Below are 67211 nucleotides of genomic sequence, written 5' to 3'. Positions count from 1 at the left end.
GAGTAGTTTTGGTGTCTCATATAAGCAGGTACATTTCTGAGCTCTTTTGCTCTTCCCTTGGCAAGCCCAGGATTTCACTGGGAGAAGGCTGTCCAGAAGAAATCCCCCTTCTCCCCTCTGGCCCCAGGCTGAGCTGCTGGCCCCAGCAAAGCCAACGGCAGAGAGGGAAAGCTGGGCTGTGCTGTACACAGTTGGTGAACTTTGTTTTCCCTTTAGGGAGTTCATGCCATTGACTGCTGTCCTTCTTGGCTCCTTCCCAACTTGTTTTCAAGCAGCTATGTGTATGTTATATAGAAAGAAGGGATAGCATCCAAATTAAGCTCTCTCTCTATGCAAGGTACCACAAAACACCCCCATCTTCTAGCATCTGTTTGGGGTGCTAGAACATCTAGACTATGTCTGCTACTATTTTTGGGTTAGGTTCTTTACATGCAGTTATTAGGTTCTTTACATGCAGTTATTTTTCCCTGAGCACATCCACATATATCTGTATCTATTTTGACAGATTTTTCAAGTATGAAAAAGGTTAAATGCTTATGATCAGTTTAACTCATTTGTATTACTTGCTACCTAGATAACTCTTCATAGATTTGTTCAAAAACCAATTTGTTGTTACTTCAAATGTTTCTTCAAAAGGAAATTATTTTTTCACTTTAGTGTTTTCACTCCACATTCCCCGACCTCAAACTGTTCTAGTCCATGAATAAGTCTATTTCTTGTTGAGAAGGAGAACCTACCACAATTCTCCAAACAATCAGAAATAATCAGCTTTGGGGAAAAGGCCATTGAAAAATTTCACAGGAAAAGACAGTGCAGTCACCCCATTTTCTCTGCAATTACCAGACCTGGGACAAGCTCACATTTCTGATTTCTCTTCCAGGGAACTTGTGCTAAGCAGCAGCACCACTTTGTGCTGTTATGTAAAACCCAGTCTCATCAATACTTTTCCAAAGATACTCACTACATTAAATAATTTTCAAGGGATAACAATCTCCAAAACCAGCTTCCATCAGTGAAATGCATTTACAGAAGGATCCTCTCCACTGATTCCCTCTCTCACGTGTTAAACAGCTTTGGGCCTTGAGTCCAAAGGGCCTTGAGGGACGGGAAGAGGGAGGCCAAAAGTACCCAGCTTCATAAGGACACTTTCCCTTCCTGCACAGCAGAATGCTTGAAGTTGATGCCAGCCTACTCAGCTGGAACAGCAGCACTAATGTGAGCATCGTGCTCCTGTTCGTAAGGACTTCTCAGAGTACCTGACAGCTGCAAAGCTGTTGGCTCCTCAGTGCTGCCCTGCTGACCACAAGTGCCTGAGCCACAGAGGGCTCTGGTCTGCACCACAGGGACCCAAACAGCAGGACCTCTCCAGCTGCTCAGCCTCCAGCAGCTGTGGGGGTACGTGGTGCAAAACACAGCGCTGCCACTCAAGTGTCCTGGCTTAATGACTTTGCTAATGATGCATCCTTCTGGAGAGCTCCAAGTGCTGGCACCCTCTGCCCACTGCCACCCGTGCCTCCTCTTGTGCTGCAGAACTAGGGGAAAAAATTCCCCCCTCACATGCACCCATGCAGGAAACACTCCTGCCTCTCTGAAGGATAACTCTGAATGATAAACGGTATAAGCCAGGAATCTTGGCAAATTAAAAAGTTTAATTTATGATGCTGCATAATTCTAGCTGCTTAGCAGGTGTGACATTACTTGCTTATTTGAAAGCCAAAAGAGGTAAATTAGATGAAAATGTGCTTTTTAGGAGGCTGTTAATCAGAAAGGACTGCTGGCTCCTTCAAACCGCAGGTGTTCTCAGCCATTGGACTGCGCCACCAGCAAAGACCTCTCCATCCCATGGGTTTGCGGGTGCCCATGAGGGCTGTTTGCCTTGTTGGTTTTGGCAGCAGCTGAGAGGTCTTTAACAAGGCAGCTTTCCCTCAGAAGGGCTCAGTTCCTATTGCCTTTTCCCCCAGCACAAGAGCTGATCACTGATTCTCAGCAGGAACTGGCGTGGCTCCTTGGCTTATTCAGTATCCTGCAAAGAGCTGCTGAGCAAAGCAATTCTGGGGGAAGAGAGAGAATAACAACAGTCTGGAGCCCTTCCCACCCAGTGTCAGAGCAAAGTTCATCAGCCAGGAGATTTCTTTTGTATCCAAAAAGCATGACATTAATCTCTGTAACACAAGAAAATTAGCCTCTCTGTTTGGCAAAGTTTTACTATCACTCATGCTCGCCACTTCACTTGCTCAAAAACCTGAAATCTGAGAAAACAAGTCCCAGAAGGTCTGAGACCTTCAGAATAGAAATTGCTACAATGCATATACAGGAATAAAAGGTGCTTTCCAGGTCTTCAAGTGGTTTCATCCAACAACATTTGGAAGTTAAATGCTAATACTAAGAGGGTGGGATGGAGTTAAGTGCTTATAAGCAGGTAGAAAAAACTGATGTTGGCACTCAGGGCTTAGGGATTTGTCCTAGTCTATGTCATGGACCCTTGATGGTCCTTCAGCTTGATTGTGTCACCTTCAATTCTCCAGGTTATTATTGAAGAGGCACAGAAACTGGAGTAAAAAATCGGTACAGCAAAGCTGAATTTGAAGCCTAGTTTCATCAGTGTGCAGACAGGATCTTCCTGTGACATGATATGAAACATTCCTGCACATTCCTTAAAATAACCTTTTTCTGTGCTATGTGAGTGAGATTGCCAATTTTTCTTTTTTTTAAATTCCCATCTCTGTAGATCTCTGCTGGCTTTTCAGCCTTCCAAGTGGAGTGCAGCTGTCAGGCAAAGCAAGCTGTGAGAGAACCAAAACCCACCACCCAGAGGGTCACCAGCTGGATGCAGACAGATGGTCAAGAGGTCTCTCCACTAAGGTCTGTGCTGAACTCACCATGCCACTCCTTCTGGGCACACATTTCAGCCCTGCTGTGTTTCCCTCCCTTTCTCCCCTAATAGGTGTGATTGGATATTTTCTGGGGGGTCTGGAGTGCATGTGTGGAGGTGATGTTGAGTGAATCTGATGCTGAGGGGAAATTCATCTTTCTACTAATTCTTGCTCATATTTCTAACTCAGGTGAACCTCCTAACTTATTGTCACCTCCACCTTTTGTAACAGCTCCCTAACAGGGCATGAAATACCAGTGAAATGAACACCAGATTTTGGAGAGCCCAGAGCAAATACGTCCTTCTGGTTTGTCATTGCCATTTATTTTTTGAACTTCCTTTCCCTCCCCTTAAGTCCTTGATTCAATCCATGACAGTTTCTTTGCAGCTCAGATGGCTACTCATTTTTCACACCAGATTTTGTGACACACCATATCAAAAGCCTTACTGAAAGCTCAGAACCGCTTAATCGATTTCATTCCCATCATCCATTAATTTAGTAATTCTATCAAAAAATAATCTAGCTTGGGTGGTACAATTTGTTCTTTGTGAACGTGCACAGACTTTTTTTCCTTGAGGTTTTTATCGCCCGGAGATGTATGGAGTTCTTTTCCACTTAGTATTTCATTACTGAACAACAGCCTGACATTAGACTCACCAGAAGACACTCTCTGACAGTCGTGGCAGGTAAGAAGAAGATGCAGAATTCTTCCAGTCATTCCACTGTAGTACAGTGAGAATCAGTAAGCTAGATTTTAAGACAAGTGACATTCCCAAGGGACCCAAAACACATGGGGAATCTGGTGGTTTCAGTCCTACAATTGTAAGATTCTTTATTACTGCTTTCCCTCCAAGAGCCACAGCTTTGCATCTAAGTCTTCCAAATGTTTTTGCCATGTCCTGGAATCCCAGGATCCATTTCATGATGCATTACAGAGTCTTTGCTTTTAATCCCATAGGGTAGCACTTAATGTTCTCAAACAGAAAAGGGATTTTTGTATCTTGATCAAATTATCAGCAGACAGTGGGTTTGAGAGAAACATATTTAATATGAATTATTTCTTGTTTCCTTTCACTGAGAAATGGAGTGTACTAGGTCAGGATAAACTTGGAAACAAATGAGATATTCTGACACATCTTGGTCAATGAACTTCTTCAGGTCTGTCTTCCAAGTTAGAAGCTTCATGGGGCAACTAAACAATGAACAGGTCAAAGGCTTGTCATTTTTAGTTCACCAGTCAGGAACTTTTTCTGATTCCAGGTTTTTCATTTCTCAACCAGGGCATTAAGCAGGTGGGATGTTTCACTTTCAAGCTTTAACAGGTGTTCATCTGTTGTGATTTCAGGCACTGTCCCTCAGGGCTGATCACTGGGCAACTTAAACCTGCAGTGGCTGTTTGCTGAACATGGACAAAGTTTTCTTCTCTGAGCCCACAGAGATGACAGAGTGGAGTCAATAATTTTAAAGCCCTGTTTAAAGTTGCTTGAGAGTTTTACTGGCCTTGTTTCCCTTCCCCATTACTTTTTCACTCAATGTTCTGATAGCCTAATTGCCATATGGTTTGCATTAGCCATATTTTTGCTTTATACAAGCTGTGTTAAGTCTCTGTTAATGTGGATAATCAAGATCTGATTGCATGATGTTGTGGGGGACAGAAAAGTTTGGGAACAAATGGTCTGTAACACATACATTGTTCCCCTCCTTTCCATTCACTTTTTTCTGGTCCCAGTCCAGAAACTTTTTCCTAATTGTTGTTTGGAAGCAGTTAGTTGCAAGAATGCTTCAGGCACAGCAGACAGGCCCTAGCAGAGCTTGAGGAGCAGGGAGAAAGGAGAGCTGAAACGGGGGGGGGGGGGGAGGGGAGAAGCAAACACATCTTTATCAAGTCTTATAATAACTGAAAGAAGCAGGGCAAAAGGGTAGAGACTTGACTTTAAAAGCTCTGTTAACTTTGTTTATTCCGAAGGAAATTTTCCTCTGCATCTTATTATTACAAGATCAGAGATGGCTCGTGTGTACTGCAGAGGCTGTGGTCACAAAGCACATTCACAATGAAAAACCATTTTGATTTCTATCTGTTGTCTCCTTGTCATACAGAGACACTATCAACACCTGCATGGAGACCAAGGACCTCAGCCCAGCAGGACTCCCAGAGAAGATAAAAAATCTCATTTAACCTCCTCAGTCTCTGCTAGGAAGCTGTGATTTCCAGTGTAAATAGCAAAATGGCCTATACACACTATTTCTGAAATCTGAGGACAGTGAGACCACAGAACTGTCTGATGCCTGGCCTGATATTTGCTACAAAAGATCCTCATTGGAAAAAAGATTGAGGGCCCTCTTCCTGGGAGCAAGCCATCACACACAACAGCCACTTCTTCCTGCCAGACAGCTTCTCAAAGCCTGCTTTCTGCAGCTCCTGAACAGCACCACTCTGCTTTCTTGCACAGCCTATCACACACCATGACAGGAGGGACTATCTGTCATTTTTCCCCCTGCTTCCTGTGCACCTCTCTAGTGAGGTTAAAGCATGCCTGAAGGGTCACAGGAGCATCCTTCTGAGCCTTGGGAGGTCCCCATCAGGACAAAGAATATTTTCAGGCTAGGCTGAACTTACTTTATTATTTCTTCTGGCCCCTCTCTCCAAGGCTGTGGCCTCCACTGGGCTTTGTGCCCAAAGACACTTTTTCTCAGGAAGGTGCAGACAGCAATGCCTGGATTTTCCCTTTTTATGTCAGAGTGGCTCAGGGCTTGAAATGATTAGAGGTGATTAGTCTGACCACTAAGATATTTACCACCAGCTTGCTAGCTGGATCCCATCTGATTTTTGTCAAGAAAAACAAAGCAAACCACCATTTCAATGACTTAGAATGAGGTGCTGATTTATATTTATTTCAGTAGAAAATTTAAGCCTTTACGAAGAGGATAAAGTTCCACTGAGACTGAGTGACAGATCCTAACATAAGAAGCTTTAGCATTTTATTCATCTATAAAAGTGTATTTGTATTCACTGTAATGCGTGACAATTCCAAATAACCATCTTTTTTTAAAATGTGCTTCCAATGAAATGTGTTAACAGAAGCCTGTGTTCAGAAATCCAGTATTTGCAACCTATTTTATGCAAATAGCTATCCTTCAAGGTTAATGTCTGTTCTCCAAAGGTGGGGAGGGAGTTCTTACAGTCTTGCTAGAATGAGGCACTGAATCTGCAACCAGCAGAAAAAAAAAGAGGTTAAATCCTGATTTCACCTTGGTCCAGCTGTGACAATGCATTGACCTCAGTGCTGACAGCCTAACTCAGGTTTAACCAGATCTGCTGGCTTTAGTGAGTGGTCCCCTGGCAGCTGCACTAACATTATCTAGCCATGTGCTCCAGCTTTGCTCTGTGTTTCCTCCTGCTTTCCTGGTAGGTGTGCTGTGTTTTTTGACTGAGTAAATATAAGGGACAAGTGTGAAAGGTTAAAATCTTTCATCTAGCTCTTCAGAGGCAAAGAGCCAATGTGCTAACTAGCATCTCCATGGAGCAGAGGCATCTTGCGAAAAATGAAGAGAAAACAGGAGGAAACCAACATTTTGAAAAATGACCCACAACTTCAAAAGAGCATTAATATCCCTACAGATAAATGTACTGAGGTTAGAGAACACTGAGAATGTTTATAGATATAGTGTTAGAACTTTTCAAAGCCAAAAATAGGAGCAATTGTCCTTCTGACATTCATATTTATTGTTATTGTTCTTATTATTATTGAGTATTTGTGTTTCAAAATTTCCTCTGCAGTACCTAAAGCGGCTTATGACAGACACTACAGGAAAGCTTAAGATAGGTATTTTAAATATAAGGATGTCAAAAATATATATATAATCCTGTTGCAGAAAAACAGCTGTGCCATCTTTTTCTCTCTCTCTGTGTGTGTGTGTGTGTGTGTGTGTGTGTGTCGTAGATACCGAGTTAGATCCCCAAATGAAATGTCTCCAAAAGTTGACCGGAGGATGACATTTCTGTTTTGTAGCAGCTCTTCAGGTTGTGACATTTATTGTTGCTGCTGTGCTTTCTTCTCTGTACAGGGACAAAAACAACCTGCTTCCGTTGTTTGCACAAAACAGAACGCTGGGTTTCAGTCTCCGACGCCTGCGCCTGTGGCCCCTGGCGATGGCAAGGCTGCCATGGGACACAGGGCTCTACTCTCTCGCTTTTCAAGCCTTCAGAAAAAGCCTTGCTGACACAGATACCTTCCTGTAAAAAAATCTGACTGGTGAAGCAGCCTGTTTCCTGTGTGATAAATGAACAGCACGTACTAACCAGCTCTAATGGGCAGGACACGGGTGAGCGGCTTGAAATTGGTATAAGAATAGGAACAAATGGAATGGACTGAGGGACAGGAAAAATGCCCATTTGCAGTGCATTTCTTGTCACAAGAATAGAGATGGATTTCTCTGAGCATGATGATATCCCCTCTTGCCCCAGTGGTAGCATTTTTGAAGAGGGTGCTGCCACTGCAGTTTCTAACTCAATGGGATCAGAATGAAAATGACACCAGGCTAATTTAAAATTCACATCCCAAATATTTTTTCTTTGCATATTTACACTGTTGATTGGCATTAGCATGCAGTCTGATACCAGATGAAAGCACAGACTAAGTTCATCAAAGATAACAAGTAATTCTGAGTAATGACTAAATGGCATTCCTCGATATCTACTCTTAAAAAAGAAAATGAATAGTTCTGGTTGCAATTACCAACACAATTTCCATACACTAAGCTAGCATTTATGAATATCGAACTAGGCTCTAATTGACTATGTTAGCTATGTGTCAGTTTATTTTTCTAATGTAAAAAAATTTTGTTGTTTTCACTAGAGCTGTTTGTTAAAGTTGAAAGCAGATAAATCATTAATAGGGATGTCATATATTCATTATGGTTAAAATATATATCTCCACTTGTCATTGGGATGAATCTAGTTTCTTTTCTCATCTCAGTTCATTGACATCACAGATGAAAAGAGCTTCTTTACTTCATTCCTGTTATAGCTTAAAGCCTTTACAATTGTTTATTGATGAACTAGTATTTTGAAAATCAAGACTGCTGAGGCTTAAGATTGTAGTGACAATTACATGGTGTTTTGTTGTAAAGCTAACAATTTGCATGGGTTTGATGATAGCTTGATATTAAGCAAATAAGGTATTATTACTGTAATTTACTTCAGAACTTTGTAGAAAATACTGCCTTGGTTCAATGCACAGATGTCTATGACCATGCTATGGAATCTCCTTCATGCCAAAATTTAACCACCTCAATAGCTTTCACCTTGGCATTTGCAACTGCACAATGCAAATACAGATCTGCTGAGCCCTGTCCATGCTCAGGCATGGGAGTAACTCCTTCCAGGGGACTAGTTCTGCTGCAGGTTACCTGTCTGTATTAAGGAGCTCATACACCCAGCTCAGAGGAGTAACCCTGGAAGACCAGCTATAAGTGTATGTGGTAGCATACAAGCCGGAGAGATATTGTTGCCAGATGAACAGATTTTTCATTGTTTTGTGGATTTTTATTGCCGCCTGCACTAACAGCTACATCCTCGCTTGAAAACAACTAAATACATTGCTGGTACTGAACACACCTTGATAGGCCACTGGTTTTAAAGGAACATCTGAAAAGCTTGGCACAACAACAGAGAAGCAGACAACGTGCTCTTCCTGCCATGCTCAGTACCAGCCGCAAGAATCTACTTTAGGACATTCAGGCACTGCATATGCGTGTCCTTAAATTTACCAGTAGGAAAACAATTGTATTCAACACAAAAAGATATTCTGTGGCAAGCAGGCTAAAGACTGGGAATTTTGAACCTCAACTATTACACTGCCAACTTTTCACCCCTGAAGGGTTTATGGTGCACATTAGAAAACATTTATTCTTTCTTGGGAAATAAACTTTAGGATTTGGTGCTACAGCCTCAGGGCGAATCTTTATCTCTCCTGGCTGGATGTGTGCAAGAGAAAACCAGAAAGGCACTGCCCATTTCAGTGCTACTGACTCAGGGGCAGCTTGATGCTCATCTGCATCTTGTTGGAACATGTGCTTTGATAGCTCAATGGTGTGTTGGCAGTTCAACCTTCAGTGTTTCAAATTCTCACTGAAAGTCAACAGTTCTGATGTTGGTGAGGACATACAGGCACCCTCAATTCCAGTGCAGGTCCAGCTGCACAAATACTTGAAAGTTAAATTGTCCATTCAGTGTATCTCAGTGTATCTCTTTACCAACATCTTCATCAACATGAGCTTTGAATTACATCTTTCAGTCGAAACTGGACATGTGCTGGTGGCACACTCAGCTTTAATAATGAGAAAATTAAAGTTTCTGCTGTCCTGTCATCTATCCAGGAACATAAACTACCCACATGGAGAGGGAAAAATTTTTGCCTCTTCTAATGCCAGTTAGTGATGTGACATCTCAGAGACTACCAGATCTAAGAAAATATCACACACTTTGATAAACCCATGCACCTACATAACCTAGTATTGCACTGGGAGCATGTATGGATTAATGATACAGATCTCAGAAGATCAAATATGGTGGCTGATGCTTTAACACACCAAGAAGATTATTCACTGCTGACCAAGTCAATAGATATTTTTTAATGAAGTATTTTTGCAAAAAGGTATCTTTCCTTCCCATCCCCACATTGTCTCTAAAAGCAATGATGGCATATCCATAATTTTCCTTCCTGTAGTTCCCTATTGTGACTGTACTTGTTGAGAGCGTGTTGATGCAATTTCTGTGCTCTGTATGAGCCACTCTTTTTTGTTTTATCACTTAAGACTTCCAAGTATTATTACTTGAGTCACAGAATGTAAATTTCACAAGACAGCAGAGAAACATTTGAACACCACAGATAAAATTTATTTTGTTTTATTTTCATTTGTACTGAATTTACTCAAATTGCTAACTACTGGGAATGCAGAGAGTATACTGTTACACACCTATTTCCAAAGTGTTGTTATTGTTTTCATTGTTAATGTTCTACAGTTTATTCCTTCAGAAAAAAAAAAATTAAAAATATGTTTTTCCTTCATTTAAATCTCCAAAGATTTGTGAATTTTAACCTAGAACAAGATCAATAGATTTCTTCTCTCTGGCATCTTTTCCCAGCTGACTCCATAGTATACTAACTGCAATGATAATGTGTCCTGTGCATCCCAAAACACCACTTGCCAAAGAGCAATACAGTGGATTGCATATTCCTTCTGGCCAAGTCACTTTGGTCATTTTGAGTTTCAATAACAAACTGCTAAACAGAAATAAGTGAAACAACATAGCCAATATATTTATTAAGTTCTTTATCCTTATCCTTTATTTATTAAAAATACATTGTTCTTGTAAATATACGGCGAAAGGCAAAAAAGTGCAGTGATGTTACACCCTCTGGGGCAGAAGCCGCTGACAGCAGTTAGGTGTGAAAGCCATGCTAAGCCCAGAGGTGCAAGCAAATGAAAGGAGAAGCTGACAAGCTCAGCACAACCTGCTTTGCAAAGGGCTGGTGCAGAATGAAGAATCTTGTTGCTCTTCTCCAAGTCTGCTGAAGCATTTTCAGCAGGTGCATGGCTATGACAGGTAAGTGTAAGAAGGGTGGAAGCAGAGGCAGATATCCCAGGAGGAGCATAGAGTCTGACATATACAGGCTGACTTGGAGTTGGGTCTGGCAAGGGATGTGAAGGACTACCAGAAAGGGTTCTCCAGGTTCCTAGACATCATGGAAAACATGGGCCCACTGCTGAATGGACCAAGGGAACTGACATATGATGTGGAAAAGCTGAGGTACTCCATGCCTTTTTTGCCTAAGTCTCTACAAGGAGAACTATCCTTCAGGAATCCCAAGCACTTAAGAGGAGAGGAAAGGTCTGGGGCCAGGAAGACTCACCCTAGTGGAAGAAGAGCAGTTTAGGGAGCACTAGAACCAAGTGGATGTACATAACTGCAGGGGCCTGACAGGCTCACTCATGATGAGGGAGCTGGCTAATATTGCAAGGACATTCTTGATTATATTTGAACAGTCATGGCAACTGGGAGAGATTACTGAAAGAGAGAAAATATCACTCCTAACTTCAAGAAGCCCAGAATAACTATCTAGAGAAATACAGGACAGTTAGCTTTAGCTTAGTCTCTATCAAGGTTTAGGAGAAAATCTTCCTGGAAAGCATTTCCAAATACAAGAAGGGCAAGAAGGTTATGGGGAAAAGTCAGCAAGGATTTGCAAAAGAAGGAACATGTTTGACCAACCTGATAGCTTTCTACACTGAGATGACTGCCCTAGTGGACAAGGGGAAAGCAGTGAACAGTGTTTACCCTAAATAAAGACTTCAAGATCAAGTCCTCTAACATCATCATGGGCAAGCTGACAAAATATAGATCAGACAAGTGGACAGTGATGTGGATTAGAAGGCAGCTGAATGACCAGGTCCAGAGCTTTGTGATCTGTGGCCCCAAGTCCAACTGGAGGCAAATCCCTAGTGGCACAAGTCATGGGGCACAATACTGGGGCCAATACTGTTCAACACCTTCATTAATGACCTCAGTGATGGGGCAGAATCCACCCTCTGCAGTTCACAGATGATATAAAAGAGGGGAGTGGTTGATACACCAGGTGGTTGTGCAACTGTTGAGGGACTTTGGCAGAATCTCATGAAGGGAGAGCACAGAGTCCCACACATTGAGAGGAATAATTCCAGGCAGCAGCACACACGGGGGGCAAGAGGCTGGAAAGCAGCTTTGCCAAGGAAGACCTGGGATTCCTGGTGGATAACAAGCTGTCTCTGAGCCAGCAGTGCACCCCTGTGGCAATAAAATGGCCAACAGTGTCCTGGGCTGCATTAGGAGGAATGTTGCCAGCAGGTAAGCGATTCCTCCTGTATATTCAGCTCTGGTGGGACCACACCTGGCATGCTGGGTTCACTTCTGGGCTCACCAGGAAGAGACAGATTTTGACTTTCTGGAGCAAGTCCAGCTAAGGACCACTAAGATGATGAAGGGACAGCAGGATGTCTCATATAAGGAAAGGCTGAGAAGGATGGGACTGCTCAGCCTGGAGAAGTCTCAGGGGTAACTTACCAATTTATATAAATGTCTTATGAGAATGAGTGAAAAAGACAGGGCCTGGTCCCTGTCAGTGGTGGCCGGTGATGAGAGAAGAGTCAAAGGGCACATTAAACCTCCTGAAATTCCATCTGAACACGATAAAACACGTTTCGACCACAAAGGTGGCCTGACACTGAAGGGTTGTGGATAATCCATCTGTGAAGAAATTCAAGGTCTGACTAGACATGGGTGAGCAATGGGATTGGACCTGAAAGTCATAGAATCATAGAATATCTTGGGTTTGAAGGGACCTTAAGTATCATCTAGTTCCAACCCCTCTACCATGGGTGGGGGTGTCACTCACGAGATCAGATTTCTCAGGGCCCCATCCAACCTGGCCTTGAACACTTCCTGAGATGGTATCTTCTAACCTCATCCATTCTGTTATTCTGTAACAATGGAAATAATCTGGCTGGTCCATTCCACAGATTTAGGGATCCTTTTTTATTTTATTACACCTTACAATGGGTCATTTTCATCAGGTAAAATTTTGCAATGGTAACTGGAGGTTACGCTTACAATGAAGAGAATGATCAGGATAAGGGAAGGAATCAGCCATGACTTTCAGTTTAATCCAGCCATTTCAGTATCTAATACATCACTTCACTTGATGTCAGTCAACAAACACAGTCTATCCCATGATTTCACAAGGGCAATCAAGCAATGGTCACATAACAACAAATTAGGAGAATTTTGTTGGCACTGTCTGTGATCTTAGCTCACCCCTGTGAAAGATAAGTTACCCAAAGGGCAGTAACCAGAAACCAGCTCAGCAACAAGAGCCCTTTATAAGAAACATGGACAGGGTTAGGACTGAGGAATTGCAAGGCAGAACTTTCATCACAGTAAATTTGCTGGACTGCTCCACAGGGAGCCATAGAGAGAGTTAGGGAGTCTCAGACAGCAGACATTCCAGGATCCCTAAGTTTATAAATACTTCCCCTGAACCAAAGTCCCCATTCAGAACACAACTAAACTTTAGGAAAGTCTTAAATCCCATTTTATGTGGCTTAGGACCATTTCTTATTAGAGCTAGGAAGACTAGATATAAATCTCTGTCCAAAACAGTAATCCTCTTATATTTCATTACTAGCACCACAAGCCTCTGTGAAGTGGTCTCTATCAGAACCATAATAACACTGAGTTGTGGCTAAGCTCTCTATCCCAAGTTCAGTCACAGCAAACCCACTAACACATTAAATCTGTGCCTGCCTTTGATTTATTAGTACTCCCTAAGCCTTTTCACAGTCAGGTGTGGGTCTGAGGCAGCAGCTAGCAGCTGAAAAGAAAGGCAAAAGATATTCTAGCATCACATGTCTGCTGTGCCTGACTATGGGAGCACATCTCTGCTGTGCCTGACCATGGGAGCACTTCATTTAAGGCCATGTTATCTTAACAAGCTGCTGAAGATAGTTCAAACTAATCTGTTATTTTGCCTTCTATGAATTGGATAATGTGTAACTCTTGGCTGAGAGCTGGTAACTGGCTACAGGGGTTCTTCTGTTCCATCTATGGGAAAATGCAAACAGCTGAATGAATTCAAGCTGATTTTTGTCCTAACACAATTCCTCTAAGTGCTCACATGGGCAGCTACTGAGTTGCAGGTGCTGGCCATGACTAACAGATGAGGAGCAGCTAAGGACAGCTTTCAACTTTCTCCTCTTGGTTCCTCCATGTGTTCTGATCTGCTCAGCAAAATGCTAACCCTGTTTCTTCTACTAAGTTGTGAAAAATGTACTTAAGCTCCAAGGAGAGCTTGACTGGACTAAACTAGTCAGGTTAGACTAGTGTCTTTGTCTTTTGGTTGCCTGGGGCATAAAATGTCCTGTGCTGGGACTATCTATGCCTAACTCAACGGCTCTCCAAAAAGAGATGCTGCCTTTAAAAAATCTGAAGTTTGTTTTAGCCTTTGCTACAGGCAGGAAAACTCAGTTTTTGATTGTAACCTATGAAATGAAGGACAAGTATATAAAAGTCTGGTGTTTCATCTTTAGCAAAGTCAGTGCATACTTCCTGGGAGATGGCCTTTCCCAATAGTCACTTCTGTCTGTACCTGCTTAAGACTATTACTGCACACAAGTTGCCATTGATGTACATTTATTTGCTATTCATTCTTCATATGCATATTTCTGCCCTCACTTTTGCATGCATACAATTTTTTGTTTCCAGCAAGCAAGCTGGTTAAATAACAGCTCTATACATACTTTTTTTTTTTTTTAACAAATGGACGTTTTAAACACACTTATCTTCCTTTTAAAAGGATAGTAGAGTAGAAAATAGTACTCTGCAAATTAAGGACAAATACTTCACTTTTTTTCACACAAAATTTGTTATAAATTATTTTGAAATGGTTCTTTAGCTAAAAATTCCCCTGAGTTCTGCTGTTGCACTCAGCAGCCATGTAACAAATACACTGTTGACTTGTCACAGGTAACCATGGCTATTTGCTGTTGAACTTTTAAGAGAGTGCTATTATATTCTACTTGCTTCCTGTAAGCAAGTAACAACCTGCAGGGATCAAAAAAAAACAAAACCAAGGATCCATGTGGCATTGTCCGTGTGGTTAAAGTGCTTCTCCTCAGTTCCAGCAGCACCACACACAGGTGTGTGCCCATGAATTTGCTCCCACTCAGAGCTCAGTAACTATTTTTAGAACAAGCACTGGATTTCGGTCTTTTGTTGTTGGAGAGCCATCTTGTGGTGCATCTTATTAGTAATACATAATAAAATAAATTTTCAAAACCTCAGTGTATTACAGTTCAGAAATTGTTGTTTATAAAGACTCCAGTGGTTTTGCATCTTCCTTGTATCCACTCTTCTCAAAGCTCCTTTTGAAATGGACATAACCTAATCTCAAATTGCACTTCTGAGTCATAGCAGTATTTGTTAGGGTCTGGGGGAAAGGACATATTTCTCTTCCTTTAAAAAAATTTTTAAAGGGTTTGGAGTGCAAAAAAATAGCTACAATTTACAGCACAGTTTTAGCCCTTCCTAACACCCAATGCACTGATCAAAGCAGAAGGCAGGTGGTCTAGCTCTATTAATGAGATATATGATTTTTTGCAGCCACAAGACAATTTCAAATAAAATTTGTTGTCACTGAAGTTATATAAAAGATTGATTTTTAAAAATAGCAAAAGTACACATTGAAATGTCATCCAGGATGCTGACAAATTACAAGATTTTTCCAGTGGCAGGGACATTTGACATCACACTTCAAATTCCCATTTTCAAATCAGCAGTTAACTGAAAAAGATCAACACAATTGAACTAGAGTCAATAAACCAAATCAGAAACATCTTTGAATTTTGGCAGATTCCTCCTTCTGTAAGGTGCAAATCCTTGCACACTGCTACCTAACAAAATAATGCAATGTGCAAGATATCACTGAGCTTCCAAAGAATCAGTGTTTAGAGGAAAGAAAAAAAACAAGTCCTTTGATAAAACAGAATGCCTCTATGCACTGAAAATTCCTGCCTGCATCTTTGAATGAGACCCTAACATTTTTTCCTGTATATATATAACTGTTCTCTTGTCCGGTAATAAGCTGTAATTATCTATTGTCCTTTCATTGAAAGGAAAAAAACACCATGTAGCCAAAGATCATTAGTGGCCCACCCTCTGCTATCAGTGAAGTCAGTGAAAATGAAAAGGTAATTATAGAGGGTCTTGAGAGTAGTATATAATGACTAACATATTTCCTAAAATCATTCAGGTTTAACTTTTAAAAAAAACCCCAGAGTATTATGCAATTGCTTCTGCAGGACTTATTCAGTTAATCTCCTTTGCTCATCTTGTCTGATATTTGTTCCAGGTGGCCACCAGGCTTTCACTAAAAAAAGTCACAGGGGGAAGCCCAAGGAAAAAGAGTCAATGACAGGGTTAACCCTGAAGAACAGAATAGTCTCTACTAGATTGGAATATTTCCTTTGGAAGGGACCTACAATGATCTAGTCTATCTGCCTACCAAGAGAAACTGCTTCAGTGTACAGACTGGAGAGAGAGCAGGTGTGAGTCTGAGAACAATGCTGAATGCTTTTAGCCCAGAATTTCTCTAAGCAAGTCGTGAACTTGGAAGTGAAGCTATGAACACAGGCTACAGCTGGAAAGGTATTCTCCTTTCTTTCAAATTCCCTAAGACTTAGCAGTTAATAAACTGAGCAGGGATATCTACAGACCTCATGCTGACACTGCCCTGTACCTTTCTGCATCTTTCAGTCATATCTCCACATGGTTTTCGTAGTACAGCTATGAAGAATTAAAACTAGTATTCTAGTAATGCCGTTCCTATTGATAAAGTCCCTTCCCTGTTTCCCTTCGCTCCTTCCTCTTAAGGCATGGCCTTAATGTTTGATTTCGAGATGACCGCCTACACTGAGCTTTCAGCTATTCTTTGCATCATTCATCTGCCAAGATCCAATCCAACTTGAACCAGCTGGATCCAATCCAATTCATACATGGCTGAGATGGCCCCTAAAGAGTTAATCAGAATACAGTGGACAGCACAGCCAAAAGCACATGCCAAGACCAAGTCGCCCTGCTGAAGGGCTGGCAAAGACTGTAGTGAACTGTAATGACTTTTAGTTATAGATGTGTCTCTTCTGAATCACAGTTCTTTGGACTCTGTAATTGCATTTAATTAGGTAATGAGGTCCTCTCTGTAAAGCAACTTGTATTCATTATACTCCCTGGTCGATCTTTATGTCATCTTTAAACCATCCAGGCAAAGGTTCTGTATCATCATCTACACAATTGATTTTAAAAAGAGCATTGAAGTACTTTAATGACCCCTTTGGAACCTGCTCAAGGCACCCAGCTCTGACAGCCTGGTTATCAGCTGCATTTCAAGACCTCTTCAATCCAACTTTAATTCTATATGGTGTGTACACTGGTTGTACTATGAGAATCATAACGTTTTTTGGGTTTTTTTCCAGAATGTGCTTTATTATATCAAACCCTCTGGATAATTCCAACACTACCATATCAACACAACAGTCTTCTTCCATCAGAAACACAGTTCACTATTAAATAAACATGACTGTTTGGAAAGTTCTGTTTTCCATGAAATAACACTTATTGACGGTACATTATGTTACTGTTAACAAAATTAACTTCATTTTTTACTTTGTATGGGATTTCAGCAAATAAGTAGATGCTCAAGTTTCCTTCTCTTTCTCTAAAACAATGCTGGAAATTCTCACTGGCATGTCCTCTGGTTTTCAAGTTAATTTGAAAATTAGTGCTATTTAATATTATTTCAAGAAGAACCTTACCAGCACATTAATTATTGATATAAATATATTTAATTTCAAAAGATGCTACCCTATATTCTCCTCTCTACCTTCCTCAGGTAAAGTAAATGTTCTGTCCCATCCAGAAAATGAGATGCTTGTTGTGGTGATCTTGTCATTATTGCCACAAAGAAGATATCTTCCCTACAAATAAAGGTCTCCACCTTGTAACTTGGGTAACTGTGTGATCAGACACAAGTCTGCTATTCACACACAAATTTCTGAACAGTGACATTCACTAAGCAGGTCCTTTGGTCAGGCTTGCCATGAATAGCTGAAAACAACACCATTAAATAACCGATGGCTTTCAGGAATTTAGAATTTAAAGCTTTGACCCCACACAGCTGGTCACTGCTCACTGGGGCAGACTCTGTCACAGTGTCTCTTCCGTAGAAAACATTAAAAGCAGATCTCTAGAGAAGAAAATGATGCAAGCCATTACAGTGTTCCCCAAATCATTCTCATTTTTACTGCTGGGAAACAAAACGTGTGCTACAAAGTGGTGACATGGCCCAGATGAGCTTGACACTTCCCACCTCCAGTACATCACATTTTCGTTTTGACTCTATTTAATGAATATTACACAGTGCTGCCAGTATGAATAGGGAATGCCAAGTCTCTTGCTCTGAAAAAGGAGAGGAAATCTGCAGCAGAGAAGACTGACTGGATGGCCCCAAACCTGGCAGTGGCTGTGAAAAACAAGGGTTTCAGTAACATAAATGGGAATATCATGCCTGTTCCACACAACTGGTAGCAACCTGCACTTCCCAGTCAGTGGTTAAAATGATGCACTGATGGGTTTTCACTGTACTGAAATTACAGGTGGAAAAAGATAACCTCCCATTAGCTTAAATGGATTTGGGATTTACCACTGAAAAGCAGAACACTGAGAGTGTTTTGATTCATGTTAAATTTTCTGGATCATGCATTATTCTGGGATATATGACTTGCACCTTGCAAATAAAGAGAGGGGAAAGAAAAAGCTGAACATGCAGGGGGTTCATGGTTTCTAAACTTTGCTTCAGAATCTTACCCATGTTCCCACCATAACATTGCTCCCTTGGGCTCTCTGCCACCTAAATGTATGTTCTCTTATGACAACCTTTACATGAAGTATTACTAGAGAGATATTTTATAGAAGTGATGAATCTCTTCACCTAGACTACTGATTTTCTTTATTGCACTGTTTATTTCAGACGTTGAAAATAATGTGTGCACAGCTTCATTCTTAGAGACATTCCACTGACATGTAGAGAACAACTGCCCTTATGTAATTTTTTATCTAAATCTTTCCAAAATTTGTAATAATGCTTAGTTTTGCTTTTCAAGATTAGTTTCCCATCTTTATTATTCTTCCTACTGAAAAAATGGTCTACTTCAGTCAAAGGAAAAATGAAATTTCATCTCTTCTTCATTAGAAAAGAGAAAGTGCTATCAAACACACATAGTAACAATAACCAGGCTTTCTGCATGCTGCATATTTTATTTCAATGTTTCATTTATCATAATATGCTAATATAGACAAACCAGCAATGCTCTTTAATTCTATTTCTTGTCCCATATTTATTTCTGAACTAGTCACAGAATCACAGAATGTCCTGAATTGAAAGTGGCCCACAGGGATCACTGAAGTACAGCTCCTGCCCCACACAAGACAACCCAAGAGTGACACAATGTGCATGACAGCACTGTCCACGTGCATCTCGAGCTCTGTCTGGCTTGGTGCTGCGACCACTTCCCTGGGGAGCCTGTTCCAGTGCCCAGACACCCTCTCTGTGAAGAACTTTTTCCTGATACCCAACCCAAACCTCCCCTGGCACACCTTCACGCCATTCCCTCAGATCCTGTCACTGGTCAGCTCAGAGCAGAGATCAGCGTTTGCCCCTGCTATTCCCCTCGTGAGGAAGCTGTACACTGCAATGAGGCCTCCCCCCAGCCTCCTCTTCTCCAGGCTGAACAGACCAATGACCTCAGCCACTCCTCATGCAGCTTCCCCCCAAAGCCCTTCACCATCCTTTTGACCCTCCTTTGGATACTCTCTAAGAACTTGATATCTTTCCTATATTGTAGGTCCCAAAACTGCATACAGGACTGGAAGTGAGGCAGCCCCAGTGCAGAGCAGAGAGGGACAATCCCCTCCCTTGCCCTGCTGGTGATGCCCCCTAAGGACAGGGTTGGCCCTCCGGCAGGTAGGGCACTTCTGATTCATGTTCAACTTGCCAAAGACCAAGAATTCGAAGTTCTTTTCCACAGCATTGCTCTCATTCCCCAGGCTGTACATTTATCCAGGGTTGCCCTGCTCCGGCTGCAGAATCCAGCACTTGTCCTTGTTTAACTTCATACAGTTGGTGTTGGACTTCATTGTTGATCTTGTAGAACACAGAAATCCAGGTCAGACACAGCAAAACCACAACTGTTTCCATGAAATTTGATGCAGCCATGAGCTTCCATTTTTCTTTGGATAGGTGACTCACATGCTGTGATTGCTCTTGGCATTTCATTTTTAAGCATTATTTACAGCTATCCTAGACAGGCTTGTTTAAAGCAAGAGATCTGCATTATTTCTTTTTCTATTATAACCAAGCAGAAAAATCTATTTCTCTGCTCCTTAATCTTCAATTGCATGCACAGAATTAGCAGGTAATAAAACATATTAGGAAGGATTGACTCTTAACTGTAAGAAACCAACTCTTCCCACGTTGTTTATAAAACAATAGTTGTCGCATATAAGATGATAATGAGCATCAGAGCTAAAGTGAGATTATAAAGTTTTAAGTGAATTTTAATTACATTTTTCAATTTTCAGTAATTGCCTGACAGTAAATCCCTCCTATGCCAGTCAGACTAGAATACAAGGCCTTTTCAGGTGTTCTTCTTTCTTAAAACACTGGAAAGGCTTTTTGCAGGATTTTCTTGATACCTTCTATTCCCCACGTCAGTAAATGAGGGCTCAAAACTAAGTGGCCAAGGAAATGCTTCTTTTAACTAGACAGCAATAAGCCCTCTACCATATTTTTTAGCTTTATTCTCAGTTATTTGGATTACAGTGGGAAGCAAAAGACCTTAAATTCAGTTTGATGCTATGAATAATTCACATAATTCCTCTAACTCACTATAAAAGAGATTGTAACATTTGCTGCAGTGAATAGGCAGCACCTAGTGGTCTTGAAATGCATAAACAGATCACTTTCTTAACAGTTTATTCTGACTTTCACTGGGATCTAGAGCTTTATCTAGAGTGAATTTACCCTTTAGTATTTAAAGAAAAATACAAGAAAAAACTCTTGAGTATTTAAAATTCATTGCTTACAATAAAGGCAACCCATATACAGACCTCATGCTTTATAAAAAAATCTGCTTCTTCTTGTAGTGAGCAAAGTATTTTAATGTCTTCATCTAGTTGTGATCCTTCCACATCTAAATCAAGGCCTTCAAGTTAAATCACAATAATTAGCAATATTGATTATCAAACCTCAGAGTGTATTTCTCTTTATTAATCAAAAATTTGAAAAACATCCAACAATAGTTCTCTAAAATCACTCAGAAAAGTGCAGAATTAAAAGTCGGAGAAAACCTGGTCAGTCAAGCTTATTATAACAACCTGAGCTCCATAAGATTGCATACTTTGAAGGTTTGTTTCACATTTCAATAGTCAGAGATTACTGGATCATTAGCTTTAATTTTAATCTAAGAATTTGTTTCTAGGCCCATTTATCCTCAGGATTTATTTTTTGCACTTTACCGAGTTTCTCATTTCAATAGCAAATATATTTTACTTGAAGCATTGCTAGAAACAGGACTGAGGTAGATATGTTTGCATCAGGAAAATTGCTCTGTAAATCTTTTAGTGTACTTCATAACTTTATTGGAAACTTCAGCCACAGGGGAAAAAAAAAAAAAAGTATGCACCAGTTTGATTTCATAGATGTCAATGAACATTTTTCTGTGAACCAAGGAATTCAGCAAAATATAGTCCTAAGACAGCCTTCCACTGGGGATGGGGACCTGCTTACCTTCACAGGACAGACCAGAGTTCCTGTAGCAGACCACACAAACCCATGGCAATAGCTAAAGGGTATCAGGTGTTCTGCATCCCCAAATTTTTTGAAAAATGAAGGCTGAGTGCCTGCTTCTCTGCTTACTTCCTTCCAGTTCTCCCAAGAGTCCCTGCACATGAAGAAGTTAATTTAGTTTCCAAGAAGACGTGGAAAGCTGTTCAGTTCTGTCTGAAGAAAGGCGTGGATTACATGCGTTAAGCTGTTCTCTATGTGCAAGATGTGTCAAAGAAAAACCTACTCAGAAGTGACAGGGATCAGAATGCAGCCTATTGAACCCTCACACTAATGGTGGGAATAAGAAAGTCCCTCCCTCATATAAAATCCCTTTATGGTCTTTGTTCAAATTTAAATGTACAATCAGGAGGCCAAAGTCCATGCTGAAATAAATGAGAAGACCTGCTTAAAATTGATAGTACAATAAAGAATTTTCAAAGTTGTTTACAGTATGATTTTTCCTTATTTTTATTTGCTTTCTTGTTGGATTTAGTCATACTCAATTTGACATGATGACACTGGATAATAAATATCCCACACATGGAAGGAACTTCTCAAAAATGAGGCTAATATGGATGAAATAATGCTAATATTGAATTATAAAGGGAAAAATACTAAGGAACTAAAGCAAAGTGTGATATCACTCAAAGTTGCTATTTTTGATCTTAAATGCTATTTAAATCTTAAAATGGGTTCTTGGCCTAGGAAAAAGTTTCTTTCAGTTTACTCACACAGTAAATAAAATATTCAAACCTAGAAAGGAACAAACATTAAAAAGAAGGTTTCTTGCTCAGAATAAAAGCTGTTCAGAGAGTACATATAAAACTCACATATAGTACTCACGTGGGAATCACAGTGGACCACTGAACTGCAAGGGAAAAATAGAGTTGATAAAGTATCTGAAAACAGGGAGAAAAGGTATTTGTTTCTTTCTGAAAAAAAATATAAAAGAGGAAAAAAAGAAGTTGTGGATAGATATCTTTTCACAAGTTCATGCAGCAAAGAAAGGAGCAATGAAGCAAACAGAAGCCACTGGCTTACTTTATATTTCATAAGATATTGTCTTAGGATATTAATCTGGGAGGGAGAATCTGCATTCTGCTATGCACCTTGAAGAAGCTCTATAAAACTTTGAGCTCTCTGGGAAAGAAAGATGTTAGCTATACCCCTGTGCTTAGCATTTCTTCCAATGTAGGTCAACACTACTATTTCTTGGATCACTCTTCTGAAGGGCCCCAAATTTTCCAATGTACTATAGCAGAAGCCTTTGAAATCCCAAGTTTAGACCATTCTGGCATCATAAGCTTTCAGTCCCTGTCTTGTGTTTATTTTGACTACCATTGTCTTAAAAATCTTCTTGCCACCCTTTCCAAAACAGTATATCCCAAGCAGTTTATGCAGGAAATTCCCAAGACTTAACACATTAGATAACCATCTCAAATTTTTCCAGTCTCAAAGAGTACACAGCCAAAATTACCAAAGCTTCACTTTCCCACCTGTAATGTGGCCATAACAGCATCCCTTTAGATGTGTACTGGAAAGATAAATAAATTATAATAGTAACATGGCTCAGATGTGATGGCATAAGTATCGCAGAACAGCCTGTGAGAAAGATTGATTAAAGAGACATTCAAATTAACTACATTGTTGTAGTCAATTGAGTAGCAAGTTTTCTTCCACTGGAACAGTGAGCAGGCAGTCAATATTCCATCAGTATCCTCTAGGCTTAGAGAGACTGAGTTTGACAGCCAGGGAAGCTGATCTATTCAACCAGCCCTGTTCTTCCACCCCCACTCCAAAGGAATACTTCATGTATTTTCCTTTAAATATTTCTCTTGAAATACATTCCACCTGGATCAAATCTAGAAGACCACAAGATGTAGTAGAAGGCAAAAACAACCTGCATGAAAAGCAAGAGTTTAGGCCTGGGGCATGACAGATGACATATAGGGGACATATACTAAAGGCTGTGCAGTGGAAATTCAATGTACAGACACAAAGTGACATCTCCAAGCAGCTCCCCACATTGGACCAAGCCTCCCTTCACATTTCTAAACATAAACAGATGTGTTGGCTGCCCTAAAAGTGTCTAGGATGCAGAGGAGGTATGGAAATTTTAGCTACAATTTGCCCTAAGAGCACAGCTGAATCATGTATTAAAATAGTCCTTTTTTCCATACATATGCTTATTAATCAAATGAAAGGTTTGAGGGCTTTCTTTCCTTTTTGTTTCTTTGATTTTCAAGAGGATAGAAGTTGTTTTTCTATATCATCCATGCTGCTGTAGCAATCCTGTGAGTTCTGCTCCAACCGTTTCTCTGCTGCTCAATGCCAATTTAATTTGTAATGAAAACATTGCAACTCAGACTACACTACCTACTAGCACATCGATTATTTTTCACCAAACAATTACAAGGAAATCAAAATCCCATCTCTTTCTCTGTTTTTTGAGCTAGTTTTTGATTGAGTTTTTTTTTACCTTAAGTTGATCTTTTATTTGTGTTTATAAATGAGTTGAAGTGCAAGCCAGGATATCCATAAAAATTGTACAGCTTCACCAAAACTTTTAATGTAGTAATATTGTATATTCTTATATATGTAGTATATATGTATATTATGTAGTAATATTGGTATATTCTTATATATGGTAGTAATATTGGTATATTCTTATATGTTGGTAAGATGATTCTACTGATGCACATACACTTAATACCTCATATATACAGGCTCCCATTTAGGGAAAGTGTATGAACCACACCAATATAAATCTCTTTATAAAACTAAGAGAAGTTACATAGTGAATGGTGACAGATGCTGAAGGAAAGGTCTGGATTTCAGGAACTAGATGGCATGAAAAATATATGCATGCTTACTGAGATGACGCCACCAAGTAGCCAAAGAAATAAAGAGTGGCAATGGCTGGCAACAGCCTGGAGGCACAAAGGAATACACTTCATGTTTGAGGGTTCTCTGCAGCTGTGGACTAATCAGGACAAAGCTCTTCTGCTGAACAAATGGTGCAAACCACTCAAGGCTAGGCAATTAAAGCCTGGTATTCACAGTTCAGTTCATTTAATGAAGGACTGAAAGTATTAATGCTGCTGAATATTTGTGTGCAGGTACAGGAATAAGGTGGTCAGCATAGATTTGCTTGAGTTATCTTGTTTGAAAGTGAATTGGTAACACACAAAATAAAAACTGGAAGTGAGGCTACTCTAATGACCAATAATGAATGTGCAGGAACAGTCTATAACATATCTAGTGGCCTGCACTCTTTAGGAGGAACAGAGAAGTCCTGAGGATCTATCAGAGTTAGAGATTTGGAAGAACATTATAATTCTAGAGGACGGACCTAAAGGATAAAAAACCCAACTAAAACCAAAACAGTTATCTTGTTATGATGCTGCACTTGCTAGATTAATTCATTCTCAGTGATGAATTGCCCCTTCAAATACCTAATTATAGCATTACATATAATCAATAAGGAGAGGTGGGGTGAGTGTAATGCACAAGAAGTGTTGGGATTGATATTGTTTTTGTTTGTTTTCTTTAAGGTTTAGACCATTCTACTTGTTTGAAGAACTGCCAGTTTTTCTTGTAATGAAAATTAGTGGCAATTAGGAAAAATGTTAAATTGGTTCTAGTTCTCATTTTGTTTGTGGGTATTTTAAAAATTTGCTTATTTGGGGGTTTGTGGTTTTTTCTATTTTCTTTTGTTTTGTTTTTGTTGTTCTTGGAAACTTAGCCTCACTATCAAATAGCCTCACTTGGTCAAGAAAATTAGCTGTTGAGAAAATCATTCCTGTATGGCAATGGTTTCCTAACGTACCCCAATTTCACATTCCCTTGACAAATTTTCTTAGCTTACAAATGGTAGTGAGAATCTAGGAAATGGGACTGAATATTCTCACATCTCCACCAGCTTTGACTGTCTGTGCCTCTCAGGTTCATAAAACTCTATCCTACATGTAGATTTCAGATTCTCCTAAGACTATTAATCCCTCCTGTGCCTGGAAGAGAAGATGTGAATGCCTCAGCCCTGCAAGCGCTTAAGGCCAAGTTTGATGGAGCTGTGAGCAACCTGGTCTAGTGAAAGTTGTCCCTGCCCATAGCAGTGTGACTGAAATTAGATGATCTTGAAGGTCCTTCTAACCCAGGACATTTAATGACTCTGCCCTCTTTGCTGCCAGCTGCATCTGAAAAATCTGTATTCTCTGAACTCTAGATCCTCAGAGTTTGGATAAATAGAAATTTCCTCAAAAACTACAATGAGCAACACTCATCCCTATCATTTGTCCCTCATATGATTTATTACACTACTTCCTCTACAGCCATAATTTCCTTTGCTTGGAATTTGAACAGCTGAGCTGGCACAGGTGGTTGTTATGAAAATGTCGGTGCCCAGGATCAAGCAGGTACCAGGTTCAGAAATCTGACCGTGAAATCCATCCCTGGATGACCCCTGATCTGTGTGTGCTGCTACACACAGGGAGTCCACCCAGGGCTGAGATCTGCTTGATCACCTGAAGGTAAATTTAGGTGAGACAAAATTAGACAATCACAAAATCGAGAATTACAGAGCAGGTCATGTAGGGAAGGTCCACAGTGGGTCATCTGATCCAACCTCCCTGCTCATGCAGGGTCATCCTAGAGCACAGTGCACAGGATTGTGTCTGGAGGGCTCTTGATTATTTCCACTGAGGGAGACTCCACAACCCTCTGGGCAACCTGTTCCAGTGCACACTCACTGCACAGCGAAAAAGTTCTTCCTCATGTTCAGGTGGAACTTTCTGTGCATCCGCTTCCCTCGTTGTCCTGTTCCTCTCTCCTATTTCTCGCGGCCCCTCCCTATATATTTATGTACACCTTCTCAGTCGTCTCTTCTTGAGGCTAAACAAGCTCAACTCCCCCAGTCTTTCATCGTAAGAGTAATGCTCCAATCCCCAAAGAGGATGGAGACCTCGCCGTCCGGGCAGAGGCAGCTCCCACTGGGCGCTCGAAGCAAGATCGGGCAGCGGGTCACCGCAGGAGGGGCAGGGGCAAGGCGGACCCCCTGGGCCAGACTTCCCAAGCCGCTCTCGGGGCGGGCCGGGGCAGGACGGGCGGGCGCTCCCGCCCCCGGCACTGCGGCTCGGCCCGGCCGCGGCTCCGGCGCGGCAGAGGGCGCTGCGCGGGCGGGCGCGGGCCTGGGCGCGCCGCTCCCGGCGGCGGCGCAGTTCCCGTTCCTGTGGCTGTTCCCGTTCCCCTCGGGCAGGGCCGGGCGGCGGCCGCGTCTCGTCCTCGCTGCCCCCTCCTCCCCGTGCCTCGCAGTGGTCGGCGCCGGTGGCGGGGAGGGCGGGGAGGGAGCGCGGCGCCGCCGCATGCATCGCTGATGGAGCCGGGCTCGGGGCTGCCGCAGCGCAGGGCGGGGGGCGGCGGGCTGGACCTCGGGGCGGGCTCGGCGGCGGGGTCGCCGGCGCTCTCGGGGGCGCAGTCCCGCCGCAGGAAGCAGCCGCCGCGCCCGGCCGACTTCAAGCTGCAGGTGATCATCATTGGGTCGCGGGGGGTGGGCAAGACCAGCCTTATGGAGCGATTCACCGACGACACCTTCTGTGAGGCCTGCAAGTCCACCGTGGGTAAGGGAGTGCGTCCCGTCCCGTCCCGTCCCGGGGGAGGGGGCGCTCCTCCCCCCAGTGCTCAGGGGCCCGGCCGTGGGAACGCGGGGCTCCGTGCGGCGGCCGCCCTTCCCCGGCCCCTGTCCCGCCTTTCCCCGAGTGCGGGCCCGCTCCCCGCCTGCCAGGCATTCCCTCCCAGACCCTGTCCCGCTCCGGGGCGCGCCGTGGTCCCTGTCCCTTTCCTGCCCCGGGCGGCGGGGTTGGGTGTCCCCGGGTGGGTTCCTCGGCCGTGGGAGGCTCAGGGGCATGGTTGGTGCCAGACTTAGCAGCTCTTCTTGGAAAGATCGTGGATGTCCTCGTTACCTTTGGGACTTCTGAGAAGCTGCTGGGCTGCCCTGTTTCAGCCTTGCTAACGGCAAAGAGTTTAAAGAAAAAATTGGGCATGGTTGGTAAAGCAGGTTTTTGTGCTTAAGTCTTAGAGGTTGCGTGAAAGGAGACAGAAGTATTTCAGGAGCTGAAAAGTTGCAGTGTGTATTTTGTGTACTCTTCCAGTGTATTATTCAAGTACTCTTCCAGACCGCAGTCAGATTAACTCCAGATGGCCGCTATGGCTTCGTGAAGAACCCCCCTGTGATGTTAGATCCGAGGTTAATGTTGTGTTTCTTGAGAATACTGCGTGTTTGGCTCTTTATGCAGCTAACTAGAGAGCAAGCTCCTAGTTCTGTAGTGTACTGTCTTATTCATGATTCAGTCATCTCTGCGAGTCTCGGAGGTAATTTAATGCCTGCTGTCTTTTAATACACAAGCGTGTAGAGGGAGGAAAACAAGCTAGTTATTCTGCGTTGTTATTAGAGTCCTGTCCTTGGAGTTGAACTCTTGAGTATTGCAGCAAGGTGGTTGTTAAGGTCTGTGTCACTGGAAAATATGCATGCTTAGCTTAATTGTAGCTGGGAATGTGAAGGAATTTAGGCATCTGATGAAAAGTGATTGTATTGCCTTTTAGAAGCTGAGTTATTACTATCCAAAATTATCATCCTGTAAACAAAATGATGCACAGTTACTCATACTTTTGTTTTAATGTGTGTTTTACCAGTTATTTAATTCTTTCCTAGGCTAAGAATTGAGATCTGGTAGTGCAGATTAGCACTGTTATGTTGATCAAGTTTTTTAGTTTGAAGCTGGCAACTTAACCTTGTAGAAGTTAGACAGTTTTAGAGGCATTAATACTCAAGGGATGTGTTGTAATGAAGAAATGTTGATGGCTTGTCTAGATGAACAGACTAATTGAATATATGGTACAACTAAAGTACAATTAATAAAGGAGTGTATTCTTTATAAATTCTCCAGGTCTAGACTTTGATTTTAACTTTCCTGCGTCTTCTTTAGGTTGACCCACATCAAGGGTTCGGTCAGGTCCGGGCTGCTCTCTGTAAGTGGTGTTAGTTTTGTGCTGTGACTCTTGGGAAGGCAGGGGAGGTGGTCTAGACCCCGGTCCAGACTTCCAGTCTGGTGCCTTTTCAACAAAACTGGTTTCCTAAATAACTGAGACAGTGATTTAAGCAGAGAAGCTTCCTTTTTTCAGGGAAGAAACAGGAAATAAGTAGTGATATGCTGCTAGACAGAAGGTTATGTAATGTTTGTTGTACAAAATGTGCCAACATAAAGCAGCATAGGGAAATCAATTTGTGCCAAAATACATGTAGAAGGACTTGATAGTAATGGCATTTTTTCAAGGTCCTCAGACTAAACTTGAGAGCTGTTGAGATTCCCCCAGATCTTTTGACTTCTAACGAAGGAGCTTTTCACAGTCAGCGCATACTCTGATTTTTTTTTTGCACTAACAGGCCAGAAAAAGTAATCTCTGCTATTTACATTTAATATAGATTGAAAATAACACACACTCCAAAACAACCTGAGTTCAGCCTCTAATACACAGTTGAAATAATAAAGCTCTTCCTTTGTCACCACTTAACTGCAGTGGTTTTCAAGAATTAGCAAGTGGAGAATGTGTTTTGAGACATCAGTGAAAATGCTGTGAGTGATCCAGTTACATAAACTCAAGATACCTTGAGATTCAATTTGAAAAGGCCATGTAACCAACCAAAAAACTGCATTTTGTTGTATGTACCTTATATTAGCAAAGCTGTATTTAAAATAGAATGCTAGAATACATATTTACTTCCTTATCTTGGTATTAATGGTCTCAACCTTACTTTCATGCTTCTATGCTGAAACCTGTGGATGTAAAAAAGAACAACATTTAGCACCTTAAGCTTTTGTATGAAAGCAGAGGCTACTCAGAGGACTTTCTGTAACAGTGGCAGAGTTGCAAATGTCCAAAGACCTTTTCTCTCTTCTGTCCCTAAGTGCTGATAATAGTGTCATGTTATTGAACAGTGGAGCATTTCTGTAGAAAAGGGAAGGTTTGGATTCAATTAAGAAAAATACAGTATTTAAATGCTAATTTAAGAAGACTACACTGCCAGATTGGTAAAGAAAAATCTGTAATGAAAACACATCAACATATCTTCAGTCTCAGCTCAGATATGGAACTTCTTTGAAAGTGTTCAAAAATAGCTTGGCAGATTTCAGCACATTATTCATAACAGCACACAATGTGCTGTTGATCTAAAATTCTTTTGATGTATTTATTTTGGGCATTATATGAGTTGCATGGAATATTGTGTCTACTTAAATCTGCTATTTACATAGCACTGAGAATACCCAATATGCTCAAATATTTACTGATTTTTGAAGAAGGTAAACTTACTCTCTACATGCCAGTGTCAAATACCCTGTCTTTCTATAATAGAATAATAACTTGTTCAGGGGTAATATTGGGCTCATATTAGCTTTGTCAACAAACATAAATTTACCCTTCTTTTTTTAAAGTAAGATTTAATCTTCATTTATTATTTGTTGCCTGCATTATTCATACAGGAGGAGAAACCAAAGCTATCACTTGAAGGTTTTCCAGACTTGACAGTTTAAAAAATATGCACCAAATATGGTGTGAAGAAGAATGATCTTTCCAAGGGTAGTGGATAAATACTCATTGCCACATCTGTAAGAAGATTCAAGCATGGGGGTAAAGAAACAGTGTTTGCCTCTGCTTCTTCCACTTCTTATCCTAAAAGAAATATATCCTAATTCAGATCTCCATAGTCATAATGTTAAATTTATATATTAATATAAATATTTTTAAAGGGACTCTTTTTCATCGGAGTCCCTTTGCTAAATATTTAGTGGCCTCTGTTCTCTTTCCAGCATCTGTCCAGCTGCCTCTGTCTCCTGGTTCTAAACCACCAATTCTTAGTTCATTCCCAGTCTCCCTGCTGTTTTTCTTCCATGACAGATCTACATAATTCCTGTACTCAGCCTTATTTCCTGTCAATCTCATTCTTCTGCAGACATTACACTTCTCTCTGGATTTTATTCTCTGAGTCTGAGGTTCCTGCTCTCCCAAAGGTGAGGCCCTGCACTGACTCACCTCTTAGGATGCTGATTGTCCTGGTCTCTCAAATCAAGTTGGGCTCCTCAGCTTTTCTTTTACATGCTGGCTCAGTATGTGAAGTCTCTTGAGACCTCATCTTATCTTTCAGCTCTTTTCCACTAGATCTAAAATCATCCCAGGAAAGAGGCCTTGCCCTTGATAATGCCCGTGCAGTTTGCCTTGTGTGTTGCTGGCTGTTTTAGCAGCTGTTCCTAGGAAGCCACAGTATCACATGTAGTAAACACTGAAGCTTCCCTCCGTCCTCGTTTACAAGCAAAATAATAGTGGAGTTTGTAATGGGAAGGGTTGTTGTGGATCAAGATGGGAATTTAGTAACCTGTGATCTCTTCTGGGCCCGAGGGATCCAGATCAGTGGCATGTTAATGCCTTGTGGCGTAAGACTCCTTTGACTTCCCAAAAATGCTCTTTGACCTTGTTTCTCCTTCGTGTGAAGTGGTATAGAAGTTGGACCCTCCTGAGATTTCCAGAGGTCCATAGCTTTTCCTTCCAATTTATTTCTCAAATACCCATGTCCGTGCAAGATTCCTAGTGTCCATCAAATAAACAATAGCAATAGTGAAAACTTTACTTTGTCTTCTATCAGAATGTCTGAAGTAAGGGCAACTTCTTTCTTTAGTATATAGACATTTCTATATGGTATACAAATATATACATATATTCCTTTTTATATGTATGTATACATATGTTTGGGATTTCTGTCACGATTCAAACCTGTATTCATTCTCTTTATCCTTAAAAAATGGGGGCTAACAACATAAATGTTCAGTTCCATTTCCATAAGCTTGTCATATAACATAATTTTTTCACTTAAAAGTATCAGACTACTCACTTTTGAGGTATTTGTCATTTTTCAGAACTGCCTGCTAAGTTACTCCTCAATCTTTTTAGTTACCTAATCAGTATTCTCACAGACACTGTAAGCATAGTATGTGGCTTACTAATCATTTGGGGTTTTTTTTCAGTAAATCAAAAATATACCTTAAAAATAAATTTACTAATTTGATATAATCTGAGATGAAGAACAATCTATATAAAATTTTCAGAAAATCATCCTTAGCTTAATTTCTTAGCTTAGTTTCTTAGCTTACCGCATCATGACAGAGTAACAGTAAGATGTTCTTGCTTTAATCAAGAAATAGCTCTTAAAGTGATACATTTATGCTGTTAAATAAACAAAAGAAAGTTTTGATGAGGGATGAGTAATTCTGTGTGAATTGACTGTTCTTACTTTTGCATATCCAGGGTGTTAATACATCTGGTTTTACGTATTGGCTTTTTGACTAGTGCAGAATAGTGTAAATAAACCATACCAATACCTTATTAATGGTGTGCTGCAGTTTCTTGCCAAACTATAAACAGAGAGGAGCAGGAGCTTGGAAACTCACAGAGAAAAGTAGTTTTGTCTTACAGAAAACCTTAAGATAATTAGGGAGCATGTATGAACCTCCTTGTTTGTCTTTGGAGGTGCAAATTATGACAGAAGCCTGTGTCCCCTGTAAGCTGATTTTTACCTTTAGGAGCAGTGTAGTCACTTGTAATGGACAACATAGAGACTCCAGCAAGTGAAAACACCTGGCCAGTTGTTGTTTGCCCCAGATGTGCCAACCAAGTATATTTTACAGCATTTGGTATAGCCAACAATGGTTTGCTATGCATAATCATTTGAATCCTCATAAGTGACCAAAACTGTAATTTAAAACAGGAAAAGTTAGGTAGATAATACAAATTATTAGGGTTTAGGAATAGGGTTTTGTGGAGGTATGGGGTTTTTAATTAACAAGAGGTTACAATAAAGAGTAAATTTGAAGTTGAACTTTGTTTTTTTTATTTTTAAACTAGACGTTAACTTCAGCTGGTAGAAATATTCAGGCACTGCGTTATATTAACACTACAGAACTGTCAGATAGCCTTGTAGTCCCTAGCCAGGACATATATGAGAATACACAAATAAAACAACAGGCAGAGTGAAGAGGCCACTTGAATGGTGTCAAATGGGAAGTTAGGTTTGCAAGGAGACTGGAATGCAGCTGTCAGACTCAGTCTCTGCTGTGAACAGCTGAGCGTGTCATTAGCAAAGAAAAAAAAAAAGAAAATAAAGCCATATGATTCTCAGGGACTTCTGGAAGTTGGTTAGCAACACTTTTACTGCTTATTTCTGCTGATATCTCAAGGAGAGGGAAACTTAATACCCAAAACAACATGCTTACAGGTTCTGCCTCCTAAAAATCTGAGTTGTGTTGCTCATTAAATAACCTTTCTTTTTCCATTCAGTTTTCCCTTCAGGTCAGGTAATTGTTGACTAGTAGCTCAGTGTGTTTTTCTGCTTTGCAATCAGAATTTTGAAAAGAAGGCTTGTTCATGAAGCCACAGAGAGACTTATTCCTTCCAATTTCCTCTTCCACCTTATTGTGTTTGCCAGCATTTTGGTACATGCTTTGAATGTAGTATCCTAAATAGTGTCAAAAGCCTAGGTTTTCTGAAAGGCCCTATGATTTTATTGTCCAGAAGAATGTAAAGAAATTATAATTTCCTCCCTTCTCACTGAATTGGGAAGTACCAAGCATCTGAAATGTTACAGAAGCTGTATATTGGACGCTCAAAAAAAAAATCACTTGACTACACCTTCAACATTTACTCACTGCATGTATATTACACAGAAAAAAAGAAAATTGGTATCTGTTTCATTCTAGTGTGTAGCCCAGTTGCCAGTTGAGGTATGGGTACACTTTTATTTTAGGCAAGCAGTCTCAAATGTCTGCGTGTTAATCGTTCTAGAATTACATGCTTGAAGCTCTATGGACAACGTACTTTACCTGCCTCTAAAATAATCCCCAAACATACTTATATCTGACTTAGCACTAAATGATTCCAGATCTCTTCTTTGAAATTTTTAAATTTGTAACATGCATTTTGAAAGAGGCATTTCCACTTTGGTGTGCTTTAAAAGCTAGCTGCTTGCCCTTAGAGCTCAATTAAAATAAGACAAAATGGTTTTGGCTGTTTTTGCCTGGTAACGGTTTCTGTAACCTTTTCCTGTCCTCCCTATGTGCCTTTTGTTGTTGATTGCTTCCCCCCCTCAAGCAGGACAGTAGGAATCAGAAGGGACGCTCTTGAGCATCTTTTCATTGACTTTGGCAGTTTTGGGATAGGTGTAAGTATTTTTTGAGTTACAAACCAGGATATTTTGTAATAAAGATGGTTTTTACCTCAAAACTCATGTGATTTCAGTCATCAAATGCAGCATAAGTAAGAAATTTTTTTTTGCATAGTGGTGTCAGATGTCCACAGATTCAATAACCTGTGATAGTCTTCAAATTATTTGTCTTTTTTAAGGGTTAATTGGTATATAACCTCTGAATTTTTAAACTGATTGTGTTTCTTTAAGCATGATTATCTTTTACTGATTGAATTACTTTGATGCAAATCACTAATAGGCCTCTGAAAATTGAATCCATTGGAATTGATTTTAGTTAGAGGGGTTTTTTGTGCTCTATTTGCATCTGTTTTCCCAGCTCTTCCATTAACTTTGTTAGCAGGAAGTCTTGTCCACTGAAAGGTCACTCTTTGTGCATAAAGCAAAACTGTTTCCACTTTTTTTCTGTCTCTCATGAAAGGAAATTAAAGATTGCAAATTTAAACACAAAATGCATAGTAAGAAGTGTCTTTACTATTTTGTTTCTAAACAAATACTTTAGGCTTTAAAGAGAGCAGCTGCACCCAGTTTTGTGTATTTCAGTTTGTGCTTTAGCAGATAAGCTCTAGTTCTGTTTGGAGTGAGAAATTAATGTACTGTAGTCAGTTCTGGGCTGGGCTTCATTTTTGTAGGATTTCAGTCTCAAGTTTGAAACAGTCTCAAGTTTGGTTCATTGACAAGAGATGTCATCCTCAGGGACTTGCCCTTACCTAGAACTTCATTAGTGTGCTTCTATTTTGAGTCTCTGTTCTCTTTCTTTTAAGGCTGTTTAGTTTTGAAAAGAGCGCAGACAGGTTGTTTGGCTATGTGTTTAATATACTTTTAAACCCTTCTGTCCTGGTAGCCCTTTGTTTTTCCTGGAGGAGACATAGCTTCAGTTGAGCCCATGTTGTAATAGATGTTCTTTCTCAAAGTAAATTTTTCATCCAAAGTTCACTTACTACTAACAGCCATGGTGCACATTAAATAAAATGTTGAAAATCCTTAACTTAAAACACACTGGTGTGTGTAACCAGCTTAGTGTTGCTGCCCTTAATGCCTTGTTTCACATGTATCTAGCTTGTGGGGAGAGGAGAAATGCTCCTTTGCAGTTTTAAGTTGTAGGGAAAACTTGATTAATTTGCCTTCAAATGCTTAAATAAATGTAAAATCAGAAACCCAATCCAGAGGCTGAGATCAGTATTTTTGTGCCTTTTTCATTAATTTTTGTAGGGTTTTTGTTTGGACTCCTGAAAAAGGCCTTTCCAGTGAAAAATGAGGGTCAAAATGTGACATCCAAAACACATACAAATTTAATCTGTAAAATCCATAAAAAGAGAGATGGTGATTTGGATTTACTTGTTGTCTGAGTGTAATAATTTTGGAAAATTACTGATTGCCTGTTGTCCATGCAAGCCTGGTATATAGAGACAAGGCTGACATTTTAATGGGAGGGGAAATTGTAATAAGCTTTTTGGTTCCCCTTTCATCACTGTGACCTGGCAAATGGCATGCTTTGCTATGGTCATAAGCACATTCACTTGTCAGATTTCCTGGCATGTGTATATTTTGTTATTCCCTGACAATAAGCCAGCAGCCTTTAAATGCAAGCTATGTAGCATGCAAACCACTGATAGTTTGCTGGTATTGTAGCAGCTAAAGAGAGCTTTTTAAAATCCTTTTTATAAGATATGTTATTCAGATTTAATGTAGTTGTCGAGAGTAATTTTTGATTCTTCTGTTTTAATGAACTGTATATAAAACCATGCCAGAGTAATTGTATGGACAGCAAAACTTTTCATTTAGGTATTTCCATTAACATATGTCGAGCTAAATAATTTCTTTCACTGACCTTTTTCTTAACTCAATGCAATATTTGAAATTGAAGGGGAAAACAAATTATTGTGTTGTTGTTTTAATTGAATTACTAATTTGTATGTAAACTCAAAGCACTGGCTTTGGCAGTCTATGGTGAAACAGGCTAATGAAACCTGACAGGCTTAGGAATTTGTTTCTTCGTGTGCAAAAGGAAAGCTGCCAGATTTTTTTCCTTCAGTATTGGCAGACATGAAGCTTTTAGTATTGTGTTGGTGCTTGCAGAGCATTACTAATTATAAAAAAGTAATTGAGCAACCTTTGAAGAGTTCTGGCACTCTGTCTGACTTAAGTGTTAAATGATTCAAACAATTCTATAGAAGATTCTGTCTGCTTTTCCAGAAGCATTACTTGTTTGTATTATTCCTTGCAAAATTTCAGAGTAGGGAAATATTTCATGGTATGACTTCAAGATGATTAATAGAAAGATCTGCCTTTAAACTAAGAATGCTGTTGACATATTATTTATTTTGAAACCATCTCTTTAATATGTAGTCTTTTTTTCTACTTCATTTTATTAATATATTGGACCTTCTAGTCCCAGGAAGTCCCATTTAAAAATGTGGTTTATTACAGCAGTTGGATTTTTCTCTCCATAGTTAATTATTTTCATTTTAAAAAATGTAACAAAATCTTTTTGCTTTTTTGTTTGTATAAGATGGCAGTGGTTTGTATAAACCACTTCTATAAAAACAAAAATATTTTTGTTTTGTAGTTGTTGAAACTTACATGAAATCCCTGTGATGGTTTTAACACTCACTGTGATGGTTTTAACCCTTGGGCTCAGAGATGATTTAGACTTTTTTGAACATCAGATGAATGGCAGGTCATAAAGTATGTTCTGTATGACAGAATGGCAGGATTGGGAATTGGGATTGAGATGTCTGGGCAGTTATATTCAAACTTCCTTGAGGACAGGAGAGGTTTGAGGCAAGTAATTGCAGTTAAGTAAAGTTCTATCTTGTAGACAAAGCTATGACTATTAAGACAATTGCATTTTATAGTTTAAATGCATTTATAAAGAGAAAAGGCTTATAACAGTAGAAATGGATGTGTTTCTTTAAAAAATATTTTTAGCATAGAATTACAAGAATTATCATTTCACACACTTTGGATGCTAGAACATAGCTGGATCATTTCTCTTCTGCTTTTGCACTAAGATAGTCACTTTTCAGAAGTGTACAAAAAGACTTCTTAGAGTTAGGATTAATAAATCACTTGAAATTTTAATAATTTGAATATTTTTATCAATTTGCATATGAATATTTGAAAATGGCCATTAAAGGTTTTGACTGTTAATACAAATCAGTTTAACACATTAACTCCTGGGGTTTGAAAGAGCTCCATGTTTGTAAGTGAAGTACAGGCATCATGTCCTGAATATCTCTCCAAGAATTGGTGATTAAGTGTGCTAGAAACTACGAAGGACATGGAGAATGAGGCCAAATGTCATGGTGTGATGACCATTACTTTTATCAATATGCAATGTGCAACTGCAGGCTGTTAGCAGGGATATTTGTTTAGGAGAATGAAGGTCAGTGATCCTTCCATTTATTTTATCTGGCTGAAAAATGTCCACCTGCTCTGCAAACTAAAAATATGGACATAATGGCCAAGTTCAATCCCTTCTGTTAAAGTTTAAATTGAGTCTCAATTCTTAATATCAGCAGGGACACTCAGCTTTTACCAAGGGTAGTCCTTGGGAAAATGTGTTGGTTTTGTTAGAGAAAATAAAAACCATTTTCCTCTTCAATTTCATCCCTGTTCTTAGTTTACAACTGCATTTGAAATGGCAAAAGTGTTTCCAACACATTATGCTTCTACACTTCTGTGTGAGTTTTAAGTGTACAGGTCTGAACCATGTTCTCATGTCTTTTTATTTCTTTCTTTTTGATTTAGCTCTGTTAGGAGGGATGATGTGTAGAAGGATGAACTGAAGCAAAAATTTTCTTACAAATGTATCCTAAAATGAACAGGTTCACAATCTGTAAATCTGTGATATTATAGGACATTTATTCTCTGATACATTTTTGTAGTTAAGGTCGTAATCTTTTGTGTCTAGGTATTGTTTGACCACAGTATGTGTTATGTGTTGCTAGCCAGCATTATTTTTTTAATAAAAGTAAAATCTTTCTGTATAACAAAGTCTTTATGGTTCTATCTTTGATATTTAGCTTGCATTCAAAATGTGCCTGGAGTTTTGAGATGATGAATAAAAGTACCATACAGGTATAAAATAAATTTTTAAAGTCAAATACCCTCTTTTAATATAAGAAGTTTGCTAATAAATATTTGCAGGACTTAATAATGACAGCCTTGACAAACTTCTTCATAAACCAGCCTCAATTCCAGCACTTTATTACAGCACTTTACAGATGCTAAGCATCCATCCTGAAGGCCAGACCTTTATTGTTCCTGCTTCACAAACAGCAAAACTGATGTGGAGAGATTGGTTCTGCTCCATGCCTCCAGGGCATCTGTGCCAGTTGGAAGTAGAACAGGCTTGTCCTTGACAGTCGAGGTGAATAGGAGAGAAACAATCATACTGTGCCTGTTGTTTTACTGTTGTGTGGGTTTACCTGCTGCTGGAAATTTTGCACAAAAGGGAAGGTTTATGTTGTGATGCTGCCAAACTGGATGGCTCACAGGCTGTTCAGTGCTTGTCAAATCCCCATGGTGTTCCTGAGTTGACCATAGTGGTGCAAACCCTTCTGCTTGTTGAGACTGTTACAAGTTGATCTAAAAAAAAAGTATCAAAAAATAATAATGACACCCTCATTACTTTTGCTTCTTATTCCTCCTTTTCTGTTTACTGTATTTTATTTATAGGTGTTGATTTTAAAATCAAAACAGTAGAGCTAAGAGGAAAGAAAATTAGATTACAAATCTGGTAAGTAAAACAAACATGCAACCAGCAGTATGTTTTAATTTTTATGTTCTAGCATGAATTAATATGCTTGTCTAATACTACTATTAACTGTTATAAGCTGGTTTAGCTCTTACGCTATTACTTCTCTCCTCCATTCCCACAAGACTTAAACCAAACGAAATAGCTCTTAGATTTTTGTGAGGGTAAAAGGAGGAGAAGGAGAGATAAAGTTAAAAGTAGGGCATGAATGTAATTACTGAAATATTAATGCATCACAGAGGCCTTGAGCCCCTTTTCTTGGAAGAATGACATCACCTACATAAGAAATAGGAGTTCTACAAACAACAAAAGTTGACTGTGTTAAATAGACACTAGAGAAAGTATATTTTGTTTTCTTTGTTTTTCTGGACTGATTAAAACTGACCTTCATTGTAACAGCAATTATAAGGCAACTGTGAATTATTTTCTAAACTGTGTTTCTGAAATGTGGTATAGGCAGTGCTGTTTCTTTGACACTGTTTTTAAGTAACTTCAAAGTGAAGGGCATTCAGGACTGAAGTAAGTCATATCCACTATAAACAGCATGGAAAAATAAAGCAATCCCATGCAAATAAGACTATACCTTTACTGGTGCTTATGTCCTACTACAGAAAGCTCAATGTCTGAGCTAAACTCAGATTTCTGGTAATGGTTCTCCATGTTAGTGATTAATACTGTTTTTATTGCTTAGAAGTTATTGAGCTAAACACTCCTTTGTTTTGCAGAGTAGTACAATACATAAACATAATTATGAGAGAATAAACCAGCTATGTTCTATACATTAATCTTACATACTACTACGTAAAAGCTTAGCTTTGGTTTATTAACAGTGTGTGATGCATAATTAGCATTGTAGTTACACTGTTTAAGCTGCTAACAATCTGGGGGGGGGGGGAGCTCTAATTATTCTTTTTATTACACTTTTGGGATATTCTGGTAGTTTTTCATTCTTAACTACGTGGATGCAGTAAATTCAGTTTACTAACTCCTCTTGGCAGGTCACCATCAATTCTGTCTGTCACACCATGTGTCTGTCTTGCTTCCCTCTGAGTTAACTGCTGCTTCATCTTTGGTCTCATCTGTCACCTAACACTTGAATGTTAGTGGCATGTCTTCATTCATCTGTCCCTGTTTGGAAACCTATGACCACAAGACTGGCAGTTGAGCCAGCAATTGTTAGCCAGGGTCTGCTGGAGCTGACAGAGGTAACAAAAAATTCTGATGTGGGGACGCTAATGTATACCTAATATGCATTCTTACCGTGAAATGTACTAAGCTTATAAAAAAATTCTCATGTTGAATAAATATAGGAGTGACAATTTTTGGAAAAGAGATGTTTAAACCATTATTTTCCACATATTGAGAATATGCTAGTAGGATAAAGGACACTTTAAAAATTGAATTTAAAAGTTGATAGGTTGTTAAGATGTGATAATTACTCCTATGTGAAGCCTTACTAAAGTGGCAAGGAAAACACAATGTAAAGAGATAACATTTTAAAATATGATAAAATTTATGAACATGACATCCTGCTCCTAAGTGTCACTTTCTCTTCAACAGTGGCTGTTAAAATGTGGTTCTTAATCTTTAAAACTGCCTTGGCATGCTTCCAGGTTTTTTAGAAAAGCAATTAGATAAGCATGACTTTTGCTAATTAATTCTGAATTCTGTTGTGCATGTTGTTGGGCCTACCTATAAACTCTTATTATCACAGAATCATTTAGGTTTAAAAAGACCCTTAAGATCAATGAGTCCAACCATTAGCCCAGTGCTGCCAAGTCCACCACTAAACCCTGTCCCCAAGGGTCATGTCTGCATGTCTGTTAAGGTGACACAACCTGGGCAGCCTCTTCTAGCTTGACAGTCCTTTTGGTGAAGAGATTTTTATTCCTAATAGCCAATCTAAACCTCCCCTAGTAGAACTCGAGGCTGTTTCCTCTTGGCCTGTTCCCTGTTACTTGGGAGAAGAGACCAACCCCCACCTGGCTACAGCCGCCTTTCAGGGAGTTGTAGAGAATGACAAGGTCTCCCCTGAGCCTCCTCCAGGCTAAACACCCCCAGCTCCCCCAGCTGCTTCTTGTACCTCCAGTTGTTGGATTGAAGAGGAAGGCAGTTTACCTAGTCAAACACTTGGAAGTTTAGAAATGCAGATTTCAATTGCATGGCTGATCATAAGTGACTCTCCTTTCATACCTACACAGTGACAGAATTTAGCCTTCCTCATAGTTCCTAGTAGTGTTACAGGCTCCTGGTAGTGTTATCTACATTGATTGCCGTAACTTTACTACAAAAAGACCTGTTTTGTTCAGTGAACAGATGATTTCTGAAGTTTACACTCATCTGTTCTCTTAAAATGGCAAAAGTTACATTTCAAAGCATGGAATTTTGCTTATTTTTTTAGTAATCTGATGATTCTACTTCTAGAGTCAAACAAGACTGGTTTTTAAAAAGTTTACTTTGGTGTTTTTATGGTCACTTGACCTGTCTCTCCCCTAACCACTATCAGAAGAGTGTTTTTCACAAAGCTCTACCACTTGAGATTATCAAAAGATACCTTGAAATAGTACAGGGTTGAATGTTTCAAGTGGTTAGGTGTGCAAAACGTCCTTTTGAAAGCAGCTTTCACACCTGCTGCTGTTAGGAGAGTAGAAAACAAAAGGACTTGTCTCCTGTGTTCCTTTCCTAATGGGGAACTGTGCCCTGAGGATCACAGAGGCATCTGCTCTCACCTCTCGCTTCCTATCTGTTCCCTGTTTCCTCTATTTCCCCGACTTCCAGTCAGGAAACAACCTTCTTCTCCTTAGGTTATGCAATGATAGAGCTTCACTGAGGGCACAGGGTAGTATCCACCTTTTCTGTGCCACCTGGAGGAGTTAGTAGTGCCCCTTGGGCTGCCAGAAGTGTTAGGATACAGTAAATCAGCTTCTGCCTTGCAGTTCTAGGCTTTCACAAGCTCCTGTGTCCTGTGAGAAATAATATCTGCATGCAGCTCAAGTCATGAGGTAGAGTAACCAGAACTACTGGATAGTGCAAGTGTCCAGGTAAATCCAAGCACCTGTGAATCAGTGCTTCTTCAAAGCTGGAAAACTGGATCAAAGAATAGGAACCCCTCGCTGATGCTTTGAAGCAGGACAGGAAGGTGTCTGACTGTGCCCTCTCAGCTGAGTAATTTGGGCAGTCGCTGACACAAGCAGCTGACACAGTCACTTCCAGCTTCCCCTCTGAAAGAAAGGAGCTGGCTGTAGGAAGCAGTGCTGCCCTGCACTGCACCCAGTTCCTCCCTCACCAAGGGAGCTCTCTGATACCTCTACAGGCTTAATGCTCAAGGTAGCCAGCGACCTGGGAACAAAACAAGCTTCGTTTGCTTCTGAACGTGTTCTAAACCAGTGCATTCTCATTCAAAATTCACATTCTGCCTGCTCTGTTTTCTAAGAGACAGTTGTTTTGGGAAGTACCTGTTCTAGAATATATAAGAATGTTGTTTCTTTGGTTCAGTACCTCTGAAATAAATGATTTATATAATAAGAGATCCTTAATATATTTATGGTTTATAAGTAGAATTAAGCTCTAAAATTACCTTAAAGCATTTTTTAAAATACTGTCTGTAGGTTCCCTAGAAGCATAGAGCATGTGAAAGTGTTAAATTAGCGTTAAGTTTTTATGTGTTTCAAAATATTTTCACTTCTATTACCACTTTACACCACCACTCATAACACATAAATTTAACTAGAGAGCCAGAGATGGTTTTGAGTCTGTCCATGTGTTTGTTTCAACTGGTTTGGATAGACACAGAGAACATTTATGTAAAAGAGAAATTATCCAAAGATACTTTAATTAAGATTAACTGTATTTGTATTGTGTTTTATGCAGTCTGCCATAGAACATGACAAGTCAACACTTGAAAATGGGCTTTGTGTGATTTTTTTAATTTGCTTTTGTTTGTTGTATGTTTGTATTTTTGGAATGATGTCTAGTTTCTGTTTGGGAAGCAAAAACCAGTCATGCCATTGGATTCTCTAATAGCAGATTGTAGCTGGTTGAGGAGTCATACACTGTATGTTTCTGATTACAGATTAGAAAGACCAGTGCTTTTCATTTAGAAAACTTCCTTGGAAAAAAATCAACAGAAGAAAACTGCTTTTAGCATTAAAAAAAAAGAAGTAATCTGATGGTTTTTTTTTTTTTTTTTAAGTTATGCCAAGTGCTTGTTCAAGTTGTAGTAACTTATTTGAACTCTTGGAGTTTAATTTAATTGGAATTAAATTGAACTCCCTTCTGCTATTGTGCTGATTCTGACTAGAGCAAATAAAGAACTGGTAGCACTTAGCACTTAGACCACTGTTTAACACTCGTGAAAGTCATGAGTGTTAAACAGTGGTCATCTCTTCTTCCAGCTTTCCACTAGTGCTTCAATAGCTATCCTTACTAAAATACTCCCAACTGCAGGAGTGCAATACATCCATGAAAATAGTATAGCAAGAATAATTGCCCCAGCCCTGCACAGTAGAAGAAGGCATTTGAAGTTGGATGTGCTTTTAATGTTAGCTCTGCGTTAGGGGTGGTCATTTTTTCCTCAACACTGGGAGAATTTGCAGCACATTTTCATGAAAAATGTGATGGCACCTAGTAGAAGAAAAGATTTTCCATGCTAAAGATCAACTTGATACTCAAACTGCAGTTTACTTAGGTAGCCTGGGGTTGCAATTTAAACTTACTTATTGCAGAAATAGTTTTCCAATAGCTTCCACCTTACAGTTTGAAGACTAATACAACATAAGAGTAATGTCAGAGACAGCAAATTCAGCTTATTTTCTTCCACTTTTCAAAGGAAATAAGGGTTAGAATATCATGCTCACAATCAGACACTTGCTGACTGGTTTCATTTCCACCTGCTGCAGGAGGAGAGGTGAAGTGTGGGGGAGTCAAGCAAGGCGAAGAAAGTCAGCCATAATCCACTGGAATTGGCATGACCAGGTGACAGACAGTGGTCATCTGGCCATTTATTATAGGTAGTGGGCAGCCAGGCTGTCCATGGGTGTTCTGAACTGGCCACAGCATGTGGTGTGTCCCAGATAGCCAGCAAGCCAGACTTCAGGTTGTCACATTTGGGTGAAGGACCTACACAAACTGGAGCACAGGGTGCAGCAGCCTAGGAATGCTGTAAACTTTTAAAGAGCCTGAGGGTGTTGTGGAGAGAGGAGAAGCTGATAGTACCAGGTGGACTTGGAGACAGAGCACTCAGCAGGGCTGGGGAAATGTGGGGTTGGAGATAGCTGGAGTGGAAGAGTTTTGTAATGTTGCATAGTTCTCTTCATGGCTTACTTACCCAGTGCACTGCTGACTGCCTTCAGGGAGGGTAGTGGAACATTAGTGTTTTTATAATGTATACTCAGTGATCTGGTACCCTGTGATGGAGTTGCTAAAGGTCCTTAGCACTCACCTGAAGGCACAGACAAGTGACTCTGAAATACCCTCTTTATTTCTGTTTTTCACTAGGGGCACAGAAAAAAGGGAAAAGACTGGCCAGCAAAACAATCTGACAAAATCAAAAAGCAGCTTTTCCCACTGCTCTGAACAAAAATAGAATTGGTGTATTCTCCCACATGAGATATGCCCTTCCACCTGCCATGCATGGCAGAATGGTGGAACTTAAGATCCCCCACCCCTAATACACTTCATCAGTAGGCTGAATTAGCTACAGTGACACAGGCTGCTCTGTGAGGTTGTAATTCTGAGTTCTGTTCTAACGCACTAGAGCAATGTTATCCATATGTGGAAAATTAACGGTTCATACTAAAATTACTAATTTTTTAACAGACTGAACATCCAAAGGACCTTCCAAAAATGAATCTGACCATAACAAAGAAGTAATGGAAAAGAATGTGGAGTTACTTGCTCTGAGTAATATTATATATATAATTTCAGCTGCCAGAACTTGTATTGCTTTACAGATATGCCTCATTAGCGAAAAGAAAACAACCAATTAACCATCTAGAACTGGTCTGCAATATTACTGGTGCTTGACCTTATTGAAACAGACTACCTATTTTCATTTTCTGTAGGGTCCCAGAGGTTTGTATGAATGTAATTCTAAAGTTCTGAGAGTGGGATTTGGATAAAAATAAAACAGAAATGGACACAATAGGAATTTGTTCTTCTCTGCCCTGTGTTGCAGTGTCATTGGCTTGCAGTGATGTATAAATCATTATTTTCTCACAGATTATGAAGCAGAGGTTGCAAATCTTTTTCTAGTGCACTCTGCTTTACTTTGTAAAATCACTAGCAAATATTTTTACTATCAAGTACACTTGTGGCAATTTCAGGAGCAAGTTAAATACTTCACTTTGAAACTTGCTTTAAATTCCTAAAGATTTTATGCAAAGTAAGATAGGTTTGTGGTAATATATTCTATTGCTTGTGCATAGAACCTTAAAGGGGTTAAATCTTCAGGACAATCAATGTGGCATTTTGTGAACATAATTTTTTTTTTTTTTTTGTAACAAGTGTTTCAGGTCTCCATTGTTAATCTCATTCCTAAATTCATTCTCCTCCTCCTTTTGTTTAAAATGTGACTGTTGAAGAGGATTAATTTTGAAGTTTTGAGTCCCAACACACATGCACACAATTTTCCTCCCTCTACTCTTAATTTTAATCCATCTTTTGACTTGTTCTAACTTTGAAATTGCAAAATTATCCATTGGTTTTGGGGACTGAACTCAAGCAGAAAATGCTTGATCACTTTGGAGCACCATATAACCTACTTTCCAATTGAGATGCCAGTCACATTTTAAGACTTAGGATATGCACCAGCTATTTTTTTAGTATAACTGCAAAAAATCCTCCCTAGGGAGGCTTGATGATGTGATTAAAAGCAGTTCAAAAGTTTTCATGGTTCAGTAAAAAGCAACTCTTCTGTCTCATCTGCTTTGGAACAGAAGCCATAGCTAGTATGGGTGACTAAGTGTCGTTGCTGGAAATTATCCTCCAGTGTGAATGCACCCTGTCTGAAATACCTACAATGCTGACAGTGAGCATGGAAATGTTACTTGCACACCTCAGATAAGTAGATGTAAGTGTGAAAGCCAGGTCTCTAGTGCAAAAGTTGTACCACTTAGTGATTGCTCATTCTTGTGAGCAATTCATTTCTGTGCCAGTAGGTTTTGCAGTAGTTTTAGAACTGTGGCTGAATTGCTGTGGTTGATCCAAAAAGAGTCTGAAAGCTCAAATGATACTGATCAGTGCATTGCTCATTTTATAGCTGGGTTTGTGGATGTGTTCAATAAGCATGTATCCATTTTTTTCCTTTATTTTTTAATTTTTTCAGGGCTGTTAAAAAACCCAACCAAAAGTCCACAAAACACACAATAAACCCCAAGAACACAAAACCAGCTTTATCTCCTGGTATATTTTAATTGGATAGCTTCACTTTCAGACACATGTAGAAATGTTTGGTGGCCTTTCTTGGTGAAGTTAGTATGGGATAAATAGTTTTAATATGAAGAAGTTTTATGATTGAAAGTACTGCTCCATTTTTTTTCCTGAAATTCATGCATATGGAAGGAAATGTAGTGTCTCTAATGAATGCGGGAGTGTTATTATTAAAATGTAACCAAAGTTATTCTGTACTTTGCAAATTGGTGAAATATTTGTGCCACTGTTTGCTGCTGCTTCTTAGGGACACAGCAGGTCAGGAGAGATTCAACAGCATTACCTCAGCTTATTACAGAAGTGCCAAGGGAATTATTTTGGTATATGATATCACCAAGAAGGAAACATTTGACGATTTACCAAAATGGATGAAAATGATTGATAAGGTATGCTTAAAGTATTTTCTTTTTACATGCTTTTATTAACAAGGATTTTTTTTTCCCCTCAAAGAAATTTACAGCATGGGTTTAGGATTAATAAACTACTGTCAGATAGTTTGCACTGATTACTTTTAGCCAGGATTTAACATTGATGTGTTTTTCTTGCAAAATGGTTCTCCGTTCCTGCTTTCTTAAACTAGAATTGTCCCAGTTAGAAGTGTCAGTGAAAATCTGTAACATTGCTCATTTACCTTTGCAGTAGGGGGAGGGGGGTTTGTTTCCTGTCTGTGAAATAAGGTCATTGTGTTCATTCTTAGATAAACTGGAGCAGATGGTTCTCAAATCACGTTTTAAAAATGGAATTTAAAAATTGAAAATTTTTGAAATAATGTTTGGGAAGAACATTTACCTATAAACTATGTCAGTGTGGTAGTGGAATTGCCCTTTTTTTGTATTGTGTTTGCATTACCAAATCTTATGTTTCTAGGTGTAGTTAATTAGAAATGTTTTAATTGCAGTATGCGTCAGAAGATGCAGAGCTTCTATTAGTTGGAAATAAACTGGACTGTGAAGTTGATCGAGAGATTACTCGGCAGCAGGGAGAGAAGGTAAGGACAGGTCTAGAGGCAAAGCTGTTGTGGCATTGCTGCTGGTGGTCTGTGGCTGCTCTTGTTCAGACTGTTGGATGCAGGAAGCATATTGAGAGTGGTGGTGGTCTCTCAAAATCCATGTGATGATGTGCAGTTGTAAGTGTTCCTGCTGGAGCAGTGTGTCTTTGGTCCAAAAAAGGAGTAAGCTACAAGTCAGCTTCCACTGTACCAGTAGTGTAGGGGATATTCCTTTCTGGGCTCTGAAAGGGGACGTAGTGAAGACTTGAAGCAAAAATGGAGATCTCTAGTCAGGAAATCTTTGTGGGCCTTCTTTCAGATGTTTGCTTCTCAGTACTATTTTTGGACAGGCAACAGCCCTGCTTTGATTATTGGCTTACCTTTGTTTTCGTATTCTTTTGTTCTCGTGAAACCCTAAAAGTGTTAAGGAAGCTGGCAAGAGAATATGTTTGTTGTAGTGTGATACTCAGCACTATCTTGACCAGAATTATGTCAGTATGGGCGTACACAAACATTTGGAAGTGAAGGCTTATTTCAAACTTCTGCAGGTCTTGCATCTGTACTTCCCTTTTCTACATTTTGAATAATAAAGTTGAGATTAGCTGTTCTAAGAAGTTCTTCCTTTTTGGCAGTCTGTAGCAATACGTGTCAGCTGAGTACATGAATTAAATCTGGAAAAATGCAGAGTACTTTTCCAATATTTTAAGCAAAAATTAACTATATGTTGCAATATTTTCTCTACCATGCCGATTGAGGATTAATAATTGAATCAGACTTCCATCTCAGATTTGGGGAAAGTTGCGTGTTTGGGATTTTTTTAAAGTTTTAGGAGGAGGATATATTTATCTGTTGCTGTTTGCATATATCTTCATGGAGTTATTTTATTTTCTCTCCCATCAGTTTGCACAGCAAATAACTGGGATGCGGTTCTGTGAAGCAAGTGCCAAGGATAATTTTAATGTCGATGAAATATTTCTAAAGCTTGTTGATGACATTCTGAAAAAGGTAAAATACTCAGGTGGTACTATCCCTCTGGTCGCAAAAATGGTCAATGTTTAAATAATTACTGCAAATGCTTGGGAGGACGGAGAGCAAGTACACATTGTCAGGTGAAATTTTTGGATAATACGTAGTGGGCATGATGCAGCTCACACACTGCTGACCACTGCATTTCACTAATAAGACCCAAAAGGCCCTGAAATTGAGGCTTTAGCTGTCAGCGAACTCTTGAAATGAGTTCTTTCTATGCAGATGACTGTTTACAGGTGATTTTTCTTTTCTTTAAGATGCCACTGGATGTTATAAGAAATGAGTTGTCCAACAGTATCCTGTCCCTGCAACCAGAGCCAGAAATCCCACCAGAACTGCCTCCTCCAAGGCCACATGTCCGTTGCTGTTGACTTTTTACTTCCTCCAGAGTGAAAAATATGAGCAGGAGGGTAAAGAAAGTATCTGTACTACTCTGCACTACAATCATTTGGCAGTTTCTCGTTGCACTTTGTTATTCGAGTCAGAGCTACACACTAACTTGTAAATATGCAAATATGCAATCCTATGTAGGATTCAACTATAACATTTAATTATTACCCCTCTCCCTCACAGTGATGTTTCATTCATTGCCCCAGTGTTATAAATACTGTACAGTCGGTGGGGGTTTGCCACACATCCAGTTGAGGAGGAGGAGAAATTAAATCTATACCTATTCTTGACATAAATGTTGTAATAGTTCTTTGTTATTATAAACAGGCAGGCAGAAGCTCTTCTGGTATGAAGATAAGTATATGGTGCTTTGCTAACTATTTTAAAGACAAATTTTTTAAAAACAGAGGACTTTATGTACAAAGCTCCCATAATCAGCATTATGTTTCCTTTTAATGTAGTAAAAACATTTTTGGCTGTAGCATCCTCTGCTGACTGGATTTATTGAAAAGCTAAGTTTAATTTTTGGCAGTCTTTTATTTATTTTGTTTAATGCTGCACCCTTTCTTTGTGTACCAAGACATCACACCTTGTGCAGATCTAAGATTGCACTTTGAAAAAACATATAGAATTTTCTACATAAACATAAATTTGGTTACAAGAATCATTAAGTTTCAATAAAAGAATGGAGATATATCAAGCTCTAAAAGAAGGTATAAAAAAGCAATGCTGCTGTCCTAGACAAATTCTTGAGAAAAAAAAAAATTAAAATTATACGTTTTCCTGTGTTAAGGAATATATATGTGTATTTTTGTCTGGACATCTGTAGGGATGGGGGAAGGGAACCTAAGGTAAAATTATTTTCTTTCCTAATGGTGGAAATTATTCCCTTCAAGCAAATACTGTGTTAGGATTTTGTCTGATAATGAACTTGTGAATTATATCTTTGGTATATCTTTTATTAAATGCACTGTTTAGTTTAGCTGTGGTAAATCAGTAGATACATATTTGAATAACTTGGTGTGTCCTGAATGTTGTGGTATTGAAAAACATTGTGGTCTTTCTAAACTAATGAAGTGCAAATAAAATTTTGTATTTATGAATGACAGTGGAACTGCACCTGTTATTAGAATGGCAAGTATCAAGTGATGGGTAAAAGGTAGAATCTGGAATATGGAGCAACACTTGTGTTAATTTTGTTATGATTTAATTTTCTGTTTGACAGTTCTTTAGGTGTAGTGGGAAGAGCAGCAGACACTAGTTGTTCACCTTGATCACTGCTCTGTTGGGAGAGGAGCTGATGACCTGGCCCAGCTGATATCTTCAAATAGCATGTGACTGCTTGTCATGCTGTCTTAGCAGGTGGTCATCAGACTCTTAGTTACACTGACAACACAAGTATGAACCAGTCTTTTTCACACTACAGCTTCTCTACTTCACATTCTCTGGTGCTGGAACCCATTTTGTCACCTTTGCCACTCTTCTAGCCAGAACTGGCACTGAACACTAAAGTATACCACTGACTTACACAGAATCTCTCTATTTTACGGGAGAAAAAAAGACACAACAAACTGCTAACACACACCAAAAAAAGCCCTTATTTCACTGAATAAGCTCTGACATTCTGAATTCAATGCCATGCAGGCCTGTAGCACACCTGGATTTCTACTGAAAAATTAAGGAAAGCATGGTTGATATTTGTGCTTAAGTCTTCTGCCACCTTGTGCCTAAACAGTTCGCTTTTTTAAATAGTAAACTTACAGTTTACTATCCTGTTGGTAAGATAAAATGAATTTCTAAAGCACTTCTAGGAGTTCAGATGATACTGTGGGCAACAGCAAGGAAGGGAAAATTATGGAAAGTGGGTTTTAACTTGACAACCATTTTATTTTAGCTGATTTGTTTTTATTTGTACTTAGAAACTTGTGAGTTTTTTTCCTGCAGTTTTTGAATTTAATAAAAATTAAGGAATTTGACTTAGATAAACTTTCTTTTTGTAATTCTGTGCTGTTTGTATATAGGCAGATTGGGATCTCAGTCTCTTGTACCAAAAATTAAAAACTATTGCATTTAAGAAGGACATATTTATTTGAGTGCTTGAATGTGTTTTATTATTCATTGGAAATCATAAAAAACGAGGAAACCTGTTTGCTTTCCATTCATTATACTATGAAGAGGGTTTTGTCTCCGATTTTATCTCTACAGCTTTTATATTAATCAAACCAGTTTGTTTATGCCCTTGCTCCACCCAGCAGGCATTAGTGGTGGGATATGGGAAGAGGGGAGGAGGGAAAAAACGTTATTCATGCTGCTTCCTTGTCTCATATGGAAGTTCAGCAGTCAGCCCAAACTATGTTTGCATCTAATGATGGGCTATTTGAATGGTCTGCACAACCCTCAAGGATCACAGGATGGAAAAAAAGGGTGAGATGAGCACTGACACCACAGTGTTTGCACATCACTGATCTTTAGAAGCCCTGCTTAGAGGGGGGCCATTCCCACTCTTCAGGGAGTGTGTGAGGATTGTTTCCTTCTAACACTGAGCCCAAAAAGCTTTTTACACTAAACTCATCAGGTGCTGTGAGGTCCTTTAGTCCCTGGCAAGTTCTTCAGAATGGTCAAAATAAATGTGTGAGCATGGCAAGCATAAATCGCAGGAGTGTCAGCTGCTCTGAAATAGTGGGTTCTTGACTTTCTTGAGAAATGATGAAAAATTGAAATTATTAGATAGATTGTGGCCATTGAAGGGTGATTTGCCACTGATTTCAATGTGATGAGGATTTAATACAGTGAATTCCTGATACTGTATTACATCCAGTTAGCACTGTGTCTTTTACCAAAACTAAAATTCATATCTGTTGGGAGACTCATACAGTATTTGATTGTGTCCCTGAACTTTTTAACCTGACTCTAATGGACATTCAGCCAGTGGGTTGAGTTAACAGATCATTTCTTCACAAGTGAACAGGAAATAGAAACACTGGAAATTTGCCTTGTGTCTAATAGTCACAACACAGAAAAAACTGAAACCTCTGGCTTACCAGGACATCTTGAATTATGCACTGTTGTCCTGTCTGTACTAGAGAAATAGTGACAGTCAAATCTACCTTTCACTTCAGAGCAGAAATACACAACTAATGTCAAGATTTGGTCCTGTTGAAGAAAGATGAGAAGAAGGTGGGGGAAAAAAAGGACTGGAAGTTAAAATAACCAAATTAAACCTCCTCAGCCCAACTTTAGGCCATTTCCTTCTTTTCTGTCACTTGTTACTTCAGAGAAGTGACTGACCCCACCTGGCCATAGCCTTCTTTCAGGTAATTTTATAGAACAATGAGATCTCTGAGGCTCCTTTTCTCCAGGCTAAAGAACCCCTGGTCCCTCAGCCACTCCTCATAAGCCTTGTGCTCCAGACCCTTCCCCAGCTACATTGCCCTTTCCTGGACACTCCAGCCCCTCAATGTCTATTTTTTTGTGAAACTGAACACAGGATTTAAAATTACAGAAAGTCCCCCCCACCCCCACCAAATAATTGAGCACTATCAGCAGCTGCCTTAGGATCCTTAGATCCCATCCAGCCCCGTAGACTTGCGTGTTTCCTAACTGGTGTAGCAGGTCACTGACTTTTTCCCTTTGGATTGTGAGGGCTTCCTTCTGCTCAGCAGCCAGCTTAGGGGGCTGAGTACCCAAAGAACAACTGGCTCTACTATTAAACACTGAGGCAAAGAGGCCATTAAATCCCTCAGCCTTTTCCTCATCCTATGTTTATCCCCACATCTTATAAAGGTTGGTAATTCTCCTTAGCCCTCCTTTTGTTGCTGATGTTTTTATGGAAATGTTTTTTATTGTTTTCTCTGGCAATAGCCAGGTTAAGTTCTAGCTGGGCCCTGTTGCTTCTAATTTTCTCTCTATATAACGTAAACACATCCATGTAGTCCTCCTTAGTTGCCTGCCCATTTTTCCAAAGGTCACAAACTCTTTTTTCCTGAGTTTCAGCCAAAGCTCTGATCAGCCAGTCCAGTCTTATTCCCTGCCAGCTCATCTTTCAGCACAAGGGGATGGCCTGCTACTGCAGCTTTAAGATTTCCTTTTGGAAATCTGGAAATCTGTCCAGCCTTCTTGGACTCTTTACCCTTTAAGACTGTCCCCCAAGTGGCTCTGTTAACCAGAGATTAATGTAATTTAATTTAATCTGTTATTTATGTCGCCACACTGAAGGGGCAGGAGTTTCTGGCAGCAAAAGGTTTGCCTGAATTGGTTTGCCTTTTATCATTTTGTTTGTGAAAGCAATACTATAAAATGATCATTACTACTTGATCATTACTTCCTGCTAGATTTAAGCAGGATTTGAAATTTGGTGTGTCTTTTTGATTTAGGCAGGGATTTTTAATCAACCCAGTTAGCCTGGGAAGCCAGCAGTTTTCTTACAAACTAGTGCTATTTGTCGTAACAGGGCTGTTCTGCTGGCTGTCAGGGTGGGCATTGGCTCTGGGGCCCTTTTTGCTCCATGCCATTACTTCTGCACATCAAAATCTCTCTGGTTTGGAAGCTTTATAGCAGGTACATTTCTGGGGTAGGAAGGAAAGCAAGGTGCATAGGAAAAGGGCAACCAAACTAGTTTTAAAAGAACATGAACAAAACCCTTTTCTAGACAGGGAAAGGGAAGTGCAGCCTGTTTCCAGCTTGGTCACTTTTCTGTATCAGGAGTTCATTGCCATGAGTTCATCTCTGCAGTCTGTGAAAGACAAAAAGAAACTGCATCAGCCAGCATGGGTTCATTCTCCCTTCTGGTGCTGGCAGTTTCTCACCCAGTGGAAATGGTAGCAGTTTTGCTGAAGCAGAGTCTTTTTCCTCTAATGGAAACGTCTCATTGCTCTCCTGATGGCAGCTGTAGTCACTCCTTGGGGAGAAAAGGCACAAATACTTGGACTGTGCCTTTCAAATTACTACCATCCTTTATACAGATTCTTGATTGTGCTGATTGCACATCTTCCTTTTAAAGTAGTTTAAATGGGTCAGTTAGAGATGTTAGTCCTTAACGTTTTTTATTTCTTGTTGAAAGATGTAAAACCGGTTTGCTTTAATTTTTAAAGTAATTTAAAATTGAAATTGAATTTGCTGTTGAATTGAAGTTGAATTTCCTCTGAAAGGAGGAATGCTGATCATGGCATGGCTGGAAATTCCTGCCAGGGCAGGCACTGTTGGGGATTGTCCATTAGGGGTCAGTGAAGCTCTGCCAATGGAGGAGTCTGTTCCCTGCCTTGTTGATGAGCAATTCCTTCTCACTACTTCCTCCTGAGCAGACGCCTCTTCTGTCAAAACTCCTGCTTTTTCCAAAGGAGCAACCGTAAGTGGTGCTTAGCTGTGGGCACTGAACATATAACCAAAGAAATGCACGAGTGTGTTGTTTTGGTACAAGGAAGGAAGTACTGAAGTATTAGAAAGACACTTTATTTTCTGTATGCAAAACTGTGTTTCCTTGAGTATCTTTCCTGACAAAAAAGCTATTCTTAGTTAAATTCCAGTTAGCTAACTGCATGATAGATACAATCTGTTTAGTTGTACTTCTTGATGATCCCCTTCAGTGATTTATTCAAAAATCAGTAAGTATCCAGATGGGCTTTCTTCATTTCCTAATAAATTAATCAAAATGTTTAAAAAACAAACAAAAACCCCAAACAAATAAAAAAACAAAAACACCACCCTCAGTGTGATTGATTACCTTGCTTTTGCTCAGGACTCAAACCAATATTTTTATTCTTAGAATTTCCTGTGGAATCTCTTTTCTGTACTTGATTAGATGGCCTGGAGTGAAACTATTTTTCCTTCCAACCCTGGCCAAAATATGGGTAAACTGTCTCTTGTCAAGGGTGTTTTCCTTAAAATTGTAAAGGTAAACTTTTGTTTTAATGCTAGGTACTAAAGAGTTAAGGATACTATTGTATCACAGAGGATTACAGGGCCAATATTATTAAAACCAAATTTTATGTCAGTCTGGCCGTGTGCCAGCCCTTGCCAAAGAATCCAGCTTCTTGTAGATCCTAATAGATAGTTCTGAAATCTTTTGTTTTGTTTAGTTTAAAAGTTTTAATTTTTATTTCTTTTCCTGAAGATGATTTTGGCTCTTAGAAAAGAAGAATCCTGGTTGGTGTTGGCTGATTTTAGTTGTGATGAGGGAATAAAGTTGCTTGTTTAGATTAAAGTTGTTACACTTTCTTCTAACCCAAAGTTCTTTATCATCTCTAAAGCTGCCTTATGTTGTATTTAAGGATTATAACATCTACCATGTGAATCTCAGTGTGGTAGTACACACAGTGCCACAGACACCTTCCCTAGCTGGCCCAAGAATTTGGGTCCCTACAAGCTGCCCAGCACTGAAGAAAGAAGTCAGTTTTTTTCCTCAGAAATAGTGATGCAGATTCACAGTAGCCATGTAAACACAGGCTTCATGGAATTGTCCAAGCTTGCCTGGAAAGAGGGAAGGCAGCAGTGGAAGGCAGTAGAGAAAAGGAAGCCAAAATATTTTAACTGCCAAATTATAAAATCACTTTGTGGTCCAGGCTTCTGACTTGCTAGTCCTTCTTGCAGGGTACTGCAGCTGCCCCTAATGGGGTTTTAGTGGCATGTCAGGGGAGAAGGAGAAAATCCAAAGAGCTCCAACACCCACTGGAAGGAAGAAGAGACCAGAACGTGCATTTGCAGCCAGAGATGACCTCTGGATAAGGGCATTGCTTTTTTTGCTCCAGTGCAGTTTTGATTTTTAAGAACAGAGAAATGGAAGGGGCTGCTCAGGCCTCATTAACTTAATCCCCTGTGTTATCAACAAACAGAAAATTGAGGCTTTTTCCCCACTGCAATCCTAAAATAGACAAGGATTTACAGAAAATAAAGTTTTTCCCCTGCTGGGCAGGAAGTCTTGATGGTAAACTTCTGCTGTCCCTGAGCTGATGAATCATAATAGCAGTATTTTTTTCTCAGGAATTGGTCCAATTGCTTGCATTTTTTTAGACCCATGTGGATTATTGATATCTTCAATATACTGTGGTGGTAAGTGCTACATCATAAAAATAGACTATGGGAAAAAGAGCTTTTTAAAATTTGAATTTATCATCCACTAATTTGTTTCATTCCCCCAGCATTCTCTTACAGGAAGAAACAGCTGAACAATTGTTTCCTTTCTACCATTTCTTTGGTAAGATAACTTCCCATAATTTTAAGATCTTATATCAAGTGTTTCCATCAGTCATATCCTTTGCAGTCTTGGCAAGTTCTGTTATCTTCAGTTGTTCCTGTTATTGAAGGCATTTCATGCCTTTAAACATCCTCACAGCCCTCTTTTGTACATCTCTTTTTTTCATCATCCCTTTTCAAGAGGTCCAGAACTGCATTCAAAAATGTGGTTTCAGCATCAGTTTACACAATATCTTCTTATCATTTAATCAGCAATTTATCCAGAAGAGGACTTTTGTTCCATGGCATCTTAGTATGTCTAGGAGCCTTCAGCAAGAGATGTGTAGGCTTTTATAAATCCAGGTAAATAAAGTCCAGGTAAATAAAGTCAAGCTGATTTAATCTGTGTATGATGGCTGGATATAACAGATGTTCTTAGATCCCCAATATTATTTTTCTACATGACTTATGTTCTTTGATTACAGTATCTAACAACTATCCCAAACTGATGTCTCTCCAAAGTCCCTTAGAGAATTCTCCTCAGTGGAATGTGTGTGAGAAAGGGAAGAAAAAATGGCTGGTTTTGTACAAGACATGTATAGTCACCACTCCAAAGAGAGCACAGGCAAGTTACACTATTTCTGTCACCCTATGTGCAGATTAAAAGCAGTTCAAAAGCTTTGAAAATCTCCACATTGACACATTTAAAAGTTTAAGCTTGGCTACATTTAACATCCAGCAACACTGATGCTGGCTACAAATCTGTACCAAAATAACTCATTTTTGCAGGTTTTTGTGAACTCTGTGCATCCAGACAAGGATTATTTAAACTGGCAACAAAATGCATCTTGATTGAAATCAGCTTGTTATTCTCAAAGTCTTGTTATAAGCAAAAATGAGAACATGCCTTATTTGAGAAGCCAAGAATTTAATATTCATGTAAATGAAAATTCAGTAGGCTTAAATAAAATGCAATAAATGGTTACTAAGATTTTATTCCACTTACTAAGTTTCACAGTCCCTATTATCCAACTAAATTAGTACTTCTCACTATATGAAATGATCAATTTAAACTGTTGCACAGAAAGGCACACAAGCACATGCACACACTCTGAGTGGGGTGTGGTGTTTATGACTGGGTTTCCTCCTCTTCCTTGCCAAGAGAAATGTGATGTTGGCAACTTCTTCCTCACTCTAGGTTCCACTTGGGGCTATTTTCATGTTTGCTGATACTTCAATGGACCTTGTTTTTTTTCACTGGTCTGCAAGTGCATCTTGTCTGCATTTACAATATGCAGTGCATTTTACATGTGTTGGATAATGCTGTCTGCTCTCTTGTGCTCCTAACACTAGTTTTTGCCCAGCTCCAAGTTGTGAGTATTTATCTTTAATTTACCATTGATGAGTATTTGCATCTTAGTGTGATTCCAAGCCCCCTCTTGTCAACCCATGCCTGTATTTGTCTAGACCATATCCAGTATTCCCACTTTGAAGGCCTTACTGTAATTCCTATATAATTGCAGTGGCTGCTGTATGTGTGACTCCTGAATGCATCTTTCTATGTAGAATAACCAATTGCCACTGTTGTCTCTACAAAAATTATTATGTCATGTGATTAAAATAAGCAAAAGAATATAGAATGGGGAGAAGCTGTCAGATCACTAGGAAAAAAAATGTTGTTACAGCTAAGCAAGCTAGACCAAGGTTACCCATCAGGCTGAGACAAGTTAAGCCAAAGAAGAGAACCAGAAAACTACTGTAATAAACATCAGATTAAAGAGGCATCATTTATAACAAAAAGATTAGCAAAATAACTTGATGATTTCTATGCATAGCTGTAGATCCAAATTAAAACAGGAGAAGGTTGTGTATGCTTATGTTATGGATGCTATGTCAATCTTAACAAGTGGTGTGATCCAAAATGAGCAGTTCTGCTGAAATGAGTTGGTGCTGGACCTTGCTAGGGAAGGGATTGCTTGGGGCTTGCTGTAGTCTGGCCTTGGGCAGCATCTGCCAACAGCAGTTGGGATTTGCTACCTGTGCTCCTGAAGAACAGCTTCTGCTTTAGACTCCTTGAGTAGATACCCTCTTTGTGTCCTCCAGCACAGTTTTGTGACATGAACCAAAGTGCAGCAAGAGGGAATGGTCCTGATCTGAATGAAAATACCCATGTAGGTATGCCTTGTGTGTGTTCAGAACCATGGTGAGTCAGGCTTTTAAGTGGCATTTTTTACTTACTGGAGCATTTCCCAGCAGTGAAGGAATAAATTAAGAAATTAGGACTGGAACCAGGAAGCTAAACAAAACATTGAAATGTGAGAGAGATATAAGGTTTCATGGTAAATGCACTCAGGCAACCAGTGAGATACTTCTGCAAGGGCCATGACAAGATATGAAATGTAGCAGCAAGAGACCAGGATCATCTACACATTGATCAAGCTGAAAAATGGAAAAGTGCTGTCTGCAAGCCTGAATACACTCATGCTTTAGTGGGAGGAAAAAAAATGGAAAGTAACAATGTGGAAAGACAAGCAAACTTCAAGTGGAATCTCATTCTTCTAGGCCAGTCCTTACTTGTAATGTCTTGATCTCTTTAATGACAGCTGGGGCAGGAGACACTAGGCTATATAAAATGCTAGTCAGCAACTTAAATTACAAAAGGCAGGGAGAAAAGATCTGATTCTGTGGTGAAACCATCCACTCAGAAAATGCTTTTCAATGCAAAAGTAATAACTGCATGCTATTAGCTGTAATTGTAAACCTAAGCTAATATAATGTTGTTTTTATTTCTACTGAGTGGTTTCCTGTGAGCCTGGTCTTTTACATCTTCTTAATCCCTTCACATGCTACTTCATGCATTTTCCTTTCTAATGCTTTGCTTTTCTACCTGCTGTCTGTGTGCCACATGCAATTTTAGTGAGCATGCAGGATTATCTATTTAGCAGTAGCTAGCACTGGCTGGCGTTTGCTTGCTACTTCTCTTCAATTCAATTACTGACTGTGCACAGGGCAGTAATTGCAGTTTCAGAAAGCTAAGGTTAATGAGTAAATTGGGTTTTATGCCTTCCTGGGTCATAAGATATAAATTATGGATAAAATGTATTTGTATGGGAGAGATTTAAATAGTGGTGGTTGTGCCAGGCTGTGCTGGAAGCTCATAAGGAAAGTTTAGGTGTCTGCTGAAATAGAAAATGCCATTGATAATGAAACTCAAAGGAGGATGGAAGAGAGCTATTCTGAACAGTTCAGCTTCTCTTTTTCCTCTTCATGGACACAGCATGCAATTTGGCCAGTGATAAAAAGTGAACTTCAGTTTTTCTGCAATTACACCAACTTTTGCTATGCACTGCACAGCTCTAAGTAGGCATCATAAGTAAATATCAGTGTTTGAGAGACAAAAACAACAAAAAGTGGGGGTTGTCTGGTGAAGGAGTCTAAATTAAAATTAGACATTTGCTTCCAGAGGCCTGCCCATCTCTGGATAGGTCAAAAAGCAGTCCCTGCACATCATTTATCAGTTTGATCAACAGGCATCAGTGTTCTTTAATTGAATCAGTCATCCAGTTCTAATCAGCTGCCATCTAGAAACTGAATTCCTATTGAATTAATATGGAGCTCTTTTGTATGTTTCAGAGAAAGTCTAAGTTGTCTGATCTCTTCCATGAGAAGAGGAGGAAGTTAGGCTGCAGTAATGGCTTTCTCAAAGCAGCATGCCTTTTAAGGTCCACATCTCCCTCCTGTAGCAAAACAGAAGACTAATTAGGATGAATAAGAGATAGAATGCAAATGTGGGTTGGTGTGTGGGACAGCCAAACCTCATGTCTCAAGTGCTGCACACGAGGTAGTAATTCAGATCTGTCCTGTCTTGCTTGGGCCACTCAGTGCCTTATGCTTTCCTTCTTTCCTTGGATCCCCTCACTCTCCTGAGAGGAGCTTCAGCAAAGATGGGCCTGCGTCCTTCCTCCTCTGGCACACTGCAATAGCACATCTGGACAGCCTCATCTTTGATCTCCCTTAAAACTTCCCCATTAGAAAATGTCTCAGCCATGGCTAGCACCTTGACCCCTCTCCTCAAGCATGACCCATCGTGTCCCTTCTGTCTCCTTTTACTCCATACAAATCTGTGTTAGTGAGGGCTCAGGAGCTCAGTAACCACTTAGGGCTTCTACCACCCCATGTGCCCAGCCACTGCTACTTGAGGGAAGAGAATTTCAGGAGTGTTTTTGGAGAAAATGGAAATGGAAAATGGATGGGAGTATGTCACGAGTAGATTGGATTTGCACGGGAGAGTGAAAGTGGAAGAGAAAAGGAAGACAGGAGACTAGTCAAGCAAATATTGGTGAGGAAATTGTCCTCCTTAGTATTAAACCTGTATTGTCAGGCTGTCAGATTTAGTGGGGGAAGTGCCTGCCTTGTCAGTGCTAGCTGAGCTCCTGATGCTTTGATGCTGAGCCATCAAAGCATCCTCTTGCCAGTCAGAAGGGAGCTGGCTGAGCCCTGTGCAAGTGGCGCACCAGCACCCCTCGGGCAGCCCCAGGAAGTAGGGCTCAGACCCTTGGATCAGGATCCAAGGAGCTGTCACATGAAAGTCCCATGTACACATGGACCTACAGGACAGGACTGCCAGGAGCTTCCAGAGCACTACTGCAGTGGGAGCAGAAGAATTAGAAGGAATGGGAAGAAGGAAGGAAGAAAGAAGCAGGCAGGCTGAAATGGAAGAAAGAAGGTGAAACAATTGTTGATAATATTAAAAGCGTAGTCTAGATCTTGCCAACGAAATCATTAGCATATGAGTGGAAGCATCTTTCAACTAGAAATGGTCTATATATACTTTGTTTCTGAAATAACAAGTCAGGCTACTTTTTTGGTGGACAGAAAACTTCAGCCCTCAGCTTTTGTTAAAACTGTGTCAACTACAGCAGCAAAACCTCTTTTTTCTAGCATTGCAATATTTGCTATGGCATTCCAAGTGATGTGCAAGACAGTAGAACCAAAGGAGAGATGCATTAATGTAGGTAAGTATTTTCTGCATTTTCTGTCCTGGTTTCAGCCGGGACAAAGTTAATTTTCTTCCTAGTAACTGGTACAGTGCTCTGTTTTGGATTTAGTATGACAGTAACATTTAGAACACACTGCTGTTTCCCATTGCTGCTGAGCAATTTACAGCACTTTTTAGCTTCTTGTGCCCTGACAGTGAGAAGGCTGGAGAGGCACAAGCTGGGAGGGGACAAAGCTTGGACAGCTGACCCCAGCTGACCCGAGGGATATCCCATACCATATGGCATCATGTTCTGTATATGAACTGGAGGGGGAGCTGGCTGGGGGCCACCACTCAGGAACTGACTGGCATCACTTGATGGTGAGCTAGCACATTGTGCATCACTTTATTTGTATATTCAATTTTTTTTTTTTAGTTATTCTTATTTTCTTCATTTTCTGCCCCATGAAACTGTCTTTATCAGAACCCATGAGTCTGAGTCTTCCTACTCTCTCCCCCGCCTCACTGGTAGGGGGGCAGTTGCTGAGGGCTGTGTGGTTCTTAGTTGCCAGCTGGGGGTAAACCACAACAATTGGATGAACCTACTTAATGCCCATTGCATTATACCCTTTTCTTCCTCCCCTGTGGATACACAAGCACCTAAGCATATGTCAGGTAGTCTGAAAATGTTGCTGGCCTTGAGAAGGGCAGTGTCCTTGACCCCTTGCCTCTGGCACAGTTGTAACTTTGAAATCCCTCAAGTTCTGAATTGGAATGGAGAGCATTTTCTCCCATTTGTTTATATTTTATGGTAAAGCAACCTGACAAAGATATATCCTGGTATTTCTCTGCCTCCATACCCCTTTTTTGCTAATTTCCACACAATATTGCCTAAATTCCACAGTTCTTCTGGTCAGGTGAGAGTGATCTCTCATAAGGACTAGTAGTTATTTTCTAAGGACTTCCAGAACCATATTTCCTAATATTTCCATAACCAAGATGGATGTTTCTAAGGGAATAGATACATGAGTGCTTGCAGCTGTGCTCAAAACATAGTGCAGCCAAAATCTGTTGTGAGAGCACATTACACACCCAAAATTCAGTTCCAGACAGTGTTGGGGCTACATTTTAAGAGATCATTTTAGTTCCTAGGCCTCTTAATGCTAATAAAAATTCTTGCTATTGCGGGATTAGTCAATGGCAAAACCCATCTGAAAGATGATTTTGTCTCCCACTGAAACTGTGGGTGGAGGTCTGGGTTTGCATCCTTACTCTCTTAACTATTCTTTATTCCTGGCCAAAGCAGAATTAGTTGGGATTGCGATCCTGATCCTCTTTAAATAACCATTTAATAAGTGTTCTGTTTTTCTCATTATAGGAACAAATTTCAGATCTGAGATTTGGGTGTCTCCATAGCTCTTTCCTAGGCTCTACGTTATTACGTTAGCTTGTGGCTCTAGTCCTGAAAAAGAATGTAATTTCATCCTCACATTTCAAAAGGTTAATCTCTTCTCATTAACAATAAGGGGTCGCATCACATGGCTGGAAAAAAAAATTAACATACCTATGAATTTCCTACCCATATGAGCAGTGGAAAAATGAACAGGAGTCATCACATCTTACACTAACTCATCTAAATCTGGATGCTTAAATTAGGTTCCTCCACCAAGTGGAATCAGAACGAGTCATCTCTGTCACTGTTAGGAAAGCCAAGAGAGATTAGGCTCCTAATTTATTTATCAAAATATTTGATTGTACTTTATTTTGTGTTAAATATCTTATAAAGGTGCTCTGATTATCTTGCCTTCTTCCCAGCCTCTCAGCCTCTTAAACTGCTAACTTACTGATCCTGCTGAACTTTCAGAAATACACCAGAAACGCTTCTCCTGAGCTCTAGAGCAACAGGAAACAACAAAGAAACTGGAAGAAAGCCAAGACAAAAAAAATGTTCAGAAAAAAATTCCAGTGATAAAGAGAAGGAACCGCAAATGTGTGTCACAGCCACACAGTAGCTGCTGCTCTCACCCCACATGGCCTGTGAGAGCTTAATGAGCAAAATTGTCCATGCACTTAATAAATACTTGGAATGAAGGGCTGAAGAAGGTCATATTTTAAAGACCTAACTGCAGACAATTGATCATGATGGGGCTAACAAGGTTTTTCTAGGGGGCAAAAGTGTGACTCCAGCAGATCCATAGAGGCAGGAGCTGTCGTGGGAAGGGCCACCAAGCTCTTGGTCCTCACAAGTGGATGCCCAGCATCCCCTGTGGGGCTGTAAGGGCTACACTGCTGCAACAGCCTTCCTGCCATTGGCTTCAGCAGCCTAAATGTTGCAGGAACCTTTAATCTGAGTCTAGCTAGATGAAAGCAGTTACACGTGTAACTAGCAATGCCCTAATGGCAGCTTTGATTACAGATCTTCAAAAATAGATGATCTTGGGAATCAAGGTCAGAATGTGATTATGAGAATTACAGGCTTTCCTAAAAGTGCTGAGGAAAACAAAAAAGGCAAACTGAGAAACTTATTGATTCTTCCATTTTAACCCTGATGACCAGCTACATCAAACTGATCTGGGGAGAGCCATCGCAGACAAATCCACAATAAAAGAAACACGGCGTGGATCGGCAGCAGACATCAGAAACCTTCCCAGAGGAGATGTGAAGAATGTAGAGCTGCCCTTGTCGCTTCTCCTTTGGTAAATGACTACTCAAAAACCCTAATTAAGTTTCCATCTTTAAAATGTGATTTCCATTTGGTCCCTGAGGTTTAAAAATAGTGAAAAGATTTCAGCAATTGATGACACTCTCATTTGTACTAAATTAGAGCACAGAGGAATTAGGAGCTGCTGCTGGTGGTGTCATGTAGTAATGGTATCTCCTTTTCTTCCTGTCCTTGCTCCAGGTTGCAGTTCCCCACCACCATGCTCCCAGGCAGCAGCCACATTCCAGAGAGGCAAATCACACTCCAGTGGTGCTTGGTGGTCAGAGTAAGTTTTTTATCATTTTTGAATCCATCTAGCCCTTGAATCCCTTCATTCAGCCTTGCCCACGCGCACGCACCTCCAACCTTCTCTCACATTCACAGTCTTGGAAAAGAGGTAACAATTTTGCCTTTGTGGGTGTTTTTGACAACAGCTTAACTTTACTGACCATTATGGAAATTCTCTAGATTTGCTGTGAACTGGGCTCGGGGGATCCATGTGTGTGGGTTATAGACTCCTTAATTGCATGTGGGCAGCATTGTCCTCTGACTCAGAAAGATCTTTGCCTTGGGAGAAAAATAATATACTCCCAAAAAATCATTGTTGTTCTCCATTCACAGACTTGGTCTCTTTAACATTGCCCTGCATTTGTCTTCACAAGATTTATTGGATAAATGGCAAAAAAGGCTATTAGTTGTTTCCACTGAAATATGTGAGTGACAAACACATCTGTTATGTGAACAGATGTGAGAATTCTTTACAGATATGAGAATTCTTTACAAATCCGTTTCTCACACTGTTATACTTCTGTACAGTAATTTGATTGTACATGTTTTTGATTGAATAGTCCCTGACTCAAAAGAATCTCACCTGCTCTTAATATGAAGGCAATAAAAATGTAGCTATGTGCTGTGTTTCTGGCACAGCTTCAGCTTTTCCACATTACTTAAATCGTGACCATATATTCCAGTTAGCTTAGGCTTCAGGCTTTAGAAGCTCAATGTGAGTAATGAAGGGAAAGCAATCTGATTAGCTGGTGGAGCTGACTAAAAGGCACCTTCATTACAAAGGAGCTTAAAAAATGAGTAAAACTACATGAAATGGATTAAAGGTATAATAATAATGATAGTATCAAACAGCATAACAAAGAAAAATATCTGCATTCAACTGATATTAATATTTAATAGATGGCACAGGCATGTCCATGGCTTTATGTTCTTGTGTTTTAATGATCTTTACCACAGCTTGAGGTCCTTTGTCTTGTCCCCTTCTACTGACATCAGCTGGAGGAGACAAAGATTAAAACAAGGGTAATTTCCCCATGGTCTTTGCTTGGCACTATTTCTGCTTTGCTCAGCCATGAACTGAAGTTTAAAGGATGAAGTGCTGTCACTCAGGCTGATTCTCCCCTACACCCCATCTTACCAGGGTTAACCACTCAGCCAGTCACCACGGAAACACGTGGCTCCTTTGCTTCCCCACAGCATCATATTGGGAACGGCACCATAATCTCATTAGGAGGTTGAATTTGCCATTGAAGCTTGAATTCCCATAACAGGAGGGGAGTGGACTAATGCAATTAAGCAAATTAGCCTTTTGAGCCACTGCATGATATCTGTCCAATACCGTGAGCAAAGACTAGGTTGCTTTCTCCCCCTCCTAAAAGAAAAAGTCAACAAAACCAATACTCCGGTCCTCTGGCCACATGATATTCAGGGAAATACTGTAGTCCCCTCTCAGCTGTAAAGGTCTTTACAAATGGGAAGAAAATTTTTCACTTGACCTAAAAGCAGAATTGTTTGCCTTTCTTTTTCCCAGTGCTCGGATCCCAGTGGTTCTGATTATTATTATCAGTGTAATGTTTATGCTTCTACAGGTGAAGTAAGTAAAACAAGAACATTTTGTTTTGCTCTTTTCTTATGGTATGTGACAGTAGTTACCAGATCAGAACAAAACTCCTGTTGATTTCAAATCTATTTTGATGTGAAGTGTTTCTTAAGTGCTATGAATAACTCTTTTAAAATACGCTAGATTTTCAAGAGATAATTCCGGCATATTCAGTAATTCTCTAGAAATGCAGATTATTAAATGCCTAAAGCAGTGCTCTTCTGCCTTTTGTTGTGGGGTTTTGAGGCTAATCCAGTTCCCTCCTCCCTCCCTCACCCTGCCAAGTAAACAAAGCCACAAAAGCGGACTGTGGCAAGAATCAGGAACCATAAATCTTTGAATAATATCCTGGCGCATGAGTTTCAAAAGCAACATATTTCTCTGAGAGCCCAGGGGAGAGTGCGAGGGAGACAGGGAAGGAAGGGAGCAGTGGTACCCTCCTGAGGATAATGCTGCTGTCTCCATCACAGCATTTCTTCCTGGGGAGGAAGAAGCTGGAATGGCATGGGTAGGATGTAGGAGCCTCTTAGGCGTATCAATTACCGAGGAGGTTATGCTGCTGGCTGCTTGCCCTCTTCATCTTTGAATGAGAAAGGCAGGAATAACAAGTGCATTTTAGTAGATGTTATTGTGCTACCACTCATCTCCTCACAAACAAATCCCAGTCTGCCACCAGGCACTGCAGTCAGAAGGAGTGGAAGCATGGGTTATTACTAAATAAGGGCATTGGCTATGCACTCAACTTTATATAATACACGGTTCCTACCCTAAGCTGCTTAAAAAATAGATGTATATTATGTAGGCAGTATACATAGTCCCAAAGGATAGTGTAATCTTAGCACTTTTTCCTGAAAATGCGAGGGACTTCAAGACTGAGTCAGTGCTGAGAATATCTGTCACAAGCTTGAAAATAGAACATAGTGTAGATAATGCTGTGGTTATTTGAAAAGCGTCACGAAGCTGAGTATTTCAGTGGCCACAAACTCCCAAAATGTCAGAGCTGAGCTGGTACTGAAGAAACACTGATATGTGCTGAAACAGAAAATACAGGACTGAGTCTCACAAACAAAATGAGCTCCGTGCTGTGATGGCAATAACCATACAGTTTGGATTAAAGTATTTTGATATTTATGGTATCAGATCAGATAAATTAAAAAAAAAAAAGAATCCATGTTTTTAAATATTGTTTTTCCTCCTGGTACCATTACAAAACAGAATCAGGGGATGAATTACTTGTCGTATGTGAGTTCTTATGTAACACTGTAAAGTAGTCCTGTTTTGCCTATTTGGTTTTCCCTTTTATCGTGTTTGGATTTAAATGTAGCCCTAATCCTGCATATCCTGCTTTGAAAAGCTTAGATCTGTAATGTATTGTATGGTATTCTTTAAAAGGCTTTGCTCTTTACTGTGTGGTAGTCTTGAGTTAACAATACAGATTTCAATTCTTAACCTTATACTTGATAGTTTTTCTTGGGTTGTATTCTTCATTTAATACTAAGTAAAATTTCAAATATACATATTAATTGGTACGTATTCTTGAAAGTTCTTCAGGGATAAACACCATAAATGTGTCATTTTGGGGAGGAAAAAAATACTGAAGCCATATTTTATGTCCATCATGAAAGGCTGTGACTGCTGTTCCTGCAGTGGATGGGTGTTACTTGCTCTTGAGAAGGTGAGGCAGGAAAGCACTGCCAAGTACCCATGACTAGGTTTTCCTGGTCACCTTTCATCCCATAGTGTGGTAATGAGTTCAGTGAGCAGCTTTTATCTTTCTCCCTCTCCTTCCCTGTTCTCTTTTTGATGGTGTATTTACTGGCACTCTGATTTTCCATCACACAAAGGTTTCAACAGGTAGTTTGCACAGCTCACCTCTACTACAGATGAGACATAAAAAAAACCCACCAAAATGCAGCTCTGCAGCTGCATCTCTGCCTTGACCTACTGCCAGACTTAAACATAATGGTTTCAATCTCTGCAAGCCTCTGGCATCTTTCTTACCCTGATTATATTTTATGCTTGGAAAAAAGCATGAAGCACGGGTAGCTCCATGAAGATGGGAGGATAAGACCTTAAAAATTATGCTGCAGGCAACAAGGATTTGATGAGAGGAGTAATGTGGCCCAAAGGACAAAGGGGATTTTAATACTCTGAATGGGCAGGGGTTAGGAGAGAAGAGAAAGCAGGAGATGGAGGTAAACAAAAGCAGGGACACGCTTCAGGGAAAGTGTAG

At 39.9% G+C, this 67211-nt stretch overlaps 1 protein-coding gene across 1 annotated transcript; it reads left to right on the top strand.

Annotated features, from left to right (window-relative positions):
* The first annotated feature begins 26577 nt into the window (after positions 1 to 26577).
* On the top strand, positions 26578 to 50324 carry RAB12 (RAB12, member RAS oncogene family). The gene is made up of 6 exons (XM_059858329.1): positions 26578 to 26961; positions 38331 to 38391; positions 46085 to 46223; positions 46736 to 46825; positions 47726 to 47830; positions 48112 to 50324. Exons 1-6 carry the CDS (start codon positions 26718 to 26720, stop codon positions 48223 to 48225), a joined length of 753 nt encoding a protein of 250 aa, XP_059714312.1. The 5' UTR covers positions 26578 to 26717; the 3' UTR covers positions 48226 to 50324.
* The last annotated feature ends 16887 nt before the right edge of the window (positions 50325 to 67211 follow it).

This window comes from Haemorhous mexicanus, chromosome 1 (genome assembly GCF_027477595.1).
Source record: "Haemorhous mexicanus isolate bHaeMex1 chromosome 1, bHaeMex1.pri, whole genome shotgun sequence".
Lineage (NCBI taxonomy): Eukaryota > Metazoa > Chordata > Aves > Passeriformes > Fringillidae > Haemorhous > Haemorhous mexicanus.
The sequence above is the reverse complement of the archived record's forward strand: the minus strand, read 5'-3'. Positions and strand labels throughout refer to the sequence as shown.

Bases quoted from the DNA above. Each gene is read 5' to 3' on its own strand.
- RAB12 (XM_059858329.1), top strand. From the start codon at position 26,718: ATGGAGCCGGGCTCGGGGCTGCCGCAGCGCAGGGCGGGGGGCGGCGGG. The intron at 26,962-38,330 runs GTAAGGGAGTGC...TTTTATTTATAG, and splicing joins GGCCTGCAAGTCCACCGTGG to GTGTTGATTTTAAAATCAAA. The intron at 47,831-48,111 runs GTAAAATACTCA...CTTTTCTTTAAG, and splicing joins TTGATGACATTCTGAAAAAG to ATGCCACTGGATGTTATAAG.